The sequence below is a fragment of the Phyllostomus hastatus genome, unplaced genomic scaffold (assembly GCF_019186645.2).
Source record: "Phyllostomus hastatus isolate PE091 unplaced genomic scaffold, TTU_PhHast_1.1 phas_scaffold_182, whole genome shotgun sequence".
Lineage (NCBI taxonomy): Eukaryota > Metazoa > Chordata > Mammalia > Chiroptera > Phyllostomidae > Phyllostomus > Phyllostomus hastatus.
The window spans coordinates 11,893,267-11,962,138 of record NW_025334013.1 but is presented as its reverse complement, the minus strand read 5'-3'; the positions used below and the strand labels follow the sequence as shown (position 1 = coordinate 11,962,138).

Here is a 68,872-nt window from a genome sequence, read left to right as displayed (position 1 = left end):
CAAACGTCTCTGTCTCACTCCTGACCTTCCCTGAGTCTCTCCCGTGCATCGGGCACTTTAGCTGCTGATCCCACTTATCCCTAAACCTCATGACATGGGTGCCGGTACCTCCATTATGCAGATGAGAAACCAAGCCACAGAGAGGCAGAGCAACCCACCACAGCCTCATGGCTGGTTAGTGGTGGAGCCAGGATCAAACACCAAATAGTCTGCCTCCAGGGCCTGAGTTCTTCCCCTCTGTTGCCTGCCTCGTAGTATCTCTCCTGGAGGGATTTCTGTAAAATCAGAGGCAAAGTAAATACAAGACCGGGTGGGCAGTGTCTGGCATGTGACCGTTACTCACAAACCGCAGCCACTTCTACCGCTGCTGTCATTGGCTGCCTCGAATCCTTCCTGAGTCAACACCGGGTACACACAGATGACTGAGTGATAGAGCTTCATTAAGAGGGGGTCTCTTTTGTCCTGGCATTGGGGGTCGCAAGGACTGCCTTCATAGAACCTTGCAGAGAGCTGTCAAGTAATTACCATAGTATCAAAGTGTCCTAGCAAGTCATGCCCATTCTTACCCGGTAATGGCATGAAAACAAAGTCTACATTTTAATTACCGGCCCGCCACATCTCATTACTGGTGTCTGCAAGGCTGCTGTGAGCAAAATTTAAGGACAGGCCAGTAGTTTATTTTGTATTTGTTGTAATTAAACATTAGCACCGATCTCGGCTTGTTCTGTTGGTGGTTGGAGCAAAATTACCGTTCTGTGGAGTGACTTCTGAACCTCTTTGTGTAGCCAGGAATATATTTGGTGCTGAAATGACTCCCCCGTGTCTCTCCTGCTGTGAGCTGCTGGATGGGGCTCTGCCCGGTCTCAGGAAGCCTGGGCAGCTGGAGACAGCCTGACATGCGGGTTGGGGAGCCGGCAGCCCTGCCCTGAGAAAGCCAGCTGTGGTGGATTCTCTCCATCCGCACAGACCGGGGAAGGATATCATGGCGTTGCAGAAGGACCGGGGGGCCTCACTGTGCACACAAACCCATGTGCTGTGGCCATCGGTGCCACTCCTCCTGGCCAGGTGGGAGATGGAAGGCAGACTCTCGTACTCGAGAAATATTTCTAACTCTCCTGGACCACGGGGAGCCGGGGCACAGCTCTGCTTTATTTCTTACCTTCTTTCAGAAGCCCCATTCCTGCCATAGATCGCGGCCCATTGTCTCTGATAAGACAAGACGCACCCCTAGGAATCTCTCACTCCTTTAACTCTCAAGTATCCGAGGCGCCGCACTTGCACTTGGGCCAGGATGGAAAGGCGAGGAGACGCTGCCCAGCTGCACCACACTCAAGTGGTAAACAGTGAAGGAAGGGAGGCGGACCTTCAAAAGTGCCACATAGAATGCCCCGGGGAGAGCAGAAGAAGGGCAAATACATCTGAGGGTGGGGCCAAGGGTCGCTGAGTCAGGTGTGCGGATGCCACGTGGTCCTTTCCTACTAATCAGAGCCCACAGGTGTCGCTGTTTCTGGGAGCTGAACAGGGCGGGCGAGGTAATGTAATTCCCTGGTATCACTCTGGCTTTGACTGAATATCGTTCTAAAGGATCCCTGGATTCAGTACTGACACGTTTGTCATTGGAACCCACATCAGTGGGCATTGGATAAATTTTGGCAAGTCTTTAAAAAGGAGTATTCTGCAAAATAGCGTGTATTCTGTGATTACAGCCAAACAAAAGTACCTTTGTATGTGGCCAGCATCCAAGTGGGAACGCGTAGGTGAAGGTAGTGGTGAGAGTCTGGATTCACTATTTGTGAATTCCTTTTCAATACTGTATTGCCTTCCATTGAAAGAGGGAACAAATAATTATTCTGTTATCTCCAAAACATTACATCTTTAAAAAATCAGTGGGAAAAACATCAATGGTGAGCTCTAGAAAAGGAATCGTTAAAAATAACTCAGGCAGAGTCACAAGTGAGGCAAAGTCTGACCTTTGTGCGGAGAACTTGAAAGGGGTTTAAAACCGAAACACACGTTTAGGGAAACACAGGAAGCTCCCCGCCCCCCGTCACCCCCAGTCATTAGGAATTTGCTATTGATATTTTTCAAACATGAGCGCAAAACTTAAAAAAAACACACTTTACATTTAAGAAAGGAAAACTCCCCCATAATCACACAAAAGCCACAACCCAAACTTTCTTTCCTTTGTTCCTTATGCTCAAATATTTGCTCACAAAATGTAACACAGCTTCAGGGACATTTAGACCAGTTTTCCCCCACAAAAGACTCCAAGTATTTTCACCCAATCCTGTATTGTTTTAAACATTTAAAAAAGAGTTGACTGACTGCATTTTAAAACATGCTGATTCTGGAACATTTGTTGACCTGGACTATTTGACCTTCTCTAAAAGAAATAACGTTGAGATTGTACGCTGCAAGGAGAGAGATGTCAGCTTTTTCATCTCTGACATGGACAGACACGAGGACAGGTGCCGGTCACGGGTGCCCTGGCCCCCCCCCCCCACCCCGCCCCGGCTGGCGGCTGAGACCGGCCCCAGGGGTCGCTGGCCCTGAGCTTCTTCCTAATGCGTCAGGGCCTCTGGCATTCCAGAAAGCTGAGCTGAAAATGGAGGTGTAACACAGCGCCTGTGCCAGAATCCTGTGGCACCGATGTGTCCTCGTGAAAAGGGGGTGCTCATGTGTGGGGCGCTGCTGCGGGGTTCAAATCCAGGCCCTGCCTCCAGGAACCTGCCTGGCCTGTGCCACCTTAACCAGAGCTTTACCCTTTTAAAACCAAACAGACTTTGGGAGCGCAAGCTCCCCACCGATTCCTGTTCTGCCTGGATTCAACCTGCAGAACTGGATTGCACAATCTCAGCCTCCTGCTGGAAGGGCAGCAGCCATCCTGCCAGGCCTTGGCTGTGCTAGGCCAAGTGGAACCACTGAACAAATACCCACAGGATTGCTGCGGGCCCTGGCCCTGCAGTTGGAGGCACAGTGCCATCTAGTGGAGAAAAGGAAAAAGCCCCCTGTTGCTTTTTTTTTTTAATTAGTGGAAAATCATTGAAATACACAAAAGACTCAATTGTCCTCTTTGATACCAAAGGAGCTTGAAAACCAGAGACGCAAATGAATTTCCAGAGTGTCACACAGCCAGCTAGTGGCAGTCTTGACATGGCAGAACCTCATCATCTGAGCCTCGGTCTGTGTCCTTTGCTACACCACAGTAGAGCAACCAGCAAGTAAAAGAGCTTCCAGTTTCAGTTGAGTGGCATATCAGACCTCTGCTGAGGTGGAGGGGAGCACGTGCTTGGCCAGAGTCTGGAGAGAAGGCATCATCGGTTATTTGTGGCCCTTACGATGCCTTAGCTGGACCCTCGTGGATGGCTGCGAGGCCAGAGCAGATTCCGGTGTGCACCTTACTCCTCCTCCACCTGCAAAAGGGCTGACCACACACAGGACACTGGGTTGCAAGCAGGAGAGGGCTCGGGCCACCTGTGCCCTGAGGGCAGGGAAGAGGGCGCGTGGGCTGCCAGTCCCAGCCTTTCCATCCCTTCCCCCTACTTTTTTAGAGCTAAGGAAACCTTTGCACATTCCTGGTCCCCAGGCACTTCCTGGTTCTTCCAGGTCTTCAGGCTACCCAGATCCCACAAGGGTGCAGTGGGGGGAGCAGCACCCTCATTTTGCTGCACTCTAGAGCCTGCCTTGCCCTTGATTAAAGCGGACCTGCGCCGTGGGCTTCGCAGCCAGTCTGCAGCTACAGGGCCTTTGCACTGAGCAGACTGTTGCCTGTGGCTGTGAAGGGGGAAAGCGTGCTGGCTGTGTGGTTCCTGTGTGGTCCATTTGGGGGGTGCTGGGGGGAAGCCAGAGCCGGTCTTGATCTCCTCAAAATACAATTTTAACTGTTGCCTTGAAACATATGCCGGGGCTTTCAGGTCAGTCTGCGTCTCGTTTCTCATGGTTTGCCCACAGCAGCGAAAGGAGTCCTTGGCTGCGCTCCCTTCCTTCAGCACCCGGGCCTCCCCTTGACCCCTAGACCCTCCTTCCAGCGGGAAGGGCGAGCCCATCCTGTCCGCACGGGAGACTGCTGGCAGACTCAGGCAGAACTGCAACCGTGATGGGTGTGCTGTTACCCTTCAAACTCTCTCCCCTCGTTTAGTTTCTTCAGAGCTGATCGGAGTAAGGGGGACTTGCAGCACCACCTGTTTCCTGACCCGCGGAATCTGACTCAGGGACTTCCATGGACTGGAATGTCCTGAACTGGCTTAGGATGGGATGGAACCTTCCGTGCCCAGGGCCCTGGCTCAGTCACAGGGCAGCGTCACGTGAGCTGGTTTACTCCAGGCAAAAACGCCCGTGTTCTCTGCTGACAGAACAGCCTACTGAGGCCGAGCCCTGAAGGACTGTGCCCGGGGGATGCCCCCCCAAAGAGAAAGCCCAGCCCCAACCCAGCTCCTGCTTCTTCTGCTCCCAGGACCTGTCCACCGTCACTGGCTTGCTCTCCAAAATCATTTCTCCTTCCAAGCGCTGGGTGGAAACTGGGCTTTGTCGCCGGGTCAGGAGGCTGTGGAGATGGAGAGGCGTAGGTGGTCCTGTCTTTCAGCCCAGCCTGCCCCCGGAAAAGGGGCCAGAAAGAGTGTCTTCATGACATAGGCCCTGTTTTCCCACAGAGCACTGTTATAATTGGGTTGCATTTCTCACCGGCGGCCTGGCACCAGATGACTCACAGTGACACCCAGCGACATTCCAGCAGAGCCCACAGGTCCCCAGACCTCTGTAATCACCTACCTGAGGAACATCTCTGACGAGCCTTCTTCTCTTGATCCTGACAGGGCCCTCTGCTCACTGCTCAGTGTCCCCGGACTGGGCTGCCTGGCTCCAGACACACACTCTGGAGCCCCTGGCTGTCCTCTCCTGGCCTTGACCTTGAGGCTGTGAGCCCCGCCCTAGTTGCTCCATTCTAGCGGGCTCTTCTCCTTTTCCCACTGAATTCCTTTAAGTAAACGACCTTTGCACATTTTCATACGTCTCCTCTCCCCCCAGTCCCCACACGGACCTCAGCCCTGGCTTGATGGGCAGCTCCCCAGATCGTCCTAACAGCGTCCCTCCCCCATTGTGGACACGGGGCTGTTATTAGCAAGTAAAGAAAACCCCTATAGGATGCACTCACACGCCCGCGCCCCCCAACAGCCTGTAAAGATCTCCAACCCACTCTGCCTCAAGGAGAATGGGTCACTCAACAGGGCATTCATTTATACCCGATACATCGATTGATTTCTTTCTACGCGCTAGACACTTTCCAAGGCAGTCGGGACACAGCCGTGACTGCAACAGATAGAAGCCCACGTGGAGGGGGGGGACACAGCGGCACTGGTCTCACGAGCAGAGAGCCCATTGGCTGTGCTAGTGGAAGGTCAAGAAGCTTCCACTAACCAGCTCAGTCACTTTGCCCTCTCTCATGTGGTCTTTCCACTTGACCCCTCCCTGTAACGGTCTAAGGTGCTTTGATTCGTTCCTCTCCGTGTGCCGCAGAACCCTTGGCCTCCCAGCCAAGCGAGGAGCGCTCCCCTGCCTCTCCTTAAGTGGGGCATTCATGCCAGAGCCCCTCTGGGCCCTCACAGCTCTTTGCTCCTTTGATACTCTCTGGTCTTAACACAGAAAGAAGCGAGAACACCTCTCCGTCAGGCTAACCTGCCCGCCTTCCCCTCTGGTTCCCCTGTCTCCTCCCCTCCTCATTTCCATGTGATCACCAACATTTCTCAAGTAACCCCTTCCTCAGAGAAGGTTGTCTTGAGTGGCACACCCTTTGGGGGTCCCTGCCATGTCTTTGAGGGTGTCCGTGCCCTGGACGTGCTCAGGAGAGCCAGCAGGCAGTTCCCAGGGAGGAATTCGGTACAGTCGGTGCCGCTGAACCCCTGGAAACCAATTAACAGGCTGAACACCAGGGACAGGACGATGGCCAAAGAACAGGCACCCCGTGGTAAACAATTACCAGTGTGGGCAGGGACGGCAATGTAGGGCAGCTCTCAGCCAGGAAATAGTTTTACAAGCGCAAAATGTGACTCCCTTCTGGAAGCTGAATCTAGGCAAAGGTTTGCTTTCTATATTTGGGTAGGTGACCACCTGGTGCCTTGTGCCTCCCCCAGGTTTCTGAGACACCTGGCCTTGGCTTCCACCTCCCCTCCCGAAGAAAGCGGCTCAGGGGCCTTCTAACCTTGACCTTGTGGGTGACGGCTGTGAGGGAGCGGGCTAGGTTCTGCTTTCTGAGCCAGGTCCAGACAGGGCGCTCGTACTGTGCTCCCACATTTTGAGGACCCTGGGTGTCCTCTGGCATAGGTGTGGTAGATGCTTTGTTGTTTGTTGAGAGCATGCTCCATGGTGCTTGTGAAGATGTACCAGTTTCGGATGCGTCTCTGGGCGCCCTGAAATTAAGATCGATATCCAGGCTTCAAGTACTCTTCTGGCAGAAACAGAAGACTCTGGGGTTCGGACCCGGCGGGAAGCGACACTGAGCCCCAGGAGCCCTTCAGTGCTCAGATCTGGAGGCTCAGGTCTGTGAGGGCCACGGGGACGTTAAACCTCCTAGCAACCTGTCACGGTCATGGGCATTTGCAGAGTACCTGTGCACCTCCATTTGTTCGCTATTTGGCTCCTCAGAACAGGCTTGGAGAGGAATCGGGCCCGGTGTTAACATCGCTGCTTTGCAGAGAAGGAGGCTGAGGCCCAACAGGCTCTGGGCGTGTGCTGATCAGTCACGGCTAAGGCCAGGAGCCTCTGCCCTCACCTGCACTGTGACGTGCAGGGGGAGCGAGCGGGGGGGTGGTGTCTTCTGAGGCCCCGGCTCAGACGGGGCGGTGGTACTCACGAAAGCACGTTCCCCGTATCTCTTGCCAACCTCATTCTGGGTTTGCCAGTAACTCATGGAGGCTGGTCCTGACATCTGGCTTGATAGGGCAGCTTAGCCCAATGGGTAGCACATTCCCGCAGAGGCCAGAGCCCCAGGACCCTGACAGGCATTTTTTCCTAGGTAGCCCCTGACTCTACTAACACAGGACCAGAGAGGAAACCACCTCTCTTAAGTATCGGGGCTCCCAGGGGCTCCGCTCTCTGGCCCCCACTCTGGTGCAGGTTTGACCTGAGGCTCTTTACCTCCGTGACGCACTGGGGCCTCTGAATTCTCTGGAAGTGTTGACCCTACTCCAAGGTCCCCTCTTTTTTGGCACTGAGTGGGGAGCTTTCGTGGGGAGCTTTCTGCCTTGGGCCCTAGCAATGGCTGGACTTTCTGCTGGTCTTTCCTGGGAAGAACAAAGGACTGCCATCCTTGACTTAGCAACATCAGCCTCCTTGCGTGAAAAACACCTGCTAACAGCTACTTGTGTTGCACGTCTTAAGATGGCCCGTGAGAAAGTGCGCAAAGGCGGTTGTCCAGGATCCCTGTCTTCGTTACCGCCGCCAGCCGAGGCGTCTCCCTAACTAACGCCGGCAGAATCCTGCTGGCATGCCTATCCAGCCAGAATGTCCTGCCTGGACTTCGGTGGCTCATGCTCACCCCAGACATTGCTCCACGTGGTAACGCTGGGCGTGAAACTGTTCGCTTCCAAGGCCTTGTTCTCAGGGCGGGGGGCGGAGGGGGGGGGCAACATTAGGAATGAAGGAATTCATCGTGCACCTGTAGGAGTTTAACGTCTTTTGTGAACCAGGAACTGAGAAGTATAACGAATGAGCACGCTGTGTAAGCCGCCGACCACTTCATTAAATGCTGGAGCCGTTTCCCAGGTTGGCCGGAAATGAAAACCCCCAAGGAAGGCTATCCCATCAGTTAATGAGGCACTTGAAAAAACAACAACTGGGATAAATATTCAGGAGACGTTTTGATAGACAAAGAGCATTTACCACACACCTCCGAAAACAAGCCCCCCGATTTCCGATGAGGTGTTGGCGGGGGTGAGGGGGGAGGAGAGAGGTGGAGAGAAAGTCACTTCTCTCCAGGACACAGTCTTCATCATCGAAGAGTGGCGAGTTTGGGATTTAGGGGTTCGGATGGTTCTTGCACTGTTTCTCCCTTCTCCCCAAGGACTCCTCTGCCTTTCTGGCTTTTGGTGCCTCTTCCGGAGCCCGCCCCAGGGTTGCTGTGCGGTTAGAAGAGAGTCCCCCAAAAGCTTGTGCCTCGGTGCCTGGCACACAGCAAGTGTTTGGGGTGCTTGTCGCCTGTATTATTCACATCATCATCATCAGGGGCGAGGATGTGACCCTTCTTGTGACTGGGGAAACAGAGGCAGAGGTCGGGGAGGGTTGCTGCCCACGGCCCCCGCAGAGGGTGTCGCAGCTCCCAGGGTGACCTGCGCAGGCCAGTCTGGCCGGAGTGACAGTGCTGGAGGAAGCCCAGCCTGCAGGTCGGCTGCAGTCCCGGCCGTCTTCCCGGGCATATTGGTGATCTGCATGGAGCTGTTAGAGCAATGCCGACCCACCAGCCTGGCTGTAAATACAAACTCTGCACGCTGTCCTTTAGAAAGAACCTTATTCGTTGCCCAGTGGCTTGGTGTGAGGCCATGCTTTCTGCTGCCACGAGCTTAGCTCAGGCCCTGCAAACTGATCTCCCATCTTCCAGGCTGCCTCGCCGTCCTCAACTCTTCCTTCAGCTACCAAGAGGTCTTCCTAGAACCAGCTTCCGATTTGGGTCACGACACACTCCTGCTTTACAACGTCTGCTGGCTCCCCTTTGCCTGCCGGGTCAAGTCCACTGTCCTTTGTGGGCCTGCAGAGCCCTTCACAATCGCCCACCTGACACTCCCCCAGAAGGGCGCGCTCCCGTCAGGGCGCTCTCATTCTCAGCAGAGCAGGGCTTTCCGCACTGGGAGCCTCTGCGCGTGCCCCTCCCACGGCCTGGAGGGCTGCTCCCCACCCCCTCCCTGCCCCGCAAACTCCCTCTGCACCATTCCGGGCTTAGCTGGAATGATGCGTGGCCTTTCCTGACTTTCAGAGCAGGACCCTGCTGCCTGGTGAAGGACAATATGGTGCCTGCTGTTCCAGAGCCAGAGCTGGCCCGGCCCCGCGGCCACCAGCTCTGCGCTTGGGCGTTGCTGAGCCACCGGCCCTGCCCCAGAAAACCTTCCCCCCCCCCCCCCCGCGGCTTGCCCCGCGCTCCCACGTCACTCTCCTCATGGCAAAACGGTTATACCAGAAACTGTCCACAAGGTGAGAATTGTGTAATCGATGATTAGGAGACAACGAACGTTGTGTAATCGTCTCATCATTTGGTGATAACAAAATGGAGAAGCCTTGAAACGCTCTCTGAACTCTAGTGGGGTCTCCACGGGGTTGGGGGCGGGGTGCAAGGGGAGGTACTTCAGGCTCACAGGGCTGCCCTGCACAGAGCCCGTGCTGCTGCCCCTCCCCCAGAGTCTGCGGACGCCTTTGTTATCCAGGCGCCGCTGGTTCCACCCCCAGGTGCTGAGCAGGGCGTCAGCATCAGAGACTCTGGGGACACGGGTCTGCTGGGCAAAGTCACTCTTCCTCTCTGAACCCCCACTGCATCATGGACAAAGAGGAGGAAAGGAGGACCTGCGCTTTTGCACTCTGGTCTTCCCATCCTCTGCCCGAAAACCACGGGACGGCCTCCAGGGCTGGCTGCGCATGTGCACATTGACGCGTTCCCACTCGGGCAGACGGCTCACCCCGTGGACTTCCTGGAGGATGGGACTGGGGAACCTAGGCTGGTTGGCACCAGGTGCCTTGTCTGGCCCAGCCTCATGGGGAATGGTCTGAGCAGTGTGGCACGGCCTGGAGAGCCAGGACCAAGTCCAAGAGCATTTCAGTGAGCCCTGGGGGAGTCTCCTCAATGGCCCCTTTCTGGTGTGAATGCACTGGTGGCAAATGCTCTCTGTAGAGTGGCCTAATTTTCTGTGCTCCCAGACTGGCCTTTGCCTCAGTCTGCCTCCCGTACCTCCTCCGCCCTCTTTTTAAAGCCCAATGAAAAGGCACTAGGTAGCCCAGGTGTTCAGACTGAATGCCCATGGCTTTGACCAAGCTCCTGTGAAGCTAAGCTTTCAGATGTCCTTCCAAGACTATTTGTCGCAGATCAATAGAGATTTTTCTGCTACTATTGTGCTTAGATGGCTTCAGACTCTTGTCAAATGAGATAGAAGACAAGCACACTACTTACCGCATATGGTGTTTTTATTCACATGCCTCTTCCCTCTAGACTGGAAAGTCCTTGACAGCAAAGGCCTGCCTGATTCATCTTTCTGTCCCATTTCTGGTGCGTGCATTTGTTCAGTTTGTTGGCTCAATAATGTATAAAGTGGTAGATATTTAAATAAGACTTGATTCATAAAAATCCAACATGCATGCGGTTCAGTTCATGAATGTATTTTGAAAAATGTAATGCTTCTATCAAGTAGGACGCACGTATCAACAACTATGAATCGAAAGACAAAGAAATTAATCTCTTAGCCCCCCATTAGTCCCCACTTTCCTTGGCTTTAATTTTGGAAGAGTGTCACAGATTATGACAAGTTAACTGCACCTTGAGTTTTTAATTTTAATATTTAAAATATATTAGGAGACATGTAAAATGTTGATATTTAATAGCAATCAAAGACATGCAAAAAAACCTTTCAGTTTCTATTTTCCACCAACAAAAGGAAGGAAAACTATAAATAGCAGTAACCACAAAACTGAAGGTGCAGCAATAAAACCTAGGGGCTTGCGACACAGTCCTTTGAACGGCGAAGCAAAATTCACGAAGTCTTTTGTATGATTTGACCTACCTACCCTATCCTTACAAATTTGTCCTAAAGAAATAATTCAAAAGATGCAAAAAGTTATATAAATGAAGATTTAGCATTGACTTCTCTAGCAAAAAAACAGAAGTGCGTAAATGTGCCAAGGAAGGGAAATACTTTAATAAATTACGGTACGACATGTTGAAATATTACTCAGTCTTAAAATAACTATGAAGACTGTAGGTCTTTGAAAAAAGAATACAAAATTGCTGTGTTTGCTGGGATTACAAATGTTAAAAATATGCATGTGTGCCTACCGGCAAGCAAGTCATGTAGAGCGCTGCCTGGTGTGGCTCAGTGGGTTGGGCGTCATCCTGTAAAGTGAAAGGTCACAGGTTCGATTCCCTGTCAGGGCATGTGCTTGGGGTGCAGGCCAGGTCCCTGGCTGGGCCATCTGCCAGAGGCAACCGACAGATATTTCTCTTGCACATCAATGTTTCTCTCCTCCTTCTTCCTCCCTTCCCCTCTCACTAAGAATAAATAAATAAAATACTTTAATAAAAAAGGAATGTGCAAAATAAACTTAATCTTTAAGAATGAAATAATAAATGCCAAAATATTAACAACGGTTATCTCTGACTGAAAGGATTATGGATGGTTTTTATTTTCCTCTTCAATCTTCTTTATGTATTTCCAAGTTTCCCGTTAACAAACAGAGAGAATGTGTTTTGTCTACAGGACAGAGTGAAATGGACTCTGCAAGAGCAAGCCCCTTCTGTCTGGAAAAATAATCCATGATGATGATGATGATGCATATTATGGATTAGCATTCACTTTCATACTCTTTTATTATAAAATTAGGTATTGCTTTTAGAGTAAATGCATTGTATACCCAGAAGCTGACCGCTTCTCATGACACCTGTGGCTGCCGCTCTGGTCTCCATCTCTCCCTTGGATTCTGGGAGTTGCAGCTCCTACCTGGTCTTCCATCCCACACCCTTGCCTGTTCTCGGCGCAGCAGCCAGAGTGCTGCTTTGAATGCGACTGTCAGGTGTGACTCTGCCTTGCAGTGGCTCCCCATGGGTGCTAAACGGCCCAGGTAATCAGTCTCCCCGCCCCCATCCCTCACCTCCACCCCATCCCTAGTTCCAGCCACTCTGGCCACCTGCCTGTTCTCTAACAGGCCAGATGTGCTCTTTCCTTGGGACCTTTGTGTCCCCTCTGCCAGAAACCTATCCCCCTGCCCATATCCACACAGCTGACTCTCTCATCCGCTTCGAGTTCTCTACTCAGACGTCCCTTTGTCAATGAGGTCTGCCTTGACCGCCCAGGTTAGATCTCATCCTTGCCCTGGATGGTGCGGCTCAGCTGGCTGGACCATCATCCCACACACCAAAAAGTTACAGGTTCGATTCCCAGTCAGTGAGGATTAAAACAAGTTCTAAAATCTGCAAAAAGAGAGCTCATCCTCTACCACCACCTACCCCAGGCTCCCCAGATACCCCTGACCCTGCTCTGCCTTCCTGTTTTCCATTTCACGTAACTTTCTCTATCACACTATTACCGTTTGTTACCTGTACTCTTTCCTTCCTGTTTCCCCGCGTCAGAAGGTAACCTCCATAAAGGCAGGGACTTGGGGCCGGCTCTGTTCACCGACAGACCTCCCATGTACCTGATATACAGGTGCTTAATATGTATGTGTCGAATGAATCTGTTACAGATGTTTCGGATGAGACGAGGGGCTGCTGGGAACTCCACCAAGAAGGACAAGAGCGAGCTGAGACCCAGGCCTGGGTTTGGGAAACTCGCCAACCCCCTACAGAGTCTGGTGCCATTTCAGTCTGGTCCAGATCCACACTGCAGTCTCCCAGGGCTGGATGCAGGGCCGGCGTGGGGACAGCGGGCAATTTCTAGACTGTGCTTGCCAGTTGGGAGGGTGAGAGGTGCTGCCACATTGCCACGGTTTGTCCGCGGGTGGCTGGCCGCTGTCCTTAACGGGGCTGGAGCCAGAGCAGACTCAGGAGGCCTGTCGGTGGTGCTCCAACAAGAGTGGACCCCGGTCCCTACTTCTCCATCACGGGGTGGACGTCAGAGGTGGTTCTCAGCTGTGGTGACAAAAAGGACCGACTGCCCAGAGATGTCCTCATGGTAAAGGATAGTTGGGCATCAAAAACATGAAACTAGGAGCTTTGTTAATGAGGCCAAAGGACAGTGGTTTTGTCTGTCCTCCCACAAAAAACAAAAAACAAAAAACAAACAAAAAAAAATGTGTCCAGGAATCAGCTGCTGGGTTTGAATGCCTGGAAAGAAGGGAGGCAGGGGAGATGGAAACAATGCGTTGTTTTACTGGAACAAGGATTTCTTTCTAAGCGACCTTGGTCAGTATTCATACCCCTGGAGTTGCATGGTAATTGATTTTGTTTAACTGCACATTAAGTGAAATAGCGACCTTTGTAGCTGCATCTCTTCTTAATTAAAGCAATGAATGGCTTTGGGATTCTCTGCACCCCTCTTCGAAGCTCATTCGCGCGTTTTCTTCCCATGGAGGGAAACTGCTGGGAAGCGTCTCTCCCGTCACCACGTGTGTGTCTCGCTGCTGTCATGTTTCCTTGTTTGTTTCTGCAGAGACGGCCCCCGTTGGTGACCTGGTCAGCTGTGTCCACTGAAGTAAACCCCACCTGGTCCAACTATCTTGTTCTTTTTCCCCTTAAGAAAATAGATCATATATTCAGGAGAGGACCACCTCTCCTGACACCTGTGGCTGCCAGCCTGGCCCACGCCACTGTCCCCGCCCCTGGTTACTGTCCATGTGCAGGAGTGGGCCTCCCATCTCCCACTGCGACCCCCACAGTCCACTCTCAGCACAGCAGCAGGACCGTCAGAGCGTGACTTGCTTAATTGTACCCACTGGCAGTTGTCACATTGGTGCTTCAGCTTCTTTGGATGGGATTTAAGTGGATCCAAAAATACCTGCAGCGATCTGTTCTTGCACCTCGGCTGTTGAGGCGCGCTGCTGCTTCTTCAGCTGCTGGAAGGTGGAGGAGCACAGGGGGACGCCAGAAAGGGCTGCTAGAGACTGCCCTAGTCAGGAAAGGAAAATGTCACATCACCGGTGGAGACAAAATAAAACATCCAACTTTATTTTTGTAATGTTGAGCGCTGTCTTGTACGTTGTGAGTCACCAAAATCCCACTGCACTTGGATGGCTGACTCCTCCGCGGCGGCCTCTGGACTCCTCCGCTTGTGGGGCGGCATTCGGCCGGATCTAGTTTTGGGGCGAGGGCAAAACAGCTCGCAAACTCCTCATGGTGTTGCAGGGTGTTGCCTTAGCAGACGAAGAGAACCGATGTCCCTGCTTAACTCTCGGAGTTATTTCCAAACTAATGCTCAAGGAATACAATCTAGTGTTCTTTGCAATTCTGTTCAAAGGTAGCAAAGTACATCCTCTTTTCGTAGAAGAGGATCATCTAAACTATAACCGAAGCCACAGGAAACTGTACACCCATTTATCCCACTCATTACGAAGATCTTAATACAACATTCTGGAAAGAAAAGTGCTTTTTTTTGCCCCTTGGACAGGGCTTTGACATTAAAACCCTTTGAAAATGGCAGAGGAGAGTAGGGAGAGAAGCAGAGTTCAGCGTGTGGAATGCCTACTTTTGTCGCTGGGCCACTTCGCCTACTTTCTGTTCGTGCAGGATTGTCCGCGGGAGCTCTGGGGTGGCTGCTGGCCCTCGGTCATGTTCACAGGCCATCTCTTCAGCAGGGCCGTCTCGGCTTGATGGCTGTTGGCTGGGTCCCCTGGTCCTTTCAGGGCAAGGACTGTTGTGTTAAAATCACCTGCCATCTGTTGGTGAAAATGTTTTGGAATCTAAATGATGAGTCACTTATTTCCCCTGCTGTTCCTTCTGCTGCCAGGACTAATTTACCTACTGGACTCCATCAGGGGGTATCCTGGAAGCCCTTACCATACCCCTCCTAGTGGGCGGCCTTCCTAGTGCCATCAGTAGAACCCGTGGCAAAGAGTCGCCATTTCCACGAGGTAGGAAGAAGACACAGCAGTGGTCTAGCCTGATCCTCACTCTACGACCCTTCATGGATAAAGCTACAGCAGCCGACTTCATCCGGGTGTGAGCTGAGAGTCCAGAAGAGATGGTTTCGTGTTTTCTCACCAATGCTGCCTTATTAGGGTGACAGTGCTGATCACCAAACACGGCGCAGGACAGGCCCTGCATGACTGCCAGTTCAATGAATGACTGAGGTCTGTGACTACAGAGTGGGTGAAGCTGACCCACCCAGGGCCAACGAGAGGAGCATGCTGGGCCCAGCCTCGCCCAGGAGGCCAGAGCGCAGAGCCAGTGGGAATGCTCAAATTCTGATGCAGTCTGCCCTTGCCAACCTCAAGGGGGGAGTCCGTGGAATGATTTTTAGGAGAAATTCAGGGGCCTCTTTCCACAGAGTCAAGCCTCATGCTACGACAGAGGCTGCCGATGAGAGCGATTGGAGGGGCGGGCGCCTGGGGCACTGGGGGAAGAGGGCATGGAGCTAACAGCAGAGCCGGGTGCTCCCCCAGGAGAAACCAAAGCTCGGGTTCATGAGCCTCTCCGTCCACTAGACTGTGGTCCCTGAAGCCTTGGGCTAAATGAGAAGATGCGCTTCTCCATTGCCTCGGTTTCACACAGATCTGTTTTATTGCTAGAATCATCATCTCTCGTCCAAAAAAAATGTTTTTTATTAAGCTGGTTCAACCCTAGTTTTATTCTTATAGCCTCAAACGTGTTTATGCTTCCTGCCTTCCCTAGTTTTCGTCACCCCCAAATCTGAGGCTACATAGCAGCAGCACACCCCTGAGTGCAGAAAGTTCTAACTCGTTTGAGCACGCCCCATTCCGCTGGAGCGTTCTAAAGATTTCCTGCCTGGAGAAATTAACGAGTCCCAGGTGGGTGGCATTTTATTCTTACCACTGTGTAGGTGTGATTCTGTGGGAGGCTCTTCCCCCAGCCGGCTACATCAAAGGCAGAGTTATGTACTGGCGTCCTGGGTGGGAGGTGCAGCTCCTGTACTGCGAGTACCAGGCCCGAGACACTGGCCCTTCTGTCGTGGTCAGTCATCGAGAGGGGCCGGGCGGGTTGCATGTGCTGCCTGGGCCGACCTTTGCAGTCAAAGGAGCTGTTGACCGAGCCCTGACGGTCCTAAGAAATTTTGCCACCTGTTCTAGACTGAGCTGGGTGGTGTGGGAAGCCGACAGGGCAAAGCTAGCCTCTGTCAGTGGAAACGATGGTGGTGCTAATCTCCACGGCTAAGTATCGATTTTCTGGAAGTCACGTTTCCAACCACATCCCTTCTCTGTGGCCCAGATGCGTTTGTGGTGGAGGCAGCAGCCATGATTTGCTTCTAGAACGCCTGCCTTCTCTGAGTGCGTATCTGTTCTCAGGGCTGCATGATGGCTGAGCGGGGGGTGGGGGGGGAGGGGTGGGGGGCCAAGTTTCCCTGCTCTGAGTAGTGATTTGGCCGAACAGGGGATCCAGATGAGACGTGGGAGTCTTGCTAAACTAGCAATACAAGAGAACTTGGCAAATTGTTCATGTCGCCAGAGTTGGAAAAATGAGACTGTGGTCTTCCACAGAGCTACAGGCTCAGGTGGTCAGAAGCGTTTCGTACCGGTTGGCCAGACACTTGATCACATGGTCTCTCCGCACAGGCACAGCACGTGACACCACACCCAGGTGCCCTCCCACAAGGGGGATTTCTAAATCAGAGAAAAGGGGCGTCCCTGGAGCCTCTGTGTTTAAAGCTGAGGACGCACTGAAACTGGGGGATGAAACAACGTATCCACACCCAGATAAGCCAGGGGAGCCTGTAGTACGGACCTGTACAGACTTGCAGGTTTATACAATTGCAAAACAAAAGATTCCATTGCTGACCAAAGCAAAGGAAATCAGATCACACTGGCTTTTCTGAAATTTTGGAAGAGTTTTGCACCCAGAGATTGGCTACCAAAAGTTGCAAAGCTGATCAGTCTCTATTTCAAAGTAGCTACTGGCTAAGCTATGACTGTGGAAGCGCTGTGCTTTCCAGCCTTCAGGCGGTTTCAGACATGCTGATGTCGTGGGAGATCTGTACTAGCAAAAGAACCTGTTCTTTCCTCTGCCGCCATTCGCAGACACAGAAAACCCCAAGAAACTAGCCACATGAGCTCAGCAAAGGGGCTGCTTCCAAAACAGGGTCACCACCTGTTTCTTAAAGATGCTTACAAGAAATACAAATGCCAGTTCAACATTTTGTGAACCCTGGTTATTTACCAGACTAGAATCCTCTCTGGGAAGTGTTTAATCCTGTGTCAAATACAGAAAGGCAAAACACTGGCAGAGAGAGAGAGGAAGGGGGGGCAGATATCATTGTAAAGGCGAGCAGGGGCTCCAAGAAGGTCCCAAACTCTAGGAAGGAGGAGGCATGGTCACAGCTGTTCCAGGAGCAGCCCTGGTAACTGACCAGTCCACTCCGGGGGTGTAGAGAACCGGAAGAGAATCTTCTCAGTGCACTTGGTGCAGGTGCACACTTCACTGCTTTAAAGGAGACGCCGTGAAGACGAGATTCCCAAGAATCAGAGCTGCACCGGGCTCCCAGGGCACTCAGAACCCTCTGCCCCGGAGGCCATGGCACCTGAGAATGCTCCCTGCTCGGAGACCCAGGACCCCAGCCGCGGGGCTGTGGACTCAGATCCGCTCCTCCCGGCCTTCCTGGGAGATGCCCAGCACCGACTTGTGGGGGATCCTGCACTCTTGCAGAGACTTGGTGAGGTCAGAGAAACGTCTCCTGGGCACCTCCATCGTTTCGATGCAGCAGTGCTGGTAGGTGGCCTTGTTCTTGTGCTCAGCCACGGCCACAATGGTCTGTAAGTCATCGGTTGGCCGGAAGTGGCGGACGAACCTCCGGCCTGATGGTGACCTCACAGCAAGCAGCAGCCTTGGCTCTTGATCTGATGGCTCCTCCGGGACTCCGGCCCTGGAGGGGCTCTGTCTCCTGGTTTGGACAAAGAGTTTCTTCTCTGGGGAACGAGCTGGAGCTCTGGAACCTTCTTTGCCTGTCTTCATGGTGCAGGCCTCCTCTTGGTGCAGAGCCTGGATGCTGCCCAGCTGCAGGGAGCCAGCCTTTTTCGCGACTGTTTCCCCAGCCCCCTCCTCCGGGGTCTTCCTGCTGATGGAAGGAAGGACCGGGTATTTATTGAGGGATGAGGAAGTCCCTAAGGGCACCTGCTGCAGCAGCTCGGGGACCTCATGGGGCGCTCCCTGATTTGGCGATCTGGGCGCACAGGCTCCTGGTTTCTGGCTGCCTGGCGGCTCGCAGGGAATGGCTGGAGGCGGAGAAGATGGCGTGCGTTGCGGGCACAGCCCCGCGCCCTGGGGCTTGTGCAGACTCGGCCGAGTACGCCCCTTGGCGGACTTGGGCCGTATGACGTGCATGTTCAGTGAGTCTGGCGGCCAAACGAAGCTGTCGGCTGCTGTGCTGACCACGGGGTGGCACTCAGTGGAGGCGGCGTTCACGGTGGCTTCTGCGGCCATTGCTTCTCAAGACCCCTAAGGAGGCAGGAGAAACGGAAAGAGGCCATGATTCACCTTCTGGGGACTTCTGGATCCCAGCCAGGTCCCAGAATAAGCCAACTGGCCACAATGGAGAGGGGCACCAGCTGCAATTCATTTGCTCGTTCATTCATTCATCCATTCATTCATTCCAGGTATTGGAATATATCAGTGAACCAAAATCCTTGCAACTTAAATTATCACGGTGACGAAAGACAAGTGTTAAACCTCCACGTAAACAGTAATAACTGCAATGAAGAAGATAAAGTATTGCATTAGAGAGTGACTAGGGTGGGGACTAACTCTTATTCTTAGTTGGGGAGGGGGAAGCTTTAAGCTGAAAGACTCGAGTGACGAGAAGGAACACGCTACAACCCAGACCAGGGCCAGGCTAGCCTCTTCTGTCCATGGTTTTGGCTTTGGGAGCCACGTGATCTCGGTTCTAGCTACTCAAACCCCCGCCACTGCCGCAGGAAGCCAGCCACAAACAGTTATATAAAGCGGTGTTACTAGGGCTGCCTTGGCTCCAAAGAGCCCAAGTAACCCTGCTAAGTCACCAAGCAGCAAAGCCAGGCTCAGCTTCACTCCCGAGCCGAGGGGCAGACCGGCCGACTTCTCTTTGCTCCCTGGTGAGAGATCTTCTGAACCAGGGGACGGCAGGGAGCTCTGCTCCAGCAGTCGCTGTGGAAGGGCCACGCTCTCTGACCCCCCGTTTTCCCTTTCTCCCCGAATCCCTCTCTTCTTTACCCATCTACCCCTAGCTTGCTCTGTCTTCGTTTTCCTTCCTGCCGTCATCTGAGGTGGCTCTGCACTAATCACTTAGTGCATTGTCCCTCCCCTGCCCCAACTCTGTCACCAGGAGTGGGGGGTGGGCAGGGGGGAGGTTCTGTTCCTGATCCGCCCATTGGCCAGAACTTTCGGGGATGTCCTCGGGCACCAGACCAGGGGTCAGCAAACCTTTCTGTGCATGGCCAGACAGTAAATATTTCCAGCTTTGCGGGCCATACGGTCTGTCACAAGTACTCAATTCCGCCCTTTCAGTGTGGAGGCCACCACAGACACAATGCAAATGAACGGGTGCGGCTGTGCCCCAATGAACCTTCATGGATGGAAATTTGAATTTCATAGAGTTTTCACGTGACACAGAATATTCTTCTTCTTTTGATTTTTCCCAACCATTTCAAAGTGCAAAAGCTACTCTCGGCCCAGGAGTCACACAGAAACTGGTGGTAAGCCGGACCTGGCCTGCGGGCCATCACTGACAAACGCTGTCCTAGGCCAACCGCAGAGGGCACTCAAGGCGCATGCAAATGCTGTAGACGCGTGAGCCAGAGAGGCAGAGCGCCTTCCCTGCGGTCACACAGCCAGCTGGTGGGGGAGCCTGAAACGGAGCCCGGGTCTGTGACACCAGTGCTGTTCTCGAGCACCAGGCTGGGCGTCTCCCCGGCATGCACCGCAGCCTGTCTCCTGCAGTTTGTTTATGTGTCTGCCTTGGAAACACCTCGGGGGCCTCTGGACTTGTCTCTGGCACCTGCGTTGCTCAGGAGTGCTCGGGAAATCACTCGGAGGCAGCGTCCTGAAACCTGGTGGGAGGTGTGCGCACGGCTCTGTGCTGGCCTGCCGTTGCCAAAGCAGGCCCTTTCCCCTTTTCCGGCTACCCACCGTGGTGGCCCTTTCACTGACGCCGCTACAGCCACCGCCTCTTCCCAGTCCCCGGTTACACCTTCCCAGGACACGGCCGTGTCTTGGGCTCCCTGCCCCCCTCTGAAGCCCAGCCACCACCGGGACTGCTGTTCTCTCCACCCACAGGCTGCCCATCCCTCCAAACACCTTCCGGGAACCACCCAGTGCCTCGTGGCCCCTGAAGAAGCAGTGTGTTGGGGTGCAAGGAGCACAGACCCGGGAGTCCTGAGACCTGGGTTCTAGTTCAGGCTCTGTCTGGAGCTAGCGAGGCAACCGCAGGGCAGTCACTCCATCTTTCTGGTCCGTCACTTTCCTCATCTCTAGAATGAGGATATTCTCATAGAATGTCTATGACCTTGAAGACATTATTTACACACCTCTGCACACTGATCTCTTTGTCTGTAACAGGAGGATGGTAATATGAAATAATGTAGGTCAGGCCGTGACCGCCAGGCTCAATACATAGTAAAGACGATTCAATGGTAAGGGTTTTTTTTTTTTTGCTTTTGTTTTTGGTTTTCTGTTTGCTTACTGCTTTTATTATTCTAGGTCCAAATGCCTTACCTGTTGCTTCCGAGCTCTTCCCCAGGGTATAGTCAACTCTAACCAGCCCGGTGCATTGTGGGACTCATGCCTGCTCCGCCCACTGCACGGAAGTGCTGGGCGGCTGATTTCAGCGAGCTCAGGCCTCCTGAAATTGCCTCAGGAAGATGAGACACATGCTTTCCAATAAACCCCTTCTAAAGCCACACTTGAATCTAACACCACAAATTCACTTACTCCAAGCTGCCGTCATCACGCGATTCTGAGCACCCTTGGCTCTGCACTCTAACCTTGCCGTCCTGTGCGCGTCCCCATGGTTGCCTAGTTGCAGGGAGCATCCTTTTCCTCTCCATTCGGACCACAACCCGGCCAAACACAACATTCCTGTGTCTTCCTGAAGTGCTACCCAGGGCAAAATCTCAAGCAAAGCTACCCTCTCGGGGTGAACCCAGCAGCCTCCGTGTTTCCCCCTTCCCTCTCACCGAGTCTTCCCTCCCACCCCTCCACCTTCCTCATCTCCCCTGTCTCTCACACCCAATCTGGTAGCCGGGGGCCCAGGAGCCTTCTCCTCGGCACCCAAAAAGCCTGCCCATCTCCTCGCTAATTGAATCTATTTTCTGATCAACTGGGAAGAATGTGTTAGGTTTTTTTCCCCCTTTTGGTTTTTAGTTCTAAAGGCTTCCCCTTGTAATGAGGCCGTTCTGCACTTTCGCTCCGCACTGCACGAGGAGGGCACGGCCGTCCAACTGTTCCGCCCAAGATAAGCTCACCCGGTGCACCACCTCCCCCTCTCTGCCCACCCGCCCCCCTGGTGGAGCGGCTATTAATTTGCCACAGCTTCTACAGAGTTATCGCAGACTCGGCTCCTCACTCCCACACACGCATCAGGAAGGTTTCACTGTCAGTAAGTTTGGTAACTTAGAAACCTCTTCTTGAACAACTTTGAGGAGGAAAGTCATGTGTTCTCCCAGGCGGTCGCTCTGCTGGCTTATTTTTAACAGCCAAACTGGAGTGTGTGCGGGCACTTTCTCTCCATACCTTGTGGGACTGTATAATTACCCATGTGCGGGGGGCGTCCTACTCAAGACACAATGGTCATAAGATAACATGACTGTGAACTATCTCGGAGAAGAGCCTCAGCGATGACTCATCCTTAGAAGCCCACTCACGGTTATTTAGAGACTCGCACCTCCTTCAGGTAACACCGCTCCGTCGAACCTGCTTTCATAACCCTCTGCCTCCCCTCCGGCGCAGGGACCATCTGTTGAGCGGCGGGAACACCAGCTCTCCCCGGCGGCTAGAACAGGGGCAGGGGAGGTTGGGCCCACAGGTGTTTGGGGACCCAGGCCAACTTTGCGCCTTTATATTCACACCTTGCACCCCGAGCCCTGCCCACCGCCCTCAGTCCCGGGAGGCTGCTGGGGCCCTCCTCCCTCTCACGATCCCTGGATCCCTGCTTGGCTCACTCCACCACCTCTCCGCCCAGCAGACACAGCCCCGGAGCGCTCTGACGAGATCGAGGCGCAGGCAGGCACCCATCAAGCTGCCAGCCGAATAGGCCAGTGGCCTGTTTACTTCAGCAGAGACGCTGCACCCAACAGGCCTGCTGGGAGTCAGGAAACAAACACTGAGGCCTGTTTCCAAGGGGCTGCTGAAGGCAGGTGCTCATTCCTTAAGATTAACCACCACATCCACTGGAAAGAAGGAAGGTGGGATGGGAGAGGTTAAAGCCATATTCCCGCTTTGCTAGGGCCCACCTCCCACCAGGGGGTCGGACCACCCTGTTTCACCCACAATGCACATCTAAGCCTACAGTACGTGCGATGAAATACAGCCACCCACATACCATCTGCTGGGATGTGTCAAGGACGCATACATCTGAATTGGTCTTTTAAAAATATTTATCAGTGAATGCTATCCCCTGCCCACCCCCTCCCCTCCTGGTGAGGCTTTCAGGATGAAATGCGCTCAGAAGAACCAACAGGAGAGAGTAGTGGGCCTGAGGATGGGAAACCTTCGGGATCATTCCCCGTGGGAACCAGGACTAACGATGAGAATGCACTGACCTCTGCAGGGCGCCGCGTTACAGGGGGAGTGGAGAAATGGGACCACACGCCACCCAGTGATCAAAGGTTTGGAAAAGGAAGTGGGAATGATTCCAAGGGGGATTGGTGGAGGGGGAGAGCTCAATCATTTCCAAGTACTGGAAGCTCCAGGAGCACAGAAGCCCAAGCAGCAGGAGGAGGGGGTATGGGGGAGGGGCGAGAACGAGAGTCTGGAAAGTGAGAGTTGACTTGGGCGAAAGAGCACGGGTGTGGGGGAGGCTCAGATCTGGTTCCGGTCTCTCCATGTGACTGGTGGGATGTCCTTTTGTCCCTCTGGGTCTGTGTCCCGTCTCCACTGCCCAGCCAGGAGGGCATGGCCCAACGGCTTCCCAGGGCCCTCGGTTTCTGCAGAGCCCCGGAGTCATCCTGTTCCGGCAACGGTGAGCTCCGGCAGCGCTGGCTTTGCCACTGGGGCGTAGCCACCACTCTCAGAGCCCCTGTCCTGTCTCCCAGGGTTCTCCCTGTCCAGGTGTGGGGAGGCCCACTCGACGATGGGCTGGGTGGGTGGTTGGGTCTGGCCTCTCCAGATCCCTTTCAGGCTTCGGGGGGGCGTGAGCAAGACAGGGGGCCAGAGGCCTGGGCTTTCTCACCTCGCCTCTCCGCTCCATCCGCGGCAGCCACCCGGCTCAGTCCCCCCTGGTAAACAGCGCCGGTCGCCCGGGCAACCACGCCGGTGGGGGGCCACGTGCTTCCGGTCTGGCCAGAACTGGCTAGGCCGGGCTGAGGTGGGGCAGGGGCCAGGCAGGCGGGTGGAGGCGGGGTAGGTCACCCGGATCCTGGCTCGGCTTCTCGGCTTTCCTGCCTGGTTTCCTGTCTCCTGGGGAGGGAGCCTGGAGCTCTGGCCCGGAGGCTGGGGGCGAGGAGCAGTCTGCCTGCCAAGCCTGTTTTGTGACCCGGACCCTGTCAGTGTCCCTAGCTTTTAGATGAAGCTGCAGGACTCACTGATTCCTGGTGACCCTGGAACCTGAGTGGCTGCTTTGAGGACGTCTGTTTCAGTTGGGGACCACTTTTCTGCCTTATCTGTCCTCCTTTCCCCGTCAGCCTCCCAGTTCTGGGCCACATCCCATCCGGGACCTCGTTTTCAACCACATTTCCACCTGCTTTGACCTTCCTGACCAGGACCTCTGGCACTTGCAGCGAGTCCCGTCCCTTCTACCGCGTTTGTCCCTCAACACCTCGCAGGCTGCACTCCCCTTCGCCCTCTCTGCTTTCTCCTGCCTCTCGGCCTGGTCTTCCCTGGTCTGTCCCCTCGGCCACTTCCTTGCAAGAACGCTGCACGCCCTGGCTGCCGCTCTCCATTCCTCCCACTCGATGAAACCCCCGTCGGGCCCCTGACAGCCAGGCACTGGCGAAATCTCTACCAGCCACAGGACATGGATGGGAACGCGTGGTCTCCAGCCTCGGCGGAGCCCTTAGCCCCACACAAAAACCCTTCCCCTCTCCTCAGCTCAGTTCTGTCCCCTTTCTCCCCAGAGGCCATTTCAAACCTCGTTCTCCCTTCTACGCCTCCCACCTCTCCCCTCACCTCTGCCCATTCAGGAGGTAAACTTCTCTCTTCAGAGAGAAAATAGAAGCCATCCTGTGGAAATGTTCTCAGCTTTCTGCCACCAGGTCGACAAACTTGTCCACTCGTGTCTGCCTGCTTTTCCCCCTCCCTCCTGTTCTAATGTCGGGGGCACATCCCCTGATTCTGTCCTACACTGACCGCCCCTCCACGTCTGCGCTGAAGCCTGTTCTTCATCACAGGGCGGCACGTACGGCTCACCACAGTCCAGGCCTTCGCTCCTGCTGTCCCTTTGGCCTAGAACATTCTTCTCTAATCTCCCCAACCCCTCCTCCCCTTCCCTTCCCTAATGCTCACTCACCCTTCAGAGCTCACGTTGGAATTAAGATAGCTCCAGAGGGAGTCTTTACTGGACTATTGTCTTCTGAGCATTGTTCTAGACTCTTGGGATACTCAGGTCAGTAACTGAGTGACAATAATATGAGAAGATGTTAGTGGACACGCAAGAACCCTATAACCAGAGGAAAGAATCAGGATTCATGTCTTAGCACTGGGGCAAAATATTTGCTGCCTCGCCTGTCTCAGACACGTGGAACAGGAGTGAAATATGAGCGTGATGCCAACCCCCCTCGAGACGTTCCCATTCGGTTGAGAAGACACATCGCGCACCCATAGAGTTACAGATCAGATAATTTTCAATTCTGTTCGAGCCAAGTGTGGAAGAGCAGGCGCAGGCCGGACGGGATGACGTGCGAAGTGATTGGCACGGACACAGAGGGCCCTGAGGTCTGCGAAGGAGGAGGTCATTCCAGCGGCGGTGTCTCTGCTCCTCTGTGAAAGGAAGCGCCTGGTCTGTGGGAGCTGCTGGTGGGAGCGCCTGTCCGGAAAAGCCTCCTGCTTGGGTCACCCCCTGGCCTGCCCCGGACACCTAGGGAGGTATCTGAGGCCCCGAGAGGGTGCCGGAGGTGGCGGTGTGGGGGAGCGGATGGGTTTGCAACTCTGTGCTGGTGGCTTATTTCCTGTAAGTGATTCTGTCAGAGTATCTAAGCAATGCTCTTCAGCCCCTGAACACCCACCGGGAAAAGATGAAAGTGGATTCTTCATCAGCTATTTTAATAGCACGTAAGAGTTATGCAATCTTTTGGAAAATCAAATTGGCTTCTCACCCCCTTCGAGGGTATGTGTGTGTGTGTGCGTGCACGCACACTCGGGCAGGCCGTGAGACGGTGCTGGTGCCTAGGGTCTCTTTAACATTTAGTTATTAGTGCGTGCTTTGTGCTCCAGGTATCACGTAATGCACAGCATGGAGTGAGGGGGGTGCTGGGAGGAAGGAAAGGCAGCCAGCTGGTCAGTTACCATGCCCACCTGCTCTACAAAGAGAAGCTGACTCTGCTGCCTTTGTCTCCCATCTTGCTTTAAAGAAGGTGTCTGCAGCCCTGGCCAGCGTGGCTTAGTGAGTTGTAGCTGTGTCCCGTAATCAAAGGCTGAGGGTTTGATCCTCCGTCAGGGCACATACCTAGATTGCATCAATCCCCAGTCCAGGAGAGTATGGGAGGGAACCCATCGATGCCTCTCTCTTGCATCAGAGTTTCTCTCTCTCCCTTCCTCTCTCTCTCTTTAAAAGCAATGAAAAAACATCATTGGGTGAAGATAAAACAAAAATAAAAAAGGTGTCTGTAAAGGACGGACCTTATAATGCACACACGCAATGTGGGTTCTCGGCAGCATGGTCAGAGGTCACCATCATGCCCTCTCTCACGTAGACTCACTCACGCTCCTTCCCAGCCACGGTCCCCTCTATGCCCCGGGCCTGTCCCTGAGCTCCAGCCAACTTGTGTCCCAAATGGGCCCTCGGATTTTTCCCCTCCAGGGTCTCTGCTCATGCCTGTCCCACCCCGCTCCCTTCCTTGAAGTTTATCCAAATCCACTGATCCTTCAAGGCCCATCTTAAAAGTCACCTTTTTCACGAAGGCTCTTCTAAGACACCTTCTCTCCCCCCAAACCTCATATCCTTTTTCTGGTCCCTTTTGGTCCGGTTAGACACGCCAGCCAGGAAGGCACCGTGCACCCCCACTAGGTCAGTCCCTCTCATCTTCCGTCGAGACAGCTTTCAAAAACGACTAAGTCTCGGGGGCCCCGGCTGCTGGGGGGCGGAGCTGTTTTAAAACCCCACTCCGGCTGCCTCCAAGGCCCGCCCTGGACCCAGAGCCCCACCCACCCCCTGCACGGCCACAGGCACTTCGTCTGGATCCTGTCCACCTGTTGCCCCACCATGCGTGCTGCAGGCGTGGCCTCTGGAGTCGATTGGAATCTTGGCTGCACCGCCTGCTAGCTGAGAAGCTTGGGCAACTGGTTTAACTTCTCTGGACCTCAGTGTCCACATCTGTGCAATGGGGATGAGGAGAATAGGGTTGCCGTGAGGGTGAGATGAGAGAATGCATGTGAGGGTCGTAGCGCGTGGTAAGGGCTTAGTCAGGGTTGATGGCCATTGTCATATTTTTCAGTTACACTGCACACCTGCTTCAGTAGGTCGTAAGCCCGTGTCTGTGCCCCCCGCTTTGTCCACACGGTGCCTGCTTCATGGTAGGTGGTCGGCAAATGAGAGTTAAATCGATGGTGATAATGATGTTGACTGCACAGCTTTTCTACCGAGAGATCCAGCAAGCTGCCCGTTGGTACCCTCTCCTACTCTCCCCTCCCTGCCTCCCCCCTCTCCCCCTCCCCCACCAAGGATGTCTGGCTCAAAGTCTAAACGACCTCCCCCAGGGCTGGGCTGAAAGCAGAAGCTTATTTGCTTTTCACCTTCGCAGTCTCTGGCAAAACGAAAGCTGCTCTTGGCGACACGAAGTCCCTAATTGTGCTTCAGGAACAGCACTGCTGACGTGGCTAGAGCTGTCTGCCCCTGCTCTCCGTGGCCCCGGGTTCGCAGGCTGGGTCAGTTGCTGTTTTCATCCTTTCTCCCTCTCCTTTGCCTTCCTGCTAAGAGCAGCCGCTCGAGCTTTATTCCTGTTCAACTTCTGGGTCTGAGGAAAAGGGGCTGATGCGTTGCCAGAACGGTGTCTAAAATAAGAGCGCTGTGGCATCTGCTTATGCTCGGCCATTGGGTTCCGTTTTCTCTGCTGTGTTTTGGATGCGGACAGCTCTTTGCTCAGCGGCCCACAGGCAGGCAGAGAGCTGCTAAGGGGCTCAGGGTGCCACCTCTGGAGTGAGACACGCTTGGGCCAAGTCCTGGCTCTGTCAGTTTGCAGGGACGAGTACCTGACCTCCACCCGTCTCAATTCCCTCCTCAGTAAACTGGGGCTGATCGTCTGCCTCCTTGGGAGTCTTCCAAGAGGGTTCGAGGGGGTGATCCACGGACTGCGCCCTTAGCCCCGTGCTGGTCCTCAGTAGGCTGTATTTTGTTTTGATTTCTGTAACTTGCAGCATGATGTACTCTGAGTATTCATTCATTCATTCCCCAAATACTTACTTAATACTGCCCATCTCTCCATGCCTGGTTTCCTTCTCTGCAAAACGAGGATAATATTCGTACTGATCTGGCTGGGGGGTGGGAGCGCTTCATGCATAAATATATGCGAAGTGCTCAGAAACTGTGCCAAGCAGGGAACACGCGTGATGCACATGTCACCCACCCTTATCACTATTACCAGTGTGTCCCGGGCACTGTGCTGCGGAGACTCCAGGGATAAAGAGACGAACACGATGGAATGAGCCTTGACTCGTGGATCCTTCGGGCTCTTTCTTCCTTGCCTTCTCCATGGGGAAAAAAAGCCAGCCGATGTTTCCTCGCTGTCTGAGATGAACTGACGGGTCTGAGAGGGTGGCGCTCACACACCACCCGCTTGCGGGCTGTGGCCCTAGAGGCTGGCCTGGGAGGCCGTGCCACCCTTCCTCCTGCGCTCTCGCCCCTCATCAAGTCCCTGGGCCTCAGTTTCTCCGTCTCTAAAATGACAATGAACCCTCGCCCATTTTTCTGAGGGTTCAATAGTGTGATGCCCGTGAAGCCTTTAAAGAAAACGTAGTAATTTCTTAATAAATGTTGGGAATGAATGATAAGCCTTTTGAGTCTCACTTTAAGGAGAGGAAGCCTAGGGGGCTAAGCTGATGAATGAGACACCTGGGCATTAAGGAAGGAAAACACGGGTGGGGTGGAGGGTAGCCCCCATGCAAATGGGGCTCAACTTTCCTGCACTGGACTTCCATCGCGGACCTCCTATACGCCTTTGAACTTGGGAACAGAAGGAATACTGACTCCTCAGAAGAAAAAAATAAACGAGATGAAGAGATAGTGTTGCCAAAGAAAGAAATTAAAAGAAAAAAAAACTTGCACTTTTCAAGCAACTGAAGCTTCCTTATCTTTATATTTAGGTCTAAATACCAGAAAGAGTATCATATTTGGAGATAATTGGGTTGGAAAAAGATCTCTTTGCTCTGAGCTCCCCACTGAGGGCCTTCCAAGGTCCGCACTGCAGCTGGGGCCTCATTTGGGTCCTTTCTTCCCCGAATAGGAGTTCAACGACCGGCCCCCGGGGACCAGAGGAAGCTGTGATCAAGGGGCCTGGGACCCCCTGGGCTTCTCGGGAATGAGGGCCCTCGGCGTTCTCACGGTCTTCGCCTCCTGCTGTGAGTAGAGCCAGTGGAGCGCAGCTGCGAGAGTGCCAAGGCGCTGTCCTCCTGCCTGCGTGTGTGTGTGTGTGTGTGTGTGTGTGTGTGTGTCCTTGGGCTGGTCCCTCCTGGGGCGGCTTCGGGTGAGGGGACATCAAGTGTCACTCAAAAGAGAATCGGGAGTAGAGCAGGCTCCCACCCACGCCCTCCTGCTTCTGTCTCTTCTGCAAAATGCGCTGATCCCAGTGTTGGGGCCTCCCAAAACTTCTGGGAAATCGAAGGTTGCACAACCACTTGCTAAGAAGGAGGGCGTCCGACTGCTTCACCACGCACAGCCCCTGCAGGGGTCTTCCCTCTGGGTGCTAGGTGCCTTCATGTCAAGTCATGTGCATTCCAGAACACATCCATAGACATCTACCCAGTTCATTCAGGAACAATTCTTTTCAGTCAGAAGGGCATTCTTATGGTGACTTACGGAATAATTGGTAATCAAAAGTCACCGCTACGGGGAGATCAGATTGCATACCTCTGCAGACTGAAAAGAACGTGGTAGGAAACAGTGCTAGTTCTGTCGGGAAGCTCTTCGACTCTTCCATTTGTGGAGTGGAGATTTGTCTACATCCAGCCTTCTACCTGTTTCAGCCGTGGAGCAATAAATTCCAGGTCCCTAAGTCAAAATGTCAAAAAGGAGGTGCTGATTTTCTCTTAGTGGTGGAATGTACAGTTTTCAAGGCCATGGTGTGGGGGACCCGTATGCAGGAAGTGCCACTTCTGCTGTCCCCCACCCTGTGGTGTGCCCACAAGACCCCACTCTCTCTCTCTAGGGGCCACTTGTGCAGCAGGGCCCGCCCCCAGGCTTCAGCCCCCTCTCTGGCCCTTGGTGACAAGACATCCGAAACCACAGTGTGTGATGGGAAGGCTCCTGGGAAAATTTCCCCAAGCCTTCTGTCTCTGTTGTTAGTTCTTCAAGTTCATGTTTTTGTTTTATTTTTGTGGCAAGATTAACATATGCTTGTAATTAAAAAGTAAAATAAGTGAGTATAGCGTAAGAACATGAAGTCCCTTGTTATCCTCCCTGACTCTGAGCCGTCTCCTGCACCCAGGTGTAACCACTTATTAGAGTCAGGTCCACATCCCAGCCCTGGCTGGTGGGACTCAGTGGGTTGAATGCTGGGCTGTGAACCAAAGGGTTGAAGGTTCGATTCCCAGTCAGGGCACATGCCTGGGTTTCAGTCCAAGTCCCCAGTAGGGGGTGCACAAGAGGCAACCACATGTTGATGTTTCCCTCTCTCCCTCCTTTCCCTCCCTTCTCTAAAAATAAATAAATAAAATCTTCAAAAAAAAAAAAAACACAGTTAGGTATACATCCTCCAGGACTTTGAACACACATACACACACCTTTTAATGGAAAAGTAATACATGCTCATTGTAAAAAAAAAATCAAACAGCATAAACATACACACAAAAAATGTTGCCTGCTTTTCTTTCCACCTACCTCCTCAATCCCATTGCCTTGGGGGATTGCTAAAAGTAGTCTGCTTTCCAGACATCATTTTGTTACAATCCCCCATCAGTGGGTAGGTGGGTAGTTCCCAGTTTTTTGATATCACAAGGCTGCAGCAAGCACACGCCCACACACTCCCCTCCCCCCACTCCTGTAAGCATTTTTTAGAAGGAAAAATTGCTGGATCCGTGCGTGTTTGCCATTAAAAAATGGACTAAGGTTATCTTTTCTGCCCCCGAAGTATTCTGTGTCTCCTGCGAGCCTGTTCGTGCCCTGTGATATTGGTAGGGCCTGGCCTTTCTGGCTTTGAACTTCCCCCATTCACACTAGACATCAGACCTGAGGGAGTTTCCGCCTGGCCGGGTGGGTTTTTACTTTGGGGAAGATTGTAGTCGACGGTATTGTTCTGAACCTCACGGAGACTGGCTTCTCATCCTGGACCCGCAAGAAACGAGCTGTGTGACGCGGTGGGTCCGATCAGACCTCCTTCCCCATTGGAGGGGCCGGGCATCCCAGCCTCCCGACGCACCACGCATGCTCAGGGGTGCCGGAGTCCCGGGACGCAGGGTGTTCGGGACAGGGGGCGCTAGAGCAGCGCGGCTCTCACGGCTCTCTGTCCCCTCCCCGATTTCCTCGTTGGCAGTGGTAGCCCTCACCCACAGCAGCTTCTGGCAGTTTCAGAGGATGGTCAAGCACATCACGGGGCGGAGTGCCTTCTTCTCCTATTACGGATACGGCTGTTACTGCGGGCTCGGGGGCAAAGGGACCCCCGTGGACGACACTGACAGGTGAGTACCGGGCTCCAAGGCCTCCTATCATGCACTTTGCATTGAAACCCACGTTTGAAGAGAGGGGATGTATCAGGACTCCTGCCTTGCAAGTAGCAGAAGCCAATTCAGGTGAACCTGAGCAGAGACTGAGAGGGAGCTGGAGGGAGGTCTGGAGGAACCCGAGACGGGGCTGAGCCTCTGAGCGTGCAGCCTGCACAGCTGTGTGGGACCCGCATTCCTGGGGCCCTGCGCCTTCTTACGTTTTCATTTTGTGCCAGGCCTTTCGAATGATGCAGTCAGTCCCGCCCAGAGCTCTAGAAACTCTTTCACTTCTCACGGCAAATGTGGTCTTCTCTCAGCCCCCCAGTTGTTAGGACCTGCTGTCCCCCAGCCCTAATTCCGTATTCCAGGAGAGAGGATCTGAGTGGCCCCGTTGGGAAAGTCACCCATCTGGGTGAGGTCGCACGGCGCAAGCCTGGCTGCCAGGCCCACTCCAAGGATTGGGGTCAGGGAGTGTGAGTTCCTGGACAAATGGAGCTTGGTGTGATCTGGCGAAGGTCTGGGAGGCAGGAAATGGGGGAGCGTGCGAGCTTCACTGGAAGGAATAAGAAACAAAATGTTCTTTGCCACTTTAAACCTTGTCGGGACAAATATGTCCCCACAACGGGGCCTGAAGTCTCACTCCTGGAGCTTGATTTTTCTGGGTTGGGCTCCTGAGACGTGGAATGCTGCAGCTGGAAGGGCCCAGAGCCCTGGAGGGGACCTGACGCTGACGAAATGCCCCTCGCGTGCCGAGCGCTGGGATTGGTGATTTGCCCATGGGACATAATTCAGTCCTCACAATGAGTGAGTGGCTGGGGCAGTGTCCCATCCCTGTCGGACAGGCGACAACGGGGAGGACCCACGAAACCCAAGTGGCGAAGCCCAAAGACATGCAGCGACTGTGTGGCTGAGTCGGGGTTTGAACAAGAATTTGCTTGTTTTAACGTCAAGGCCCTTTGATGCTCTGTGCCTCCCCTGTTCAAGTTCAAAGGCAGATGAGAAATGTAACACTGTTAGCCAAAGATGACAGATGGCAGAGAGCCTGCCTGCAGATGGGGACAGGGAGGGGGAGCACTGAAGCATCTGGCCAAGGGCATCAGCCAGAAGCCTTTTCTGTTCTGTGTCCTAGAGTCCGGCGCCAGGTGTCCGCTCTCCTGCCCCTTGCGCGCTGGTCTCAGAGATGAGCCGAGGCCACTCCCCAGCTGTTTCCCGCCCTCGGATGCTCTTCTCTCCTGCCTCCGCCCCCACCCCGTCTCTCTGAGCACCACGAGAGCAAGAACTGAAGCACTGTGTGTTTTTGCTGACAACTGAGGCTGTCCTCAGAGACTGTCACAGTGCTTGGCGTATAGTAGGTGCTCAGTAAAAAGTCATTCAGTGAATGAATGAGTACACAGACCTCAAGTGGAGTCCTGAGTCTGTCAGTCTCCCGCTGCGTACTTTTGGGACATTCACATCCGAGGTTCATTTCCTCCCCTATGAAATGGGGACAGCGGTCGCACTTCATAGGGTGACCATGAGGATCTAAGTGACACGGATACTGGACAGGGCGCACCAATGTGAGTGGTTACCAATAGTGTTGTTAGTGCTGTCATTCATTTACCTCCCTACTTCCCACGCCTTCTTGTCCAGGGGAGGAGGCAGGTGAGTCCTTCCCACCAGGGTCCTCCAGCCGACTCCCCAGGGCCCAGCCATGGCACAGCCCCTCTCCCGCTCTGGTCTGGCCCCCAGGTGCTGCCTGGCGCATGACTGCTGCTACGAGAAGCTGAAGCAGATCGGCTGCCAGCCCCTGCTGAACAGCTACCACTTCCACATCGTCAACAGCACCGTGGTCTGTGAGTAGTCTCTCTGTGGGCAAATGTCTTTGAACTTGAGCCTTCCCTTAACACCTGTCTCCTCGTGGATCCACGGTACCTTTAGGGAATAAGGTTTTTCCAAGTGCTTTGAGACAGTAAGTGGCGGCAATGCCGAGAACCAGAGCTTCCTGGGAGTCCTTGCTGTGTCTCTCCCTGGTGGCTCCTGCCCGCAGCTGCGCCCAGCACCCTGTGGGAGCGCGGAGCCGGTGCACGCGGTACAGGCTCAATCAACTGCTGTTGACTGGAGATTATGTTGGATTTGCAGCTTCGCCTGGCAACTGTTGCTGCTGAGAACTAGAGTCTTCCTCATGTCTGTCGTGCATTGACAAAACGGCTCTGCTGTCTCTCCGTTGAACAAACGTTTGTTAAGGGTGGTTGCATGCCAAGCACTGTGACAGGGACCCTGGGGGACACTACAGTAAATGAGAGAGGGTGGGGCAGGGCACTCACATGTCATTGAGGGCATTCAAGGAAGAGGACAAAGAACAAGGGCGGGCAAGTACTGAATGTCCAGCACGCAGGGAGTGGCCCCGATGTCCGGGGAGATGTTCCCGGGCTGCCGGTTGGTGGGGGGGAGGAGGGGGGCAGGGCCAGCTCAGTCTAAAGGGCAGCGCACTGGAGAGCCCCGGGCCACGGGCTCCTTGTGGGTGCCGCTCGTCCCAGCAGAGTCGGTGGTTCGACCTCCCCTGAGAGTGCGAGACCTCCTCCCCCTCGGCCAGCGGAGTAGCAGGAGCCCCTCTCGTCCCCACGTGTGTTCATGCACAGCTGTGAATGTGCCTTGAAGTTCATGTCTCCTCCTGGGGTCAGGAAACCGCTGCGTCCCTTGTCCTCATTTCCCTCACTATAGGGGGGTGCTCAGCGCTCAGACCCAGGTCCCCCCTGTGTCCCCATCCTGGGTTCTGGCTCAGGACATGCCAAGAGGGACCAAGGAGGCTGTGCTGTCCCCCAGAGGCTGGGGACAGTCCCAGTGGTGAGACCTGAGACGCGGTGGGCTGGGGGCTCAGGCCCCTGCTTCAGGAGGGCCAGCTTCAGCTCCGTCCCTGCTTCTCGGCCCCCAGAGCCCCCTGCCCCCAGGCACACTGCCAGTGGGGAGAGCCCCCCTTTTCCATGTGAACTCAAGGAGACTTCCGGGGCTGGAGCTGTCTGGCCATGACCGCCCTCAGGCCTCAAGTGAAGTGTCTCTTCTTTGAGGCCCCAAGGTCACGTCCAGGAGATAGGAAGAGATCACGGCCTGGTACGAGGGCGGGGAGTGGAGGGTGGGTGGAGGAGGTGGCCCCCAAAGTATTGTTTGCTTGGCGTCTGACGCCCTCTGGAGGCCAGACCAAGTGTCTGCCCCCCACCCCCCAGGCCCCACCTCTGAGATGTGGGGCAAACCGGCTGCTGGTCCGTAAGGGAGGGGGCACAGCACAAAGACGCGCCCCCAACTCTTCTCAACCTGGCTCAGGGTCTTGCTTTCTTCTCACTGGTTCCTCCTCACCTCTCTTCACCTTGGTCTTAAGATCTGCCCTGTCAAGCGTCACCTTCAGTAATCAGAAAGGCAGGTGTTTTAGAGAAAATATACTCAAGGAGCTCTCTCCTCTGATGTTGCCGTGAAGCTCAGGGACCGAGGAAGAGGGACAAGGTGCTCTGAGGGGGGAGCAGAACTTCCGCAGGAACAAAGACCTTCACACACATCAGCCCCAGGCCCGGACTGAGCCTCCGCCCTCGGCTCCTGCGGGCTGGCTGTGCCCACGAGGGCCGACCTGGGTGGTGTGCACCCGGAGTGGCTCCATTACCAGCCTCTTCACTTCCCACTGAGGGTCGGAGCCACCACCCAGGAGATGGAGGAGTGTGACATGGAACAGAGGCTGGAACGCCACGCCAGGTGGTGGCGTGTCCTCTGCTAGGCACGTGCCAAGAGGTGGCAGAAGGTGCAGGTAGGGGCTGGGAGCTAGACAGCCCCTGCTGAGTGGCAGTGACCAGTCCCTTCTGCAACTTGATGAGGCTCCCGGAGGCCGGAGCCCTGCTCGGGGGATTAGCACGCAGGGACATTTCCCTGCCACCACCAGGATATCAGCTTCCCCTTCCTCAGCTGACCCAGTCAGTGAGGCCCACCCAGGCAGACCCCCTGTCACCCTCACCCTACCTTGCCAAGGCCATGATCCCAGGAATAGGGCTGAGACCTGGGTGGTCTGGGTTCTAATCCTGGGTCTGCTGCTGGTAGGTGCTGAGGCCTTACGGGAGACTCAGGCACTTTCACCCACTCGCCCAGTAACGCCTGCGTGCCCGCTGGGTGCCCATCTAGGGCCAGCGCTGTGCCAGGGACCGGGGGCACTGAGCAAGGCAGCCTCGAGCCCTGCTTTCTTGGTGTTTTCCAGAACCTAAGTTGCCCTTAGCGACCATCCAGACTAACCCTTCTTTGTAACAAAAGAGAGACTGAGGCCCAGAGAGGGGACAGGCTTGACCCAAGTAACCGGCAAGACAGGACCACGTGCATCTGGACCCTTCCCAGTGTTCTGGAACGCACTGTCTGGCCGCCGTCTTCTGCATCTCGGCCTCTCTGTCCACAAAATAAGGGTCATAATAACAGCTGTGGGTTGTGAGCGTCTGTGCCAGTACCTGGAACCCCCATGACAAGCCTTCGAGGTGGGCATTCTTCTCCCCGTTATTGAGGAGGACCCTGAGGCTCAGAGGGGTTCAGGGAGATGCCAAGATCACACAGCCAGGGAGAGGAAAGCTGGCTTCAGACCCTGGCCCTCTGACCCCAGAGCTGGTGCTCCTGCCTCATGCCACGCTCCACAGTGATAGGGGGCTATCGGGAGGGTGATGGGGTGCACTTGGTTGGAGGACTCACGCACATGCAAACCTTAATGTCTGCGGCACACTCGTTAGGATGCTCAGCCCTGGTCCGGGGGTGGGGGGCAAAGAAAGGCAGATGGAGTTTGCTCCCCTGCAGGGCCCCAGACCCTTCTGTGTTAGCTACCCTGCTAAGAGGCCCAGAGAGAACAGTGCTTTGGAGTTGGGCAGAGCTGGGTTCGAATCCTGACTTCACCCCTTCTAGCTGGATAATTGCAAAACCACCTGGGCCTTAGGCTCCTCATCTATAACATGGAGATAATAATACGCACTTCATGAGGTTGCTGTAAGGATTGACTAAAGTAACCCAACTAAAGTCCCTGGCCCACAGCAGGTGCTTAGGTAATGCCCTTCCTTTTAGAAGCCAAGCTTGCTTTTCACATCTAAGTTTTCTTTTCCCCTTCACTTTGTGCAAAGGCACTGGGATTTTCCTTATTACCGTTAGAGATTTCTCTGAAGCATTTCTTCTGCGCTTGCATCTCCTTGAGCTCAAGGCATGAGCCCCTCCTAGGAGAAAAGCTCCCCACCCCCACCCCCGGTTACACTGCAGTTCAAGAGCTGCCCTGCACGGGTTAATAGCCTCCCCAGCCTCTGGTTCTGAAATCCTGCACCCAGGCCCAGTCACAGGTTGCTTAGCAACCGGTGGCTGCTCTGGGATGCAGTTGGTGAGCAGGGGAGGGAAAGGAGGAAAACAACTTGGTCTGTCCATGTCTCTAAATGTCACTGGGAGATCAGTGCAGAGATAGGCCTGTAAACCGGGCCCTCTGGCCAATTTGCCCGGTGAGGAAGGCTGCCCTGCGGCAATCAGGGAGGCGGTTATCTCTCCTGTGAGTGGGCTTACATAAGTGTTTGGCATTTGCAAGGGACTGTAAGATCAGCCAGTGGTGACAGCCCCCTCCACCCACACAGGCCCGCATATGCTGTGCGGGGAGGAGCCTGGCCGTGGGAGGGAGGCAGGCAGGGACCGGGTGGCAGCCAACAGCAACTGCTCCCTCTGCCAAAGGGCGAGAGGCGAACCTGGTAACCGGTGGAATTCGTTCCTCCTCTGCTGCTGGATGTATTCCTCTCGGCACTTGCCCTCGCTGACACGTCACCAGTTTTCTCTCCTGGTGTTTGCCTGCACCTGAAATTACCTTGTTTACTTTTGCACCAACTGCCCCCGCCAACGGAATGTGGGTTCCAGGAAAGCAGGCGACAAGCCTGTCTTGTTCCAAGGCACTCACTCTCGGAGCCCACGGGGAAGGGTGCCCCTGGAGCTGGGCTGTGTGGGGTCTGCTCACTCAGACCTCTGCCCCCAGATTCTAGCCCAAGACCAGGCCCATCATAGGAGCTCGGTGTTTGTTTGATGAGTGAATACATGACAGACCATTAGACAGTCGGTGCAGGTGTCCTTATCCCCGTTGGAGAGCTGAGGAGCAGCCTTGGAGAGAAGCTGCTGAGGTCCTAGAGGGTGCAGGCAGCAGGTCTGGTCCCAGAGCCTGGCTTCCTGCTTCCTGGGCAGAGGTCCAGCCAGGGAGGCGGCAGCAGGCGGCGGTGGCGTGTTGAGTGCGTGCGCAGGGCCGGAGATCTGTGAGGACAAGGCAGACTCCCTTCCCGGAAGGAGCTTGCGTTTAAGGAGGGAGACAGGTCATAAAATATTCAGAAGTAAAGACACATTCGGGTAGTGACAAGTGCTATGAAGCATTTATAACAGGGCAGCAGGGTAAAGGATATCGGAGGCAGCGGGAGGGAAGGATGGCTACGTTAGGTGGCTGAGGAAGGCCTCTCAGGAGGTGGCATGTGGCCAGTGCGGTGGGCACAGAGGAGACAGGAAGGAGGGGAGGGGAGATGAGGGTGGACCTTGGACAGGGACGAGTCCCACAGGCCTGGGGGGACGGGGTGAGGAGCCCACTTTCTGCTTTAATGGCAGGGGACGCTGTTGGGTCCTTTGCAGCAGGGAGTGATCTGCATTAATTTTGCTTTAGAGAGCTCACCGTGGCCACTGCAGAGAAGTTGGGGAGCAAGGGAGAAAACGGGGGACCACGAGTAGGGAGAAGTCGCTACTGCGTGGATGAGGGTGATGGCGTGGAGGTGGGGAGCAGTGTCAGGTGCTGGGTGTGTTTTGGGGGTGAATCAGCAGGACCTGCTGATGCGCCCGATGCGGGGCGGGAAGGGCAGGGAGGCCGAGCCCGGGCTTCTCCGCCTGAGCAGCCGTGGATGACGGCGGCATCCTCTGGGCCCGTGCCGGTGGGGGAAGAGCAGACTGTGAAGACACAGCAAGCACTTGTCTCGAGCCACGGGGTTTGAGACGCATGTCAGACGCCAAGAGGGAGGTCCAGGGGACACGAGCATGTTGGAGGCCAGGGCTCAAGGGAGCTGCTGGGGCTGGCATGGGGACAGGTGCTTGGGTGGTCCTTAAAGCCCTGCGGCCGAACAAGGGCACCCAGGGAAGGGGCCTGGAGACAGGAGGGGACTCGGAGGCTGGCACGGAGGCCTGGCCCGCAGACAGGTGGCGGCCTGGCAGGCGGTCCAGTTTAGCCCTGGGCAGGGACGCAGGCCTCGCTCTGTCTCCTTGGTGCAAGTGCGGTTTCATGGAATGAGAAAGAATATCCAAAGTTGTCGGTTCCATTGTTCATGCCTCAGTTTCCCCATCTGTAAATTGGAAGATGCAGGATCTGGATTGAGGCTTGTTTTGAAAGATTGGCTTCCAAAGATGGCCCTTTCTTGGCCGAGGGCTGTCTCTTCCTCCAGGCCACGGCAGGCCTGACCTCACCCCCACCCCACCCCCAGGTGTGGGATGCTTGCAAGGCAGGCATGGATGTGAACCGGGGCTTTTGAGGGGGTGCCTGGGGGTGCTGGAGCTTGTTGGGTCTTGAAAATGCACCTCCACCAAGGAGACAGCACGAGGCCTGTGGACTATGGCAGTCCACAGTCACAGACCACTCAAGGTCACTTCCAGATGGCCCAGGGACTGGGCAAGCCTGTAGGAGCAGCACTGAGTGTCGGGAGAGATTACACTCCATGCTTTGGAAAGGACTGGAAGACAAAGCAAGACCGGGAGAAGGGCGTGAGAAAAAGGGAGGGGAGGTTTGCAGAACCAGGATGGAAGAAAGCAGAGATGGGAAAGAAGAGAGGAAGGGGAGAGGAGGGGGCCGAGGCAGGGAGAGAAGGTGTCTCAACTCAGGTTTCCAGAGATGCAGCACCTGGGTGAGCGACAGCATGTGGGACACCAGGCCCTTCTCCGGGGAGAGCGAGCCCAAGTAGCCCTCCTCCCCTGCGAGGACCAGCCACAGACCAAGTGCACCCCTGCAGAATGTGGTGGCCGCCCAGGGACGGAAGCAAAGGACGCGCTAGGTGCAGCCCAGGCGACAGACCTAGACATGGATGTGAACCGGGGCTCTTGAGGGGGTGCCTGGGAGTGCTGGGGCTTGTTGGGTCTTGAGGGATTTTCACAGGTGGGCAAGGGGGTGTGTGAGGGCAAAGGTGATCAGGCAGCAGGCACAGTGGGTGCGGCAGGAACGGAGAACCAGAGGTGGGAACACCCCGGCGCAGCCTGTCGTGAGGGCGACCGAAGAGGTGGAGCTGGGGCGTAGGGTGGGCGTCTGCATCTCCTGGGCACTCACACCTCTGGGGAGAGCGGGGAGGACAGCTCCTGCAGGACATGTGGGCCTCAGGGAGGGAGCGAGGCACTGGCTATAGCCCCCCACGTGTTCCCACTCAAGAGGAATCTTCTTTGTCCGACCTGTGAAGCGAAGGGCACACCGTCGTCCCAGTAGCGGGCATTCACACAGCACCCAACCGCCAGCAACAGCGGGAATCCTCTCAACCAGGGAAGTGGACACTTACTTGCTTTGGACACTTATTATTTTTCATCACCATTGTAGACATTAGGATATTGACACTAACTTGCCCAAACTCGACACACCAGGGTGTCTGGCTGCCTTCCTTTCTCACCCAGACCCTCAAAAGAGAGTGGAACTGGGTGGAGTTATCTAGAAAGAGGGAGGTCTCTTAGATCTCTGTACCTTAGATCGATCTCTCTCTCTCGCTCGCTCTTGCTCTTGTTCTCTCTCTCTCTCTCTCTCTCTCTCGCGCGCGCGCGCACACACACACACACACACACACACACACACACACACACACAGAGCACTGCATTTCTGACCGCTACTAAAAGATGCTTAATCTAGTGGCACTGGCCAAAGGGCAAGCACTTCATTCCAAAGGCCCGTGGAGGCTTCATTCATTTATCCAGTGACTGTTTGCTGAGCACCTACTATGTGCTGGCACTTATTCTGCATGCTGGGGATACTGCAGTGGACAGAAAGACAAAGTCACAGCCTCACAGAGCTCACCCTCTGCTGAGAAGGGACAGACAAAAGCAAGTATATGGGGGAGAAGCACCAGTTGTGACTGTCCAGCAGATACGTCAACAGGGAGGCAAGAGACAGCAGTGGGAGAGAGCCTTGGGTCGGGTGGCCAGGGAGAGCCTCTTGCATGAGGGCGAATTTGACTGAGACCCCAAGTGCGGGATGGATCCAGCCCCCTGAACATCCTGGAGAAAACTGTTTCGGACAAAAAGGACAGCAAGTACAAAGGCCCTGGGACAAGACAGAGCAAGACATGTGACCGAAAGAGGCCGGCATGCCTGGACCAGAGCGAAGGTGGACCAAGGAGGGACAAGGAGGAGGGAGAGGCTGGCCAGGGCCAGATCGTGGCAGCCTGCTTTGGAGCCCGTGGCAAGGATTTGTTTGGGATGTCTTCCCCAAATAGTGGGAACCCACAGCAGGGCTTTAAGGAGGGAGCGAACCTAATCCAGGTCACATGTGGAGAGGCCCCTGTTTATTTCCTTCCGTCAGGGAGGAAGAGCTGGTGAGGACCGGGATCGGGGTGGTGGCAGAGAAGACGGACAGCAGAGGGCAGAGCGTGAAATAGTTGAAACAGCGAAATCAGTGGGATGTGCGGGTGGACGGGGCGTGAAAAGTCAAAGGCAGGAGGGATCAGGGTTGGCCGCTCGTTTTCTGGCTTGAGTAGGAGGTGGTGCCATTCGCCACGCCAGGAGTGTGGCTGCAGGACAGGCTCGGTGGGCAGGGTAGGGGGGTGCTTGCATCACGAATTCCCTTTCGGACGTGGTAAGCTGTTGGCGTCTGAGGCATCCCCATGAGGTGCCAAGCAGGTGGCTGGAAGTCTGAGATGAGTTCTGAGGAAGTGGCTCCCACAACTGCCCCCACAGCTGCCCACTACCCCGGGGCACTAACTCAGGGCGCCCCTCCATGCAGGCCACGCTCCCCGACTTCTGTTTCCCTCTAGGCTGCTCCTTACGCCAGTACTTGTGACATGTCCAGGTGTGATCAGGCCTTGGGGACAAAGGAAAAGGACTCCAAGTGACTTCCCTTTTCTGTGTTCAACGTCTGGCCCCTTACAGCAAGCTCTCTGTCCTCCCAAACCGCAGACCCAGGCCCGGGAGTGAGCTGGGAGCTCCCAGTGACCCTCTGTCTCTCCGCAGGCGAATGCGCCCTGGGTCCCAGCGTCGGCTGCCTGTGTGGGCTGGGGGCCTGCGAGTGTGATAAGCAATCCGCGTACTGCTTCAAAGAGAGCCTGCCCACCTACGAGAAGAACTTCAAGCAGTTCTTCCTGAGCCGGCCCCGGTGCGGCAGGAGTAAACTCCAGTGCTAGGGAGGCCACGGGGCCCTTCTGCCGGTCAGCATCTGCCGCGGGATCACTTCCTGGAAGCCCTCTCCCATCACCCCGATCGGCTCCAGTTCGTGCAGCTCACACTCTGGCATCTGGCGGGGGGCACCTCTCCGTCACTCAGCATCGGAGGGCTGGGGATCGGAGACAATCTCCTGGCATCCTATAAAGGGAGACAGGCCATAAGTGTCTACATACATCAGAGACACATTCCCAGAGGAGAAAGTGTTGGGAGGCAACAGAACAAGGTGACAGTGTGAGAGGGATGTCCCCAGCCCCCGTCCCAGGACGTTCCCAGGAGGAAGGGGCCCCAGGATCTCCCCTGAACTCTCCCCCACCCCCCACCCCCTCCCCAGAGCAGGCTGCAGGGCGGACGTGGGAATGGGCCCACCACCCAGATCTGTGAGCAAAGCAGGCATCCTGTTCTCCAGGCATCCTGGAGAACAGACACGGTCTTGGCACGCACGCCACAGACCCCAGGGGCACAGGTGGAGTTTGTTTCTCATGTGCTCAAGGTCTGCCTTCTGAAAGCCCTTGGGTGGGAGAAAATTGACGCCATTGTCACCTCTCAGGAGGCAGGGCACGGGAACATCACCCACGGCCACGAGGATGACGTGGCCAAGAAGGTGTCAAGGAAATGGAGGAAGAGGTTGTGGCAGCGGGAATTAGCGATATCCAAAATTTCCATCCCCACTTAGAAGCCCCTAGTTACATCAGATGTAAATTCTATTAAATATTAAAGTGATCTAATCGGGGTGGACCCTGGTCTTTATAATGCCCGACTGGTATGGTGGATCGCAAAAGCGGCCACGGTTATCCTTACTTCTCCGTACCCTCACCTCTCACGATGTGACACCCAGCTTTCCCTATCGCGGGGCAGAGCATTTTCCCCACCCTCTGAATCTGGACTAGGAACTGGCCTTGGGACCTGCATTGTTCAGTGGGATGCAGTGGAAGCGATGGTCTGTCCCTTCCCCAGTCTAGGGTCTAGGAGGGCTCGTGTGTCGGACTCTCTCTCGGGACACCTGCCCCCACCGTGACAAAAAGGCGCGGGCCAGCATGCTGGAGGGTGGGCGCCCACCTGGATCGCGGTGAGTCGGCCCAGGTGTCTCAGCGGAGACTCAGACAGGTGAGGATGCTCAGCGAAGATCAGCAACGCCAACTCGGAGCCGACCACAGCCACACGAGAGAACCTCGCTGAGGCCAGAACAACCACCTGGCTGAGTCCAGGCTAAACGGCCAACTTGTGGGATTGTGAGCTAAATAGAGGCGGCTGCTGTAAGTCACTCAGTTTTGGTGTAGTGTGTTGTGCAACATAGCTTACTGTGTCACTGGTCTTCATTCACCCAGACGCCTGGGTTCCCAGCACGGTGCTGCACTAGGGGGCCATAGCCACATTGTGGACACGGCCCCTGTCCCTCACCTTGTAGGCTGGGAGGAGAAAGGCCATGCTCATGTAATAATGGAGAATACCCAAGGGGACGTGATCACTCAGTCAACCAACAAACATTTATTGAGCTCCTGCTCTGTGTCACGCATAGTGCTGGGCAGTAGGGATTCAGAGGCTTAAAGAAAACAGCAAATGAAATCAGGTCTAAGTATTCTGGGGGAGAACATGAGGAGCCATAGCAGCTATTAGAAGTTCAAGTTCAACTACTTAAAATCTGGGTTGAGTGACGCCGTCACTGGTGTGAAGACAGAAAGGGAAGCCCGGAGCGGGAAGAGTCTGCCGAGCGTCTGGGGCCGGGGGCTCCTCCGCTCTGCCTGACTCAGCTCACAGGGTCACGGTCACGTGGTAAATTCCTCCCACTTGTCCTGTTCTCCTGTGCTGTAGTCATAGCAACTGCAGAAGGGACCAGCTTGAGGTTTGTGGGCATCAGAGAGGGTCTTAAAGCTCTGTGAGGGGAATGGTTGCAGATAGGGCAGGTGTGGAAGCAGGGGCTAGTGCCAGCCAGGCACCGCCCTCCTCAGGGTTCCTGACCTCGGCAGAGTCCGGGTCGGGACTGCAGGTGCCCGGCCCTCAGCCGCAGAGGAGGAAGAGGGGCTGGGATGGAGGGGGGCACTCAGCAAGGAGGACCAGGGTTCTGGTGAGAGATCCAGGCCGTCTTCCACTCCCTGGGCCTCGGCTCCCAACCTGTAGAATAGAGGGATGGGCCTGTGATGGTACCCAAGGCCCACTGGGCAGAGTTGCCGCCCGACTCTGAGGAGCGAGGTGGGACCGCAGAGGGGTGCCATTGACTCCCACCGGGGAGGCCTGCTCTCCAGGAAGGGCAGCCGGTCCCCTCAGCAACCACCCACTGAGGCCCTGGGCGAAGGGCAGGGAACTGAAATGCATCCGTCTCCAAGCTGCTCTCAGACCCGCGGGCAACACAGACTGGGATTACAAAACGGGCTGGGAAACAAACGCTGAAGTGAGGGGTTGGCTCGGGGAGCCATGACCAGCGTCTGGGAGGGTCAGGCGAGGCTTCCCAGAGGAATGCTGGGGCCTCACCTCTAGTCTGGGAGCTGAGAGATGAGGAGGAGCTGGGGTGGCCAAGGGGATGTGCAGACCCTCCCAGGACAGGGGTGGAAGGCAATTCAACACACACGCATGCGCGCACACGCTAGCCCCTCTGCACCTGCCTGTTCCCGTCTCAACTGGGGGGCCCTCCTCCATCCTTGCTCACCCCCTCACCCAGGCCGAAAGCCTGCGTGTCAGGTTCTTTATCTTCTATTCCACATCCCACATCCCATCTGCCGGCACTATCTTCAAATACACCTGGATCCTGTATTTACAAAATGTGTGAGTAAAATGCACACATCGAAAAAATAAAACGAGGGGAAAATCTAGAATTTGACCACTTCCCACCACCTCCAGGGCTCCTGCGGCAGCCCCTCCTTTTCTGGGCCCTGGTTTTCTCGTCGTAACGGAAACCCTTCCTCGGCTCTTTCTCAGTCCTTGTCCTCGATTGGCAGCGGGGCCCCAGGAACACCCCCAGTTCACAGACAAACACGGAGGGCCGGAGAGGGCAGGTGGGGCTGGAATGGGAACCCGTGTCTTCTGATTTTAAACCTCATCTCCTGTCTCCTTTCGCAACACGAGGGCCCTGACTGGGTGCTCTCGGAGCCTAAGCTCAGGGAGTCAGAGTTCAAGCCCCACTTCCACTGTATGGCCTTGAGCTTCTCTGGGTCTCAGTTTCCTCCTTGTATAAACAAAGCTATGCATAGCTCCACCCCCTCGGGCTGCCAGGAGGGTTCATGAGGCAGCATGCACAAAGCTCTGAGCACAGTGCACAGCATGCAGTCAGTGCTCACTAAATCCCACTCTGCTCATGGGGTCCGGCAGCCTGAGACCCTGGACCGCCCGCCCTGACGGAGCGTGGGTGTTCCGAGGAGCAGGTGCCAGTGCCTGTTGTACCAGATACCCCTGCCTCCTGATGCCCAGCGTTGGCTGTTGCCACCCTTGGTGATGTCACTGCTTGTTAGAAAGCCACAGCTGGGGGGCTGACAGCCAGCACGGCCATGCCAGACTCTGGGGAGGGTAGTGCTGCCTGTCCACAGTCAGATTCAGTCCTGAGTGTGCAGGAGCGGTGGCCCCCAGCCCAGCGGAGGCCGGGGCTGGACAGGCTGCAGGTGCTCGGCTGTGGGCTTGGGACAGTAAGTGTCCATAGAACTCCCCTCTCCTTTTCTCCCTCTGCACCCCCCACTCAATGTTCCTGCTAAATCACCTCTTGGCTTCTTCCAGGTTTCCACCTGGAGAAGAATGGCCCCATGGATGTTCCGTCAGCTCCTCCTTCCTCCTACCTGTTTGCTAATCAGCCCTGGGACCTTTGGTCTCACATGCTGCCAAGGGCCCCGTCCCCAGCGCCAACAGTTTCCATTCTCCAGGCCTGGCCCTGTGCTAGGGACACGCCCACCTGTGCCCTCCACCCTCACCACGTGCTCTTCATCATTGCCCAGTTTACAGAAGGAGAAGGGGAGTCAAGTGACGCCCCAGGGCCACGTGGCCCTTAAGTGGCAGAGCCAGGGGTGCACCCAGCCTGCTCTTTGTGGGAGGCGGTGTTGGTGGCCATGAGAAGTTGGAGGGGGCTGGACATGCCCATCCTTTCCTCCTGCTCCGCTGGGCGGTGCCGGTCTGGGCCGGGTCTCTCGCTTCGGGTCTTGAAGCAGAAGGGCGGAGGAGTGGATCAGTGCGCCGCTGGTGACCTATCACCACCACTAGGTGCCGCCCAAGGCCTAAAGTAGCGCTTCCAGCCCCTCCCAGGACGGTTTGAGGATCGCCTGGAGGGGCAGTGACGCGAGAATGGAGAAGAGCAACCCAGGTCTGGGCAGGGGCAGGGACAGCGTGGCGGATGTGAAAGTGGTAAAAACAGGTTTTATTCAAGACCTTTTGTGATGGGGGAAAAGAGTAAGAATTGGGCTCAGTTCTGAAAAGAAGGAGGAGTAATGAGGATGTATGGCTAAGGAGCAGGGTCAGGGGCCAGTGGATAGAAAACTACTAAGAGGCCAGGGAAATTCTCGCTAGACTGACCTAGCGGGACTCTGGCGGGAGGCAGGCCAGGGTGATCGGACAGCACCTGGAGGACGTGGAGGGGGAGGAATCTGATCAGATACGGAGGGAGGGTGGGCATGCTCACTACACGGACCCAGCAGGGCTGTTGCTAAAACAGGGCGGTGCGAAGACAGGCACAGAAGCCCAGCCAGCGGTGGGGGTTGTTGAGAAGATATCTCAGAGAAGCCGCTTAACGTGTGGTCAAGGGGAGAGTCTTCATCGGGCCCTCTGCCGAACAACATTTAGTTTAAGTCCATTTCTGTTCGGCCACTTTGTGACCATTAGTGACCGGTGGAGCCATCTGCTCAGATTGGGCCATAGAGGGTGTTTGCTGGGTGGTGTGACCTATCACCATTTAAATGAGGGGGATTTCTCTGGAAAGAAAAGAAAAACAAAGATCATGGTTGGATAAGACTAGAGCCAGTGTCTGAGTGCAGAGGGTAGCCCGATGAGCTCTCTAGACTTTGACCTTGAAGCATCTTTATGGGTGAAGCGAGGTGAGCAGTGGTGCCCCAGCAGACCTCCTGGTTTGTTGTTTGAATGTCTCTGGTGATGGCACAGCCACCAGTGTCAAAGTCACGGCAGGAAGCCTCCAGCTTCTGCTGTAGGTCTCCTTTGGATGGTCCCAGTAAGGACCTGGGCAGTCGGGGTTCCGTTCTCTGCGACTCCACATTAGGAAGAAGGGAAGAAAATTGGAAACGCTGGTTTGGAGAATTGTAACCAGATCTTGAAGGACACTAGAAGAATTGACAGAATGTGAAAAATGGCGGGATCCAGTGAGGTTTACAGGTGAATGACAGAGTAGAATGAAAAATGTAGCTTCACTCAAAGGCAAAAATTAGCTCAAAGACAATGAATGTGACCTTGATAGCCCATGAGGGTGCACCATTTATTTTAAAGAGGTAGCCCTTCTTTTTGATTAGTGTTTACAAAATAAGTCAGATCTCACTAGGTTATTTACACAGGGGCAGCAATAATGGTCATTGACCACATGGGCCTTTTTGAGTTTGTGGTTGCTAGAACCTTTCATGAGGAATCTCAGATTAGACTTTTAAAAGCTTCTCAAGGCTAGGAAGCAAAGCCAAGAACTCACCACCAGATTTCTCTTGCCACACCCATAGATTTGGGTGAAGTCCTCTCCTCTCAAGACCGCCAAGAAATCCTGTCCCCTGGGTCTGCCAGATACGGACTTTCCCTACTCGTCTTCATAGGGACCAGGCTGCTGTATCCTGGAGGCCTTTGTAAGCATCGGCTCCCGAAAGTCACCTCCAGTTCTTTAAGTGATATTCTGTGTGAAGCATTCTCAGATATGACATTCCAGCCAGGCCTGGGTTATGTAACCAGTGTTCCCTATTATGTTCTGTTATAAGGAAACAGATTCCTATTGAACTGATGTAAATAAGTATGTTGTCGTGAAAATAAGAATACTCAAGAAGAGTTTCCAAATTCTGGAGGGATCAGGCAGGGAGAAAAGATAAATGTTTCATTTTTGTTTAAGGAGAACATAATCTACTACATTGTCATGAGTTATAGGTAACTTAAGATAAAAGAGGGGGGGCTTCCAGCCGAGATGGAGGCATAGGTGGACACACTATGCCTCCTTGCACAACCAAAATTAAGGATAGCAAAAATTTAGAAACAAAAAACCAACCAGAATAGACAGAAAATTGAACTGTACGAAAGTCCCGACAACCATTCATCCAGACGGGTAAGGGGGCGGAGTCGGCGGCCGGCGGAGAGGGGTCACAGCAGGAAAAAGCAGCGGTTAGCAGACCCTGGTGGCAGACCCTGGGCACGGGCTCGGGGAGGCAATGAGCAGACTCAGTGAGGCGAGCAAGGCAGCTGGCTGTCCACAGTCACACATTTGCGCGCAGATAAACAAGGTGAAAATGGGCAACGAGACGGACTGCTCAACCCAGGGATCCAGCGCCGGGAAATAAAGCTTCAAAACACCAATTGAAAACACCTGTGGGGGTTGAGGTGCAGGGAGAGACTCCCAGCCTCACAGGAGAGTTCATTGGAGAGATCCACGGGGTCCTAGAATGTACACAAGTGCACCCACCCGGGAACCAGCACCAGAAGGGCCCGATTTGCTTGTGGGAAGTGGCAGACAGGACTGAAATCCAACAGAGAGTGGAGCAAGCACCATTGTTCCCTCTCTGACCCTGCCCCCACATACAGCATCACAACCCAGAGACTGGGTTGCCCCACCCTGGTGAACACCTAAGGCTCCACCCCTCATACATAACAGGCACGACCAGACCGGAAAAAAAAAAAAAAGGCTCAAACAGAAGAACAAGTCAAAGCACCAGAGCCAATACTTTTAAGCAACCAAGGGATAGCCAACCTATCAGATGCACAGTTCAAAGCACTGGTGATCAGGATGCTCACAGAATTGGTTGAATTCGGCCGCAAATTAGATGAAAAAATGAAGGCTACACTAACTGAAATGAAGAAAAATGCACAGGAAACCAAGAGTGATGGAAAGAAAACTGGGTCTCAAATCAATGGAGTGGACCAGAAGGAAGAAAAAAAACATACAATCAGAAAAGAATGAAGAAACAAGAATTCAAAAAAATGAGGAGAAGCTTAGGAGCCTCCAGGACATCTTGAAATGTTCCAACATCTGAATTATAGGGGTACCAGAAAGAGAAGAGGAAGAGCAAGTGGAAAACTTATTTGAACAAATAATAAAGGAGAACTTCCCCAATCTGGCAAAGGAAATAGACTTCTAGGAAGTCCAGGAAACCCAGAGAGTCCCAAAGAAGTTGGACCCAAGGAGGAACACACCAAGGCACATCATAATTACATTACCCAAGATTAAAATGAAGGAGAGAATTCTAGAAGCAGCAAGAGATAAGGGGACAGTCACCTCCAAAGGAGTTCCCATCAGACTGTCAGCTGATTTCTCAAAAGAGACCTTGCAGGCAAGAAGGGGCTGGAAAGAAGCATTCCAAGTCATGAAAGGCAAGGACCTACATCCAAGATTGCTCTATCAGCAAAGCTTTCATTTAGAATGGAAGGGCAGATAAAGTGCTTCCCAGATAAGGTCAAGTTAAAGGAGTTCATCCAATCTGGCAAAGGAAATAGAATCACCAAGCCCTTATTTTATGAAATGTTAAAGGGACTCATCTAAGAAAAAGAAGATAAAAAATATGAACAGTAAAAAGACAGCAAGCTCACAGTTATTAACAACCACACCTAAAACAGAAATGAACTAAGCAAACAACTAGAACAGGAAGAGAACCACAGAAATGGAGACCACATGGAGGGCTAGCAACAGGGGAGTGGGAGGAGGAGAGAGGGGGAAAAGGTACAGAGAATAAGTAGCATAGAAGGTAGGGAGAAAATAGACAGGGGGAGGGCAAGAACAGTATGGGAAATGTAGAAGCTAAAGAACTTATGACACATGGACATGAACTAAAGGGGAGGAATGTGGGGGGTGTGCAGGGGGGAGGAGAGTGAAGAGGGGAAATGGGACAACTGTAATAGCATAACCAATGAAATACATTTTAAAAAAAAGATAAAAGGGAAAAGAGGTCCTTAAATCCCCCCAAAATTAGAACATTCAAGAATAAGAAATGTTCCAGGCAAAGTGTTCCAAGCAATCATCCTTCATTGATTAGTGCAATCTTGTGGAATTAACTTTTGTTTTGCTTGATCTTGGGTTAACAGTTTTATGAACCCATCAGCATCTCTATTAGTTCTGGAAATCCTTACTCAGTCCAGTGATACGATCTCAAAGTTTTCAATGTCTTCAGAAACCTGTCCTTTCCGTGGGTCTTGGAAATAGTCCTTTTTGATGAAGACTAAGCATTCTGGCTATTTTCAGAAAAGCATCAGAGAAAATAACTACCTGTAAATGACAAAGCACTTACACTGGCCATGCTTAAAGATCTGTTGAGACAATGCAATTGACAAGGAACTGTACTTGTCCCTGTAGAATACAATGTATTCAGATAATAACTGGAATCATGACCAATAACTTTGAACCAGGACATTTCATGGACAGCAAGGCCATTGACAAAGTTCTATGAACTTCATACAATTTTAAAAATACTTACACATATAAACATAACTTAGAGAAGGTGAAATAATCCCTTCTTATTTGACGCCTGTCGTGCAATTTAACATGTCAAATAAACCAGGTTATTTTTAGCATCTCTCTTTTTACAAGGTGAGAGAACAAATCTTTTGAGATTTTCCAGGGCCCTCTGAAAGGCCAGTGTGAGATCAAGATTTCATTTAAGATTTGATTTGGGAAAAAGCAAACCTGTCAAAAGTGTAAAAACAAAAAGTAACCAAAATATCCTTGGCTCTTTTAAAAGTGAGAATTCTGGGCTCTCTTAAAAAATCAATGACACAATGAATATAAGCCCAGGTGAAACTCAGACTCCTCCCTTTCCCAGGCAGTTCGCTCAAAGGGTAAAGAAAAATCCTTTACAATCTCGTGTCAAGAGCAGGCCAGTAATCCAGGAAAACTTTGCTGTTTCAACAGAGAAAACCAAATCTGCATTTGCACTGATACGCTGTTGGGCTCATTTAAAAAAAACAACAACTTATAAATAGCCTTGGCTGGCATAGCTCAGTGAATTGAGTGCAGACTGCAAACCAAAGCATTGCAGGTTTGGTTCCCAGTCGGGGCACATGCCTGGGTTGCAGGCCACAGCCCCCAGCAACCACACATTGATGTTTCTCTCTCTCTTTCTCCCTCCCTTCCCTCTCTAAAAAATAAATAAATAAAATCTAAAAAAAAAGAAGTATTAAAAAAATCACCCAGAACTGATAGTTAAATCTGATCTTCAGACATGTAATTTAAAAAACAAACAAAACAAAACAAAAACCTTATAAATAAATCAATTCAGTCTTAGCCAGCTTGACTGCATGTAAATTTTTTTCACAAATCCTTTACAATTTTCTATATTCAGTAAAGGTGTCTTTGTCCTATAGCTTTCTCTTTTTCATTCTGTGACATTTCTTAAACAACTTCTCAACAGCAACTTTAAACCAAAGCCACTCACCTATTTTAAAAAACAAAAACGTATCTTACGTTCTTTCCATACAGAATTTTTGTCTCCATCCCCATAATTCTTAGCAGTTGTGTTTACACGTGTCTAATAGCATCCTCAACCCTCAGTGACCAGTGACCTTACTTGCCAGGGGAACCCAGGAAGTAGGCAACTGTAAGCTGTCTGCCACATAGCGACATTCTATAGCAAATCAGCAAATTTTATCGATATACCGTCTCACAACTTCTAAAAACATATGCTTCCTCTACTACAACTTTTTATGCTTGTGAAGAGACCCAAATATATCTTCTACCCCTTATAAAAAGAAGCCAAAAGGATATAAGCCTGAACTTGTGCTTAGTAATTAATGTTTCAGTAGTTTTTCATCTTAGAAATGATCCCGCAGGGTGGACGGAGGGAGGAGGCCATAGAGGTGGGAAGGGGCTCCTACCGACAGGTTCCTGGGAACCGGCGGGAAGACCAAAGGTTAGGAGGAGCCAGGAAGGGGGAGGGCTTACAGGAGCCTGTTCGTGGAGGTCTCCCATTTCCATGGAAGTCCGTGAAATTCCAAAGTCAGCAGGGGTGTGAGAAGCAGGGTCTCAGGTGTCTGGGAAGTACATCTGGGAGGAGCAGAATCAAGCAGAGAGAAGAGAGAAGAAGCTCTCCAAAGAGCCAGGAAACATTTTCCAGCCTGGAGAGTCAGGGAGTGAATCCCTGCTCAAAAGATAGAGCTGGGAAGAAGGACTCCTAGCCCAGCAGGCACTCCGCAGACAAAGCTGCCTGGAACTCGAATCCAGCTTCAGAGAGCATACTCAGAACCTCGGGAATCAAAGCCTGTTGTCCCGAGCTTCAGGGGACAGGCATCCGCAGTGCTGGCTCGGGAGTCGGACCCCAGTCCGTCAGACAAAGGCTTCTGAGGCGCACACTTGGGGTCCTGGGTGAGAGGTCCAGGGCCCAATGATGAATCAGACGTCATCTGAGCCGTGACACTATGACCGTTAGAAAGCCAGATGCTGGACAGTAGTTTAATTGGTAGAAACGGATTTTATTCAAGACTATTGCAACAGGGGCCAGTATAGAACAGGGCTCAATTCTTAACAGGACAATTACAGACCCTTGTTTTTCTTAAGTGGGGATTTATAGCCAAGAGGAGCAGAGAGTTGGTTGCTAAACTGACCTAGTAGGATTCTCGCTGAAGGCAGGCCGGGGCGGGGCGGTGAGACAGTGCCTGCGGGGGCGGGGCGGATGTGGAATCTGGTCAGATGTGGAGGGTGGCCGGGGATTCTCACTACCTTTACCCCGCAGCGTTCTTGCTAAAACTGCTGATGCCAAGATGGGCCTGGAAACCCAACGGTTGGTCAGAGGTCTCAAGGAGCCCAACTAAAGTCTGGTCAAGGAGGGGCTCCTTGTCAGTGCAGCCCCCAGAGCAACTCGAAGCAAGCGCAGCCCCTTCCTCAGGCCCGAGCCCTGCAGACCTCACTAACTTGGAAGGAGCCCAAAGGGAGGAGGGAACCTCCAGAGTACAGGAACAAGGAGCCCCTTCCTCAGAAAACGTGGCCCTTGCTCCCCCTTTCCCCCTTCAGAGATTCCAGATACCCCACCCAGTGCCACACGTCTGGTCTAGACCTCTGACCCTCCCCTTGTCTCCCCTTCTCCCACCTCCTCTCCACCCTCCCCGCTCCCCCCAGTCTGCTCCCTCCCTCCTGCCTTCCTGAATCTTCCCAGCTTCCCACCTGGGCTTTTGTGTCCCTGTTCACCCAGGTGGGTCCCAACCTTTAGCCCTTCTTTGCCCGGGCCTAAGGCCTTTCCACCCACTGGCCTAGCTGCTGCGTGAGGGGAGGCGCAGGGGAAGAGGCTGAAGCTGGGCCCTGTCTTCTCCCGTGTTTGTCAGGGGCCCAGGGGCCTGAGGCCTCTCTCTCAGACCTTGTCTTCCATATTCGGAAGGGACCCCAACTAGCCATACGTTCCCTGCCAAGTTCAGGACCAACAGCAGGGCACAGCCGTGCTCAGGGCTGGACTGGAGGAGCTGGGTGGCCACAGTCAGGGCCCAGGCCTTCCTGCATCCTCTGGGGGCCAGCCTTGCCGGAGAGCTCCAGGGAGGAGGTGGCAGGGCAGCCCGCAGGCTCTTGATCCATCCCCACCTCTTCCTGCTCCACGTGTCTGGTCCCCAGAGCAGGAACTGCCACCCCTCTTCTCTGTCAGAGCCCAGAGGATGCTAGGGCAGTGCGAGGGGTGCTGGGGAGGTCGGGCCACAGGGTGCAGGAGGTGCTGAGGAAGTCGAGCTGCAGGGTGCAGGGGGTGCCAAGGAGGTGGGGCCGCAGGGTGCAGGGGGTGCCTGGGAGGTGGGGCTGCAGGGTGCACGGGGTGTTGAGGAGGTGGGGCTCCCCCGGGGCTGCTCATAGATGCTGCAGTTGGGGGTGGCGCCCTGGCAGTAGATATTGAGGTAGTTGCGATGCTTCTCATTGTAATTATGCTTCTGGAAACACAGAGTCACACTCTTGTCACACTCACAGGTCTGCCTGTCGCAATCCGTCAGGTTGAGGTCTCCTATGGGGAGGGGAGTGCATGTGCTCTGAGGGTCCAGCGGTCCCAGGGCTGGCCTCCCCAGCACCACGGGCGGGCCCCCCCCAGGCCTGCGGGCGGTGAATCTCTGGGCCGGCCTGGCCCCCTGCAGCTCTGCTGTGTGCTAGACCTGGAGACCCACTCAATGACTCAGAGACCCATGTCATTGCACTGTTGAGAAACTGAGGCCCAGAAGGGGGTGGGGTTTACCTAAGTCACCCAGCAAGCCCAAGGCAGAGCTGGGACAGGAGCTCAGGTATCGGGAACTCACCACCCCCTCCCCGTCTGTTACTTTGTACCACCCCGGGCCTCCTCTCATCGGTCACAGAGCCACAGAACGCCCACCCCGGAGGGGGTCTGTGGCAAGGATCCAGTGAGGAAAACACCTGTAAAGAGCTTAGCTTAGTGCCTCCCACGGAGGAAACGCTTAGCACGCGGCACCTGCTGCTGTGCACATCAGCTCCAGAAATCGCGGATCCCAACAGTTCCCAGCCGTAGCCGTGCATTAGAATCAGCTGGGAGGCTTGTTAACCCGACGGCCCGCCCCCGCCCCTGGAGCTTGAGTCTCAGTAGGTCAGGGCAGGGCCTGATCATCTGCATTTCTAGCCAGTGCCTGGGTGGTGCTGAGGTCGCCGGGGGGGGGAACACCCTTTGAGAACCACCCACTAGTCAATGGTTTGCAAATACTTCAACCAAATGAAAGTCTTTGCAGAAGGCTAATACAGCAGTTGCTGAGAAAGAAGGCTTCCTAAGCTATCATATAAACAGCAGCTGGACCACTCAGGGGCCACCCCCCTCCCCCACCAGCCCCTCTCACAGCAGCTGCCCCCTGCCCCCCAGGAATCCCAGAAGCCATTGCAGAAACCATTGCTTGGGTTTGAATGGAGGGACACCCCCCTCTCTCAAACCAGCCCCTCCACCCCACGTTTGAACAGCTGAATGGGAGGGCCACAGAGCCCTGAGCTCCCGAGGGCCCCAGATGTGCCCAGTTCCCCCCAGACTCTTTCCCAGAGAACAGGAGACTTGAGTCTCTTTGCAAAGCTGGGTTTGCTGGTGAGCTGTGCGTGAAGGACAAGGAGCAGAGCCTGGTTAAGACAGAAGGCGAAGGAAGCCCCGGGCTGCCCACAGCACTGGATCAGGGGGTAACTGCTGCCCCAGGGAGGGGCACTGAAGGGGAGGCAGGGCAGGGACACCTGGGCCGTCAGCCTGGATGCCACACCCCTTCGCTGGGGAAAAGCCATTGGAGGGTCCAAAGCAAAGGCGGGAACTCCACCAGGCCTGGCTCCAATAGCTTGAATTCTGGAAAAACTGAGCGTCCTGGGATGGGGCCACCTTCTGGTGGGGTCCCATCAGTGACAGAACTGGAAGGGAACCGGTCTGCTCTGGTCCGCACTCCTTCCTGTACCGATGGGGAGGCTGAAGCCAGGTAGGGGAGGGCCCTGCCCAGGGCTCCGTGACGAGGAGATGCCGTCAGAGCCTGGGAGAACCCACGTCCCCGGAGTCCCAGGCCAGTGTGTCACACAGCCGCACAGCCACCTGAGGACCCGGTGGACAGCAGAGACTCCGGGCCCCACCCCGGTTCACTGCATCAGAATCGCTCTCTACCCGGGACCGGTTCAGGCTTGGAGATCAGAACATACCAGGGACGCGTGCCAGAGCCACGAGGAGGGTTGTTAGGCTTACCAAACAAACAAACACAAACAAGAGGCCTGGTTCATTTGAATTTCAGACAAATACGTTTAGTGGAAGCACGCCCCAACTGTTGCACGGGACATACTTATGCAAATTCTTCATTCTGTACTAATTGATTTCATGTTAGCATTTAAGTTTAGTATAATTAGAACCCATGCAACATTTAGGACATACTTATGTGTAAACATGCTTCATGGTTGATCTGAAATTCAAATGTAACTGACGTCCTCTCTTTCATCTGGCAGCCCCGCACGCAGCACACACGGGGCCCCAGCACTGGCTGCGGGCAGAGGTCAGGGGAGGGACTCACTGCAGATGATCGTGGAGTTGTTCTCGATGGTGTACTGGTAGTGGTCCACGTAGGTGTGGCAGCCCTGGTCGAAGAGCTTCTGGTAGCAGCAGTCATGGGCGTGGCAGCACCTGGGGGCGGGCAGAGGGGAGCAGGCCCGCAGAGCCAGGCTCGGCTCAGCTCCCACCCTCAGAGACCCTGACCGTCCGTCTGCTCTATTGCCTCACTGCTCAGACCTTCAGACTGAGGCCCAGAGAGGGCTAGTTCCTTGTCTGAGGTCACACACCAGGCAGAGCTGGCCGGTGCCCTTGGTCCTTGTCCACAGTTCTGTCTCTTTGTCCTGTGCCCAGGGCTCCCGAATTCGCCCTTGGAGCCCTCGCTACAGCTGTGGTCAGGTGGTCTGGCCACCTGGTCAGGGAGGGAGGGAGGGCTAGGGTTATAGACGGACTGTGTGGAGCGGCCAACACTTGGCTGCGCCTGACGGCCAGGAAAGACAAAGGTCTGAAGGGCCGAGCTGGGGGTGGGGGACAGGAGGCCAATGTGCTGTGGCTATTCCTGTCCCCTCTGGTGGAGGGCAAACAATTAGCCAATGTGTATTTATGTAGCTCCCCGGGATACTGGACTTGGTGCTGGCCGCCTTCAGGGAGAGAGGAGCAGAAGGTAAGCCAGGGCCTCTGGGAACCCCTGTCTGACGGAGGAAGTTGCTACAACCTTGTCCTCCAGGGCCTCCAGTCCGGGGGGCAGGGGCCACAGCCCTCGCCTCTGTTAGGTGGGAGCTGTGTGGCTGTTGCTCTCGTGGGTTTGGGGCAGATCAAAGGTTCCTTCCTGGCAAGAGTGGGAGCTCAGGTGCCTCCAAGCCCAGGACCCGGGAGATGGACAATAGATATTGTCCGAGATAAGTAGGAGAGGGCATGGGTCAAAGGTCAGGCTCATCATCACTAACTCATCAAAGAAGCCTCGTGCTTTGGGGAAAGGGCCCTCTCCCATCTCTCGAAGATGCGCATCGGCCTGACCTGCTCTGCACCCACCCGGTCCTGACAGCAGCCCAGGCCTGCTGGAACCTACCAGTCCACTTCATCCATGGGCTGGCCGCCACCCCCCAGCCCGCAGTAGCAGCCGTAGCCCACGAAGGACAGGATGGCACTTTTCCCGGTGATGGCTTCCACCATGGACTTCAGGTTGAACAGGCTGCCGTGCGCCGCGGGCAGGACTGTGAGAGAGCCGGGGGGATGCTGTGAGCGGCCTGCCCTGTGGGACGGCTGTCCGCCCCACACCCAGGGCCAGGGGGCTGGGGGCCAGCGGGCGGGCAGAACGGGAGGAAGGGAGCAAGGCACAGAGCACTGAGTGTGGTACGTTGCCCACCTTCTTACATGGAGCCCCACGGCCCTGAGAAAATAACAGCAGTTACTATGGTGCCAAGGACTTCTCTGGGCCAGGTGCTGTCCTGGGCACTTTCCAGGGCATTAACTCATCGAGTGCTCTCTGCAGCCCTACGAGGGGCTACTGTGGGGTGGCTGTCCCGTTTTACAGATGAGGACACTGAGGTCCAGAGCACTTAGTGAGCACATGGAAAAGCGGTGGAAACAGAACTGGGACCCAGGCAGTGAGAGCCCAAAGCTCAATGGTCCCGGGAAACTGTAAGGGGCTTCACACATGGCCGTGCTCTTCTGGATACCGGGGTTTGGTTCCGGGCCCTCCCTGGCTTGGCCTGGCTCCCGTGCCCCCCGCAGGGGCTGGTGCATCTCAGGATAAATCCAGAGACAGCTGGGTGCCCTGGTTATTCAGGGATGACACACACACATGCATACACACACACTCACACACATACTCCTTTCTCTCAGTCAAAGCCGCACAGGAAGCAATAGTGCAATGACCCTTCCTGTACCAGCAAAATCAGCTTCCCGGCATCTGGCAGCCAGCCCGCCCACCCCCTCCCAGCTGCCCTGCCTGCTGGGCTCCTGGCTGGTGCTGCCTCCGCATTTCCTCCCAGCTCACCCCAGAGTCAGCACCAAGCCCTCCGCTTAGGTCCTCACCTGGGTGCGGCTTCCCCCTCCCCCACGCAGGCAGGAAAGCTGCTCTATCCCCATTTTACGGACGAGCAAACCAAGCCTCAGAACAGTACAGGTCATACAGCCTGGAGGTGGCAGAGCTCAGACAGGATCCCAGACTTTTGTGTCCCGGAGCTGTGATGCCACCACCAAGAAGGGCAGCACCTGCCCGCCTTCCCCACCCTGGCTCCTCCAGCTGGGCCCGGGGTTGGGTGCCCGGTGCAGCACCCTGCCCCTGTGCTCGCCACACTCCCCACCCCGCTGTACCGCCTGATATAGGAAATGTACCAGGAGAGGGAGGAGTCAAGAATTTCATAAACCAGATGTTGGATGGGATCCCAAAGGCCACAATTACTTCCTTCCTGAGACGTGGTTGTCCCACATTGCTAGTGACGGGGAACTCACGACCTCAACGTGCCTTAGTTAGCCAATCAGACAGACTGGGGCCCATAGCTTCCGCTCCCTGGGGCTCCGTGTTCCCATCTGTAGAATGGGAACAACAGTACTGACCTCCTGGAATCCCTGGGGCCAGCACACGCCAGACCACCAGATGCTCACTCCCTGCACAGCACCCGCCAGCTCCTGGCTGGACCCACCCGCTGGACCTCTCCCTCAGAGAGCTGATGTTGGGAGTCCTGCTCTGCCTGGGTCTCCCTGTGTGTCGGCTCTGCGATCTTCGTCATTACGGAGAATAAGGAGCAAAGCAGAGAGGACACGGGGAAGAAGTGGGGAGAAGTGACAGGCGACTTTAAGAGGATGGTTAGGAGCCGTGTCAGTGTCTACCCTGGGGCCCAGGTCAGGGAGAGAGAGAGGACCCTGCATCCTGTGGGCCTGAGCCTCTTTCCTGAGCTGCATAGGGATTTGGTGGCGGTGGCTGTTGAAAGGCCGGGACAGGTACCTGGGGACATTAGTTCTAACCTCCCCCTCCCCACCTCCTCTCTGCTGGCTCCTTGGTGCAGGAGAAAAATGTGTGTGCCCAGCAACTTTGGAGTCAGACAGACTGGGTTTGCAAACAGGTTTCTCCATTAACACCGCGAGGCTCTGGGCAGATTGCATAACCTCTTCCACCTTGATTCCTAAATCTGACGACAGCCGATGACGACATTCTCCTGCAGGGCGCCCTGTGCGGAGACCCATGAGGTCCTGGCTCCCTACCCCCACCCACCCTCTAGTCATTAACCCCCTTGGGGGCAGGGGGAGGTGCATCTTTCATCCCCAGGGTGCACCCCGTAAGAGAAGAAGAGTGAGAAACTCACCAGCCCACACAAAGTGTGGACACAAACACAGACATAAACACACCCACCTCGTCCTGTCCTTCACACCCTGCGCACTTCTACACACACTGGCACGCAAACACACCCATGTGTGCTTCATGCATACAGATGCACACTCTCACAGTCGCCAACCCCACACACTCATAGGCAGAGTCGCCCGCAAACGCCTCACACACTCGGGCACGACGTATACATCTCACACTCATACACACACTCGCACATCACAAATACACTCCCAGGCAGCACCCAGAGTGAACCTATGGCCAGGGCCACGTCCGCATTCACATCCAAGTGGAAGACGTGAAGTCTTCATCCAGTCAGGCTGACGGCTCTGTCCCCGGCCCGGGGTTTAGGCTGAACTCAAGTGTTTGCTTTCTAAATAACAGGTTACTTTGCCTAAATGCAACCAACAATTTCTCTTTCCAGCCACTTTTAGCCTTATTTTGTTTCTGGTGTTTCTTGTCCTCAGAGCAGGCGGTGTCCAGGAGACGGGTAACAGGCTGGGTGGAAAGCCAGAGGCAGGCTCAGTCCATTTTCCACCAGCCTCAGGCCCCTGCCACCGGAACTCCTGGCTGTGTGGGGGGCCGATCTGTGTCAGAGGCCTCAGCCATCCCCGATCCTTACACCCGGGGTCACCACCCTGAGTAAGGAGTCCCCAGACCTGTCGCATCGTCGTTTTATTAGCTCACGCAGACACCTCTGCTCCACACACACCACACACAGATATACACACCCCTGTGGTCATACACACCCTCTAGACACACACAACTCGATCCACACACACTCACACGTTTTATTGATGCGTGCTGTGCACAGGGTCACCACGCACACAGACTGTATATTCTCACACAAACTATCAGCTTGTCTACACGTACACACGTACACAAACACACGCTCCTATGTACACACACGCCTAGGTTTGACAGGGTGCCCAGACGCCCAGCACACACCGCCACTTTACGATGCTTGCTCAGCTCTGGGCCCTGCCTCTTGAGGCTTGTAAATGCCAACTGCTCGTGGCGTGTTTACAGGTGGTGGAGAAATGAACAGCCCCAGAGAGAGGGCGAGGCCTGACAGGGGCATTGGAGGCCAAGGACAGGCCCGAGGTCTTGCTGCTGGTCAGTGGGAGGGGAACTAAGCCCAATGGGGTTGGGGAGAAGGAGGCATCTCCCCGGAGCCTTTACTCACGGCTGCCAGCCAGGATGGCGATGGTGAAGAGCTTCATAGCCAGGCTAGACCTGGGAGAGGAAGAAAACCCAGGTCCTGAGCGGGGCCGTGCTGCCTCCCTGCAGTTCCAGGCCCGTGGCTCCCTCCTGGGCCTCATTATCATGACAGGTGGCCTCAGTGCTGTCCCCTGATGACCCGGATGACATGGGTGCTCTGGTTCCTGCTGCCCCATCCCTGTGATTACCACCTCCAGGAAGATCCTAGCACCTCCTACCTGCCCTGTGCCTCCTGCAGGCACAGCCCCCAGCTCGGCAGAGCCAGGAGGCAGCAGCAGGAGCCTGCTCCCCTCCTGCCCTGAGCAGGAGTCAGCTTTCAAGACAGGCAGCTCGCTGCCTCGTGGGGGTCCGACCGCTGTCGCAGATCAGAACCAGCCCCTTGCGTACTTGCACCAGAAAGTCACACTGGGTCTTGCCCTCAGGGCTGGAGCCGAGAGACCGGGAGCTCTGGGTTCTAGTCCCAGCTCTGCTTCTAAAATGCTGTATGACCTTGGATAGACTTCTTAGCCTCTCTGGGCCTCAGTGGCCTCATGCAGATTGACTAGATGATCTGTAAGGCCCTTCCAGTGCTGACAGAGTAGTGACTTTTCTCAGCTATCACTCAGAGACTCAGAGCTCTCCTTCCCGGAGAAACGGGTCCAAGGAGCCAGTTCCCCGCCTCCAACCCCTCTCCTGTCCTCGGAGAGCCCCATCCCGGGGGAGCAGGCACGTACCTGGAGGTCCTCGAAGACAAAGAGGCCCTGAGATTTGAACCCCTCCATCCAGAGGGGTGTCTAACCAGCGCCTTCTTCCTGAACCCTTTGGGGTTGGCCTGCGCCCCATCTGCCATGTCTTGGGTTCTGGGGGGCCAGCGACATAGGGCTCCAAAGCTCTGTGATCTGCTCCAAAGGCTCTGGGGAGTAGGCCCCAGCTTCTCGCTGCCACCTACACTGGCAGGGTAGTGCCAGGGCAGTGCCTGTGGGCAGGAGGCCAGTGACACATGCCCTAGAAAAAGGAGGCTCCACCCCCTCCCTCCCACCACCACTGCCACTGCCCCGCCCACAGATGCCACAGCTGGTGAAGTCCCCACCTGGGGGTGCTCTGGCCCACGAAGGGTGCGGGCTTATGCACCTGACTGGGAGTTGGCCCCTCCCCATGCATCTGAAAGAAAGTTAGTCCAAAGTCCTCTCTGTTCCCATCTGAAAAGGATGTTCAAATTATTCAATGACACTTGCTAAAGGACCGCGGGGCAGACTTTACTCAAGGGGGATGTTGCAATAGGTTTAGGGACAACTGTAGTGAGGTCCTACCTTAGGGAAGGGAGATTGAACTCAACTCCAAATACAGCAAGGAGAAGCAGGAATTTCTAGCCAAGGAGGAGATGGGGGATCAGTGGGTGGAAAATACTAAGAGGAACCATCAGGGGCTGGGGGATGCTGGCTGAAGATGGCCCAGGGCGATCAGACGTCACAGGGGAGGAAGGGGGAGGCGGGACCCCATCAGGTAGGTGCTGCAGATGATCAGGTACTGAGGATGGGGGTCCTGGCTGAGCTAACTTAACAGGGTTCTTCCTGAAACTAGGCAGTACAAAGACAGACACGGGAGCCCCAAAGTCAAGGCCCAGTCGGAGGGGGAGCCCGCGTGGGATTCAGTGGAGGAGAGGATCTTCCTGAGGGTCTCCGTGTGGCTAGGCGCTCTCCATAAGGGTCCCCTCCACACCTGCACGTGTGTGGGTGCCCTCATCTGGCTTAAACTCGAGGGGCACAGACACATGCCTCTGGCAGGAAGCACTCCACTTGCATGTGGAGGGTGAACCTGCCTGACCACTGGCATGCGGCCCCACGCCCCTCGTGCTGACCAGACCCTTGACCTCCATGCTAGATCCAGTAGGAGCCGCCCCCCCCCCCAAGTCTGACAACCAATGTCTCCAGACATCACAGATGTGCTTCTGGGTGGGAGCCCAGTGGCCTGGGCGTGGGTGCCACGTGCCTCTTGTTAGGGGGTGGCATGTGTGGGGAAAGGACGGTCAGCAGAGAAGCAGAGGGACCTGGAGCTTGGGGAGGCCCTGGAGGCCGGGTCAGTCCCACTGGTGGGGCTCTGAGCCCAGCACCCCCATAGCGTTGCTCTGAGACTCTGGCCTCTGTGTCCTCAGCTGGAGACTGGCTGTCACCAGGCTTCACTAAGAGAGGACTGTGCGAGCAGGTGGCGGTGTCATGCCGTGTGGGCACAGGGTAGGTGCTCAGGGAGGGACCCGAACATTGCCGGCCGAGGCTCCGTCTCGAGTCTTGAAGTGAACTTGGGTGGGGGAGGGGAGAACAAGGTCTGGGGGAGAATTAAAACTCCAAATAATCCCCTGCCTTCACATTGGCCAGCACCTTCTTCCTGAAGGACCTTCTCTCCTAAGGTCCCCAAAGTTGCTGACAAGCCTTCTCTTCCTACTTGGGGACTCTCCGGCACCAGTTGGCCAGCAGGTGCCACATGTCACTCCCCGCTCTTCCTAGTCCCCGTCCTCCCTCTGCTAAACTTCCTCTCCATGGGTCCAGGCCCTTCTCCTTCCCAGAAGCTCTAGAAAAACCCCTGCATCCGATCACACACGCCTCCCTGGAAAGGCACTCATCGGCCCTTCCTTATTCCCTCAGAGGTAGGTACGTGGCTGTGTTTTGGTGTGCGGATCTTGGAAATTCGCTGAGACTGGGCATCCTGGAAAACAGAGGACATTACTTCCTCCAAAGCCCCGGGGGTTTCCCAGGGGACAGGACCTGCCTCGCCAGACTGGGCGCTCCCCGAGGACTGCAGATGGTGGGAGGAGAAGCCTGGGCTCTGCCTTCACTTGCCTGCACAAAGCTCAGTTCAGTTTTTACTTGGATTTTGCATATGCTTCATAATGATATCACAACACTCCCAAGGAGGAAGAGCTAAGAAGGAAGGCTCAGCACAGTCCGCAAATGGAAGGTACAGTCCCTGACCTACAGGTAACCCAGAGCCACTTAGATCTACGCCAAGGAGGCCACGACAGGGGTGGAGGACCCCCGAGGGCCTCCCAACAGCCCCGTTGCCATGCTCTCCTCTGGCATTCCCACTGGCTGTGCTGGTTGGGCTGGTCTGCGGAAGGCAAGCCCCCGAGGTGGGGAGTGGGGCGGGGGTCAGCTCTTCCCTCTCCCCACCCTCCCCTTCCCAAGCACAGAGCGCTCAGCACCAGAAGTCAATAATAATAAACTGGTCGACCCAGTAATTCCACTCGGGAACTGTAAACCAAGAAGCCAACCGGAGTTATTCCCAGAGATGGATGACAAAGTCACCACCGACGGTGGTGTTTCATGTGATGCACCCCCCAAATCGGGAGACACTTCGGCTGGGGGAGGGGGAGTTGAGCAAGTGAGTAACCACCCATTCATAACCATGTTTTAAAAAATTGGATGATATGAAACGCAAAACCCTGGATATGAAGGGTAATAGCAATTTTGTAAGAACAAAAAGGAGGGGCCTTGAAGGGGCTGATGAACACACATATACAAACTATGGGGAAGGATCAACAGCAAAACACTGGTAATGGTTATTTTTAGGCAGTGGAATAACTGATGGTTTTATTTTATTACTTGTCATTTTCTGTATTGAATGTAAGACAATACCAACAACTAAGATGGAATGCTCAATTTCATTGAAAGACATAAACTCACTCAACTCACTCGACTGGAAATAGCTCTATATCTATTGAAGAAATTGAATATGTTGTTTAAACCTTCTCATAAATAAACTCCTGGTCCAGGTGGCTTCACTGGCGAACTCAACCCAATGGCTAGGGAAGAAATAATGCCAACTGCATTAAACTGCTAGGGCTGCCATAACAATACACCACAGACATTAAGCCCCCCCAGGGCTTAAACAACAGACATGTATTTTCTCACAGTTCCGGAGGCTGGAAGTCCAAGGTCAAGGTGCTGGCAGGTTTGGCTTCATTTTGAGGCTTCTCTGCTTGGCTTGCCGATGGCCACCTTCTCACTGCCCTCACATGGTCTCTCCTCTGCGCACACGTGCTTCTCGTCTCTTTGTGAGTCCAGATTTCCTCTCGTAAAGACACCAGGCAGATTAGATTAGGGCTCACACCAATCGTTTCATTTTAACTTACTCACTCTGTAAAGCCCTTTCTCCAAATACACGAGACACTCGGGGCTGGGGCTTCAATATATGAATTTCTAGAGGACACAGTTCAGCTTATAACACCCATTTCTTCCTAAATATTTAAGTGGAGGAAATGCTTCCAAATTCATTCTGTAAAGGCAGAATGATTCTGATACCCAAGCCAGATAAAGATATTACAAGAAAACTGCAGGCTAATACCCCTCACAAACATAGATGCAAAAATTCTTAATAAAAATGTTAAGCCCCCCAAAATCTCATCCTACGGGCATGGGTGAAAGTAGGTTTACAGCTGTGAGTACATGAAACACAGAGTTTATTCTTATTTTAGTATTTACTTATTAACCAGTGTATTATTTACTATTATATTAACCTACTTTTGCCCATGCCTATAAAGGAAAAGGAAAGTATACCATGACCAAGTTTGGTTGTCCCAGGAATAAAAAGTTGGCTTTACGTGGAAAACCAATCAGTATAATGCACCATATTAATAAACTAAAGAAGAAAGACATGTAATCATTTTAATAAGCGCAAAAACTCCATTCTACAAAATCAGACATCCGTTTCTGATTAAAAAACAAAACAAACAAAATGCCAGCAAACCGAGAGAGAAGGGGATGTCCTCAGTTTGAAAAAGGGCATCTACCAAAGAACCTGCAGCTAACTTCATACTTAACAGTGAAGGGCTGATTGCTTCCCCCCACAGATTAGGAATAAAACAAGGATATCTACTCTCACTACCCCTATTTAGCGTTTTATCCAGTGCAATAAGTCAAGAAAAGAAATAAAGGGCATTCAGATGAGAAAGGAAGAGTTAGATCATTTCTACTGACATATACAAAATAGTCCATGTAAAGTATCCTGTAGAACATCAAAAAAAAGCTATTACAATTAAGAACTGAGTATAGCAAAGTTGCAGGGTATAAGATGAAAATATGAGAAAATTAATTATACTTCCACTTACTAGTGATAAACAACTGGAAATTGAAAAAATACATTTACAATGATACCAAAAACATGAAATATTTAGGGCCAAATCTGACAAAATGTATGGAAGACTTGTACAGTGAAAATTATAAAGTGATACTCAGAGAAATTAAAAAAGAGACTGAAATATTAATGAAGGGATGTACCAATGTTCGCGAATCAGAAGACTAAATATTAAGATGTCAAGTCTCCTCGTTTGCTCTGTAGAGTCAATGCACTCTCAATCACTAATAGGCTTTTCTTGTAGAAATTCACAAGTTGATCCTAAAACCATATGGAAATGAAAAGGACCTAGAATATCCAATCAACTTGAAAAAGAGGAAAAAGGATTTATGCTACCTGATTTTAAGACCTATAAAGTTACTGTAATCAAGACATTGTGGATTGGTATGGAGACAGGCAAATAGATCAATGGAACAGGATGTATGGTCCAGAATTATATATATATATGTGTATTTATATATATATATATGTGTGTGTGTGTGTGTGTGTGTATATATATATATAGAGAGAGAGAGAGAGAGATTTTTATTTTGACAAAGGAACAAATGCCATTCCAAAGAGGAGGAATAGCTTTTCCACAATGGTGCTAGAACAATTGACTATGAATATGACAAGAAATGAAGACAAGAGACAAGAAGAAGAAGAAGAAGAAGAGAAGGAAAGGGGGAGGGGAGGGGGAGGGGGGAGGGGAAGAGAGGAGAGGAGAGCAGGGAAGGAAAGGAAGGAAGAAAAGAAAAAAGAATTTTGATCCATACCTGTTACCATACACAGAAATTAATCAGAATGAGTCACAATTCAACAAAGGTGCCAAGACAATTCAGCAGGGAAGGAAATCTTTAACAAATGGTGCTGAAACCACTGGTTATACACCTGCAACAGAATGAAGTTGGATCCCTTCCTCACACCATACACAAAGGGTAATTCAAGATGAACGACAGACTGCACGTGAGGTTAACACTATACAGCTCTTAGAAGAAAACGGGAGAGCAAATCTCTGTGATCTTGGGCTAGGCAATGGTCTCTTAGATACTGTAACAAAAGCACTAATGACCCCCCCACTCAAAAAGATAAGTTGAACTCCATCAAAATTAAAAACTTTTCCCTGCACACTCTACCACCAAGAAAGTAAAAAGAAAACCCACAGAATGGGAGAAAAATACGTGTAAACCATGTCCGACAAGGGACTTGTATCCAGAATATATAAAGAACTCTTACAACGCAACAATCAAAAAATAACAGCCCAATTTAAAAATAGGCAAGGGATTTGAATAGACATTTATGGCCAATACACATGTGGAAAAGATACTCGATGTCATTAGTTATTAGGGAAATGTGAATCAAAACCAAAATGGGATACCACTTCACATCCATGTGAGTGGGTATAGTGAAAAAAAAAAAAGACACATGGTAACAAATGCAGGTGATGATGTGGAGAAACCGGAAGCCTCATCCATTGCCGCTCAAAATGTAACCAGGTGCAGCCACCTTGGAGAACGCCCGGCAGCTCCTCAGAGCGTGAAGCAGGGAGTCACCCCGTGACCCAGGGAGTCCACTGCTGGGTATGTACTGGAGAGAAACAAAAACATGCATCCACGCACTCAAAACACACACACAAATGTTTACAGCCGCATGATTCATGATAATTGAAGAAGTAGGGGGAAAAACAACTGTCCACCAGTTGATGAATGGCATATGTATACAGTGAAATAGTATCCAACAATCAAAAGGAATAAAATGTTACACACTACAACCTGGATGAACCTTGAAAACATGTTAAATGAAAGAAGCCAGTGGCAAAGGCCATATAGTTATATGATTTTGTCTATATGAAAGGTACATAAATAATTTTATTTCTATAAAAAGGCTGCCGCATATGCTGTGATTTCACTTAGAGAAAACCAACAGGTCAGTCTGTAGAGACAGAAAGTGGACTGGTAGCTGGCCGAGGCTGCGGTAGCAGGGGTGAGGGTGGCGACAGTGGATGGGGAGGGTATTTTTGCGGGGTTACTGAAAATGTTTTAAAATTAGAGCATGGTGATGGTTACATAACTGTGCATATACAAAAACCATATCGAATTATACACTTGAAATAAATAAATGGTCTAATATATAAATTGTATTTCAATAAAGTTTTTTTAACGGATCATGTTATCCAACTTTTAAAAGGAAGAACACTGTGACACATGCCCTATAGGTGCACCTTAAGGACATTACGTGAAGCAAAATAAGCCTGTCACAAAAGGACAAACACTGCGTGACCCCACTTGTGTGAGGTGCTTGGAGTCGCCAAGTCCATGAAGACGGAGAGCAGAGTGGTGGCTGCCAGGGCCTGGCGGGGGGGAGCGAGAGCTTGCGCGAGGTGAAGGGCTCTGTGGATGGACGGCAGTGGTGGTTACATAGTGTGTCAACGTGCTCAGTCCCACCGAACCTCGCACTCGGAGACGGTTACTATGGTAGATGCTGTGTATACTTTACCAAACACTCTAAAAATAAACATCAAGAACAGATCAGAGACCTAGATGTAAAACCAGACAAACGTCTTGGGGTCCACAGTCATCCCCCCCATTCTGACTGCTCAGGAAGATGCGCTCACCTTGTGCAAATCGGCACGAGGCCCCCACCCACACCTGCCAATTGGGCACCAGAGGTCCGCCTGCACAGCCCAATGTTCAATCCGCTGCAATGTGGCTGGTCCTTCCAGGCACACCAGAAGTCCCTGGCGGGCAGGGACTTGGCCTGCTCCCCCCCACTCTCTGCACCCTGCCCAGTGTGTGGGGTCTGCCTGGGGGGCTCACACACATTCAGTGCTCAGGAAAAGCCCATCCTGTGCTGGGCTTCTGTGGGATTTCTTGGAAATACGGTCTTTGTCTCCCACCCACTACCACTACTGAGCCCTTACTGTACACAAGCCAAGCGTTGCAGAGGCCCCATGGCTCAGCATCCTTGCAAGACCCCCGCTAGCTGGGCCTTCTCATTGTCCTCCACCCCATTTAACAGACGAGAACACAGGCGGGAGCCAGGACACAGGTCAGGTCTGTGCGGCCCCAGCCTCCTACTGACGGCTGCGCAGGTGCTGCTGCCTCCTGGCAGGCGGGGGCCTTAGGGAAGCCAGCAGGGGTGGCAGCAGGTCTGAGAACAGAGCAAGAACCTTCTAGCCATGACCGTGTCTGAGACGCTGGGCATGGGGATTGTGGAGCAATTTGGAAAGAGCATTCTGTGGCCACTAGTCTGAGCTTGGGTCACTCTGGGTAGTGAGAGGTCATGGGTAAATCCCTTTGCTGTGGGTGACCAGCTCTGTGTTAGTGAGAAACAAAAGCCTCTGGACCTGGGGTGTGGGGGAGAGGCCAGCTTCCCCAGCCCCTTGCTTTGTTCTGAACTTTGGCCTTTCTCCTCCTGGGAGGAGGGGTCGCCAGGTGCTGCACAATTACTGACCATGAAACACTGTACCTGTGGCCGTGACAATAAACCTTCAGGGGATATGTCATTGGCCCCTTATCCTAGACGGGAAACAGGCTCAGGCGGACCATGCAATAGGATCAAGGTGGTGCCACGATCGAGCTGGAATCGAACCCAGATCCCTCTGATGGCAAAGCTGGGTTTCCTTTCTGCCCCGCAACCTCAGCTCATACTCTGGAAGGCTCTCCGCAGCACTCCCCACCGCCCATTCGCATCATCGCTCCAACGTGTGGAAGTATGACGTGCACAGGAAAACGCACACATTAAAAGAGCTGGATGAATTTTCGC

The 68,872-nt window shown here is 53.9% G+C and overlaps 3 protein-coding genes across 7 annotated transcripts; 1 reads left to right on the top strand and 2 right to left on the bottom strand.

Annotated features, from left to right (window-relative positions):
• Positions 1-17,101: 17,101 nt before the first annotated feature.
• On the bottom strand, positions 17,102-23,321 carry UBXN10 (UBX domain protein 10). Its single transcript, XM_045859879.1, has 2 exons — positions 23,205-23,321; positions 17,102-18,280 (listed from the first exon to the last, which is right to left on the bottom strand). The coding sequence occupies exon 2, from the start codon at positions 18,263-18,265 to the stop codon at positions 17,420-17,422; it is 846 nt and encodes a 281-aa protein (XP_045715835.1). The 5' UTR covers positions 18,266-18,280; positions 23,205-23,321; the 3' UTR covers positions 17,102-17,419.
• On the top strand, positions 22,482-41,387 carry PLA2G2C (phospholipase A2 group IIC). 3 transcript variants are annotated; one of them, XM_045859883.1, is made up of 5 exons: positions 22,482-22,641; positions 28,627-28,741; positions 30,871-31,015; positions 32,768-32,871; positions 41,210-41,387. In XM_045859883.1, exons 2-5 carry the CDS (start codon positions 28,702-28,704, stop codon positions 41,377-41,379), a joined length of 459 nt encoding a protein of 152 aa, XP_045715839.1. In that variant the 5' UTR covers positions 22,482-22,641; positions 28,627-28,701; the 3' UTR covers positions 41,380-41,387. The 3 variants fall into 3 exon arrangements, with proteins under 3 accessions (XP_045715839.1, XP_045715838.1, XP_045715840.1); XM_045859882.1 differs by lacking the exon at positions 22,482-22,641 and adding an exon at positions 22,843-22,994; XM_045859884.1 differs by lacking the exon at positions 22,482-22,641 and adding an exon at positions 26,929-27,052.
• A 31-nt stretch (positions 41,388-41,418) lies between these two features.
• PLA2G2F (phospholipase A2 group IIF) lies at positions 41,419-60,964 on the bottom strand. Of its 3 annotated transcripts, XR_006788019.1 has the most exons (6): positions 60,736-60,964; positions 59,988-60,037; positions 56,543-56,687; positions 55,499-55,608; positions 43,376-43,528; positions 41,469-41,557 (listed from the first exon to the last, which is right to left on the bottom strand). XR_006788019.1 is itself a non-coding variant. In XM_045859881.1 (5 exons), the coding sequence occupies exons 1-5, from the start codon at positions 60,849-60,851 to the stop codon at positions 41,511-41,513; spliced, it is 468 nt and encodes a 155-aa protein (XP_045715837.1). In that variant the 5' UTR covers positions 60,852-60,964; the 3' UTR covers positions 41,419-41,510. The 3 variants fall into 3 exon arrangements, 2 of the variants coding, with proteins under 2 accessions (XP_045715837.1, XP_045715836.1); XM_045859881.1 differs by lacking the exon at positions 43,376-43,528 and having other exon boundaries at positions 41,419-41,557; XM_045859880.1 differs by lacking the exons at positions 41,469-41,557; positions 43,376-43,528 and adding an exon at positions 51,959-53,481.
• Between the last annotated feature and the right edge of the window lie 7,908 nt (positions 60,965-68,872).

Excerpts from the sequence above, each read along its gene's own strand:
- PLA2G2C (XM_045859882.1), top strand. The coding sequence starts at position 22,872 with ATGTCCTTTTGTCCCTCTGGGTCTGTGTCCCGTCTCCACTGCCCAGCC. Across the intron at positions 22,995-28,626 it reads GTCATCCTGTTCCGGCAACG|GAGTTCAACGACCGGCCCCC; the intron begins GTGAGCTCCGGC and ends TTCCCCGAATAG. Across the intron at positions 28,742-30,870 it reads CACGGTCTTCGCCTCCTGCT|TGGTAGCCCTCACCCACAGC; the intron begins GTGAGTAGAGCC and ends CCTCGTTGGCAG.
- UBXN10 (XM_045859879.1), bottom strand. The coding sequence starts at position 18,265 with ATGGCCGCAGAAGCCACCGTGAACGCCGCCTCCACTGAGTGCCACCCC.
- PLA2G2F (XM_045859880.1), bottom strand. The coding sequence starts at position 60,851 with ATGGCAGATGGGGCGCAGGCCAACCCCAAAGGGTTCAGGAAGAAGGCG. Across the intron at positions 56,688-59,987 it reads CGCCATCCTGGCTGGCAGCC|TCCTGCCCGCGGCGCACGGC; the intron begins GTGAGTAAAGGC and ends GCTCTCTCACAG. Across the intron at positions 53,482-55,498 it reads CAACTCCACGATCATCTGCA|GAGACCTCAACCTGACGGAT; the intron begins GTGAGTCCCTCC and ends CCCTCCCCATAG.